A 59,189-nucleotide genomic window follows, 5' to 3' on the forward strand; every position below is an offset into this window, starting at 1 on the left:
GGACTCACCTTCTAATTTTCGATGGGCCGGAATCATCATTTTAAATGGCTCATTCTATTTTTTTATTGAGTAATTAAATATGGAGTAAGTCAAATTATTCTAAAAAATAGATATATGGGAAAGAATTTTCTTATAAATCTAAAAACACTCACATTCAATCTGAATTTTCTATTTAACTTAAAGAGAGTAAAAACTTTTAAAATTTTTCATATTAAGATGTCACACTTAATTTTTATATTAATATTCTTTTATAAAATATAAGATTAATTTAATTTTTTTATCAAATAGATTAATTTTATAAAACTTTATATGAAAAATAATAAATATTTAATTATATTATTCTAATGAATAATATATTTTTAAAATATAAATATATATTTACTTTTGGATTAGTTGATTTTATATTATATAAAAAATATTAAATTGTACAAATATTTAAATTTGACACTCAATGTGAAATAGAACAGGATATATTATTTAAATGATTTTAATTTTAAGCTATATATGATGGTAATGTATAATTAAATTTTTCAACAAAATCATATGTTCCGACTTGATTGTTTTCTTAGATGAGTTAGATCCTTAATTAAATATTAAGTAACCTCCCTCCACCCAAATCATCATTTATAATCTGATAAAAAAATATGGATTATCTTTAACCCATTAATGATGAAATGCGTTAAGGAGTTTATAGAGGATCAAAATAGAACTCTATGTAACACAAAATTCAATGAAGCAACGCATATGATGCGTATCTAATCTAATTTAAATGTTTAAGAACTGAAATTGAACCTAAATTCAAAATCTGCCCTAATATTAAAATATGCATAATGCTGGTTTTCGCCACAACTTTCTGGAACGAAAAAAAAAAGAAGAAGTCATTTTCACTGTGAAAAAAGTTATGTAATACCCATGACTCGTTCTATTCTTCGTCGAATATAGATTTTCACCAAAAATAAAATAAAATAGGCTTAATTATATTTTTCTTCTTTTAGTTTGAATGTGCAATTTTAATATTTTTAATTTATTTAAAATTAATTATTGAGTTTCTCTATTTTTCAAATCTTTCATTGTTTTTTAATCTAAAACTCTCAATTTTTTATTTTCTATTCAAATCTTTTATAAATTAAAATGATTAAATTATTTTCTACACAAAGTTCACCAATCAAAATATTAAATTTCACTCCAATGAAAAGAAATCAATTTTTTTTTCTCTTCAAATTCTACACTTACATCTTATAAAATCTTTCGCAATTTATTACTTTTTTTACTAATCTTTTTACTTTTAAACTTTTGAAATTATTTTATCTTTCAATTCTAATGCAAACCTCTAATATTTTTAATAAATAAATAAAAAATTTTGGTAAATAATAATAATAAATACTAAATTTGTATAATTATAACAACAAAAAACTTAATTAACTAAAAAAACATTAAAAATCAAAATTATACACAATTACACTAAAGTCTTGTCTTATTAAATAAAGTTGACTACATAAACATTAAGATTAGACTTAATCAAAATTCACATTTTTAAAGATTAAAATTACACACATTTTAAATTAAAATTGCAACTAAGACAATAAAATAATGTGTAGACTGTTATTTTTGTAGATTTAAGATTCTATAAATAGAAAGCAGTATCTCAGCATTCTCAGCAAACAATAGACTATTGAGACTTGTGTTATAGCAATGGAATTTCTACTAACCATTGTTATTACCTTCTTATTGTTCTTGCTGTATCATTGGCTTGTTAAAAGTCACAAGCCAAAAACCAATCACAAATTGCCCCCAGGCCCAAGGAAATTTCCTTTCATAGGGAACTTGCATCAATTAGCACTAGCAGGTTCACTTCCACATCATTTTCTCCGAGAACTCGCCTATAAATATGGACCTCTCATGCACCTACAGCTTGGTGAAATTTCTATGGTGGTTGTATCCTCACCAAGGTTGGCCAAGGAGATAACAAAAACCCATGATCTTGCTTTTGCGCAAAGGCCACAACTTCTTTCTCCTCAAATTTTGGCCTATGGGTCAACAGATATTGCTTTTGCTCCATATGGTGACTACTGGAGACAAATGAAGAAAATATGTGTGTTAGAGCTTCTAAGTCTCAAGAGGGTTCAATCTTTCTCTTATATTAGAGAAGATGAGACAAGAAAATTCATAGAATCAATTAAGTCATCAGCAGGCTCAGTAATCAACCTTACCAGCAGAATTTTCTCTTTGTTAGGTACTTCTGTTTCCAGGGCAGCATTTGGTAACAAATCTGAGGACCAAGATGAATTTGTATCTTTGGTCAGAAAATCAATAGCAATGACAGGAGGATTTGAACTGGCTGATTTGTTTCCTTCAATAAAACCTATTCATATACTAACTGGAGTGAAACCCAAATTCGAGAAAATTCACGAGCGGGCAGATAAAATCTTAGAAAAGATTGTCAGACAGCACAAAGAAAAGCATGCAACAGCAAGAGAAGCCAACACTGAAGTAGAGCAAGAAGATCTTGTAGATGTTCTTCTGAGAATCCAACAAAGTGGCAGCCTTGACATCCAAATAACAACCGATAACATCAAAGCTGTCATTTGGGTTAGTAACCATGACACAGAACTCAAAAATTTAAGTGTCTGATTAATTAATATTAATTCAGAAATTCAAAATGATTTTCTTTTATTAAAAAGCATATTGATGCATTATAATTAATATCTCGAAGAAGCTGTACTAATAATAGTTTTTCAAAAAATATTTTTTTTTATTATTTAATCATTATTTTAAGGCACTAACTGATTTTTCTTTATTTAATTCTACCAAATCTAACTTACCGTCACAAGACTATAGTTAGAAATATTTACACAGTGCACATTTTTCTCAGAAAAATACTTCTTAATATATGTTCACAAGCAACTGTCTTTATGAGGAGCTGACAACACTTTTGAAATGCTTGAATAATATTACGTAAAGCACATAGCTGCTGCATTTTAATATTTACCAACATCTAAAATCGCGGAGTTACTAATGATGTTAGCGTACAGAGAGAGATCGGTTTACATAATACATTAGTGTAAGTCAAAATATGTTCAATGATTTTTTATCAAATAAGGACACATTTATAAATAATTTATAAAAATAATTCATAATTCTCAATTTTTTAAACTTATGTTTATACTTTTTTTACATAACATATTAAAATAAGTTATTTTTAATTAATTTTAATAATTAAGTTTATGATATAAATCATAATTTTAAAAAATATATTATATAAAATTTTAATTAAATCATATATCCAAACATACTCTAAATATATTTCAAAACTTACTATTAAATTAGAGTTGCCATTATATATATATATATATATATATATATATATATATATATATATATATATATGGCAATACGTAGCTATAATTTAATAATTGGATAAAAATTAAAATCACATTACACAAAAATTATTTATCAAATTGATGGTGTAATTAACTAATCGATTTTATTGAACTACCCTTTTCGTTTTAATTCATTATTTTTCCCTTATGCAAAAGATTATATGAAAATATTTCTATTGTTCATGCAGGACGTATTTGCTGCTGGAACTGATACCTCATCAACGACAATAGAGTGGGCTATGTCAGAAATGATGAAAAACCCAAGAGTGAGGGAGAAAGCACAAGCTGAATTAAGAAAAGCATTCAATGGAAAGGAAATAATCAGTGAAAGTGATCTAGAAGAACTTAGTTACTTGAAGTGTGTGATCAAAGAAACATTGAGGTTGCACCCACCTTCTCCTTTGTTGATCCCTAGAGAAAGCAATCAATTAACCAACATTGACGGGTATGACATACCAGTAAAGACTGAAATCATGATAAATGCATGGGCACTTGGAAGAGATCCACAATATTGGAGTGATGCTGAAAGGTTTGTCCCAGAGAGGTTTGAAGGTAGTTCAATTGATTTCAAAGGGAATAACTTCGAGTTTATACCTTTTGGGGCTGGAAGGAGAATGTGCCCAGGCATGACATTTGGTTTAGCCAGCGTTGTGCTTCCACTGGCTCGATTACTCTATCACTTCAACTGGGAACTCCCAAATAACATGAAACCTGATGATTTGGATATGACTGAACACTTTGGAATGGCCGTTGGAAGGGAAACTGAGTTGTGTTTGATTCCCACTGTTTATGATCTCTCACTTCATGATGCTATTATATAACGTTCCCAGTGTCTGTTGATGTCACCACATTTGGAGAATCTGTTTCATGTATTGGAAATAAAAGCTTAGTCGTACGTAGTCTAAGAAGTAGAAATAAATGCTGATTTTTTCCTCTGCCTTTACTAGATATAATCATACACAACAATTAAATTATAAATACGATACATCATTATTAATATAAATCGTTGTTATTAATTTTTATAACTATATTTAACAAAGAACCACCTCCCCTAAAATATAATTAGATGCACATCAATTGTTACTTTTACTAACAGTTATGATATTCTAGCAATAATTCATTCAAATATAAAAATATGTGTACATCATAAAAAAAATATTTTCAAGCATAAATTGTATTTATTTTTAGTAATAGAAGTTTCAATCTATTTATTGCAGAATTAAACATTATCAAACAAAATTAACATAATTACTTTTTTACACTTGAAAATTATTTCTCCAAGTTTTTTACTGAATAATAGAAAATTATTCCCCAAATAAATAATATTAAGCAACAATAAAAAATTAATTAAAATAAAATGATCATAAAACACAATATTTTAATTATTTTCCACTCACAGTAATTAAAAAAACACTAATAAATTAATTACACAATTACTTTAGAATTTCAAGGAAGGTAATAGACAATGAATATGGATATCAGCAAATGTTCAATAAGATTTTAAAAAATTATTTATAAACAAACTTATATTCAAAACTATAAAATTTACATTTTCTAAAATAAATATATATTAAAAATATTTGTATAAGCTTTTGAGTAGTAGACATAGTTTAGAAACTACAAATAATTTAATTTAAACAATGAATAACATTTTTTGGTTCTTTTAGGCACTATTTTTAACTTCAAAAAAGTTATAGTGAAGCTACGTGAGTAGAGAAGAAAATGAATAAAAGTCAAAAAATTGTCTCAAATTTAAAAGAATGTTTGGAAGTAAGATATTGAACGTGTGTGTTATACAGAAGTAGCAGTAAACCTTTTGAATTTTAGTCCCTTAGCTTTCTAACTTCATTTTTTAAGGTTTCAACATGGAAGGTGCTGTGAACTAGATTACTTATTCCTCGTTATCCCAATGCTCAATATTTAACATTCTAATGTTCGTTGCAATTACGATAATTTTTTACTTCCTGTTTTTTTATCTTCTTACGACTACTCCTTTATTAACTCGTCCATAACTTAGTCATTAACATCAAATTAATAAAACATTACCTAAAACTCAATTAAACAACACAAATACACAACCCAGCATTTAAAGCTGAATCATATATATAAATCATCAAATTTTATGCAAAAATATTAATATTTGAGTAAATAAATCTACTCCAAATGTAGATTTATCAAATACCCTTAATACATGCTTACACACCCTTAAGAGTTATGAGTATCACATACATTCGGGTTTTTTACAAAAATAAAATATAAAAAATTCAATATTACATATATACACTGAAATAAAATGTTTTACATAAATATCTTAATTTAAATTATATAAAAGTCGATTAAAACCAATTTTAAACACAAATACAAAATTAATTATTTTGTAACATAGAAATCAATTATAATTAACTTCTTCATTGAACTTTTAAAAACAATTATAATCGACTTCTGTATTCGTGTTTAAAATTAATTTTAATTGACTTCTATATAATTTAAATCAAAGTCTTTTATATAAAATATTTTATTTCAGTGCATATATGTAATATTGAATTCTTTTTATTTTATTTGTATCAAAAACTATATACCTCCACAAGTAGGCATGTTATTTTGTATCTTATAAGAAATAATTTTATTTTTTAAATAATTTTTTTTCTAAAATAATTTTCTTTAAATTAAAATTGACTTTTTTTTTTCTAGAAGAAGCAAGCGTTTCCTCGTATATATATGTTTTATTTATTTATCTTTACTTTTAGGAGCAAAATAATTTTCTTTTATTTTTTAATAATTTGCATGATTGACTCAATATTGTAAGCTATTAAATCCGAAAGTTCTGAGGTTTTATTCGTTACTTTTCCGAGTAATTTATTGTTCGTGGTTTTCAACGCTTCATTTTAAGCGCTCTTAAAAGAATTTACTTTGAGGGATAAATATGTTTGAATCTTGATTTTTAGCAATTGAAATAAATGAAATTTTGTAAAAATATTTGAAGTTACAAATTTAAGCGTCAATAAATAAAATTTTTTATAAAAATATATAATTATTGTATTAAAATTATAAAAATATAATAAATATTTTTAAATAAAATTTTATTATTATTAATTACTTATCTTTAATTTTAAAGAATAAAGTTAAAAACATCCTAAAATATATATTAAAAATATAAATATAAATTTGCTATTGATGGGAAGTTTTGAGATTGTTAAATCAGTAGGTTTGATTGACCAAATATACTAAATAGAACTTCTACGTCTTGCTGATATAATATGTCCTTTCTGGCCAGGGCCTGATAATGCTGGAGGAAAAAAATTCCAAATAATAGTCAATTATTCGAGGGACGAGAAATTCTTGATGCATGATGCACGACATTGATTAGTTCGCTATCAAATAATCCTTCCGTTTGATGTTTGACAAAAGAATTAAGAAAAGTATTAAATAAACTTGATTTTAAAATTATAATTATCATTATAGGAAATACTATTATTTAATATTAGACAACAAATATAAGTGTTAAAAATACTTCCATCACTGTAACTATTGTTTAATGTAAACTAAACTGTCATAAGAGGTATTTAATTTGAATTTATATTAATTATATTATGTATTATACTAACATTCAAATACCATTATGTAATTTAATAAACACATAATGTTATGTATACTAATAACTTCATTTTTATTATACATATATGTATTAATAGATATTAATTTATTATATATTATTAATTAAAATCTCAGTATATTATATTTTTTATTAGATTAACTTATATTTTTTATTTCATTAATAATTATAATTGAAATTTTATTTTATGTAAATAGTATGAATCTTTTATAAACAGTAACACGACTTAATTTAAGTAAAATTATTATAACAACAAAATTCTCTTGAACCAAAAACAATCTTTTATTAATTAATCTACGTTTTCAATTATAATAAATAGTTGAAGGCAATTAAAATATTTAAACTAATTCTTTTTTAAATGAGCGAAGTAAAATTACAATTTTACTAGCTTCCTTATATAACAATTATAGCTTTATAAAAAATCCAATTTATTTATAATTATTTTATATTAAAAGATAGAATATTTCTTTTTCAGTTTTAATTCCTTAATTCTATTAAGTGAAAGGAAAAGTAATAATAACATAAAGGATCATGTAATCTAGTATTATATATATTTTTCTAAACATCAATATTTTATTAAAAATATATTCAAATATATTTACATTAATTTTTATTATATGAATTAAAAAATAATTTTAAATTAATATTATATGAATTGAATTTTTATTAAAAATTTAATTTACTCATAAATATAAAAGCATAATTAGCCAGTGGAATTGAAATATCGCATATCTGTGGAATTGACTGGACTGGGTGAATATGTCATTGATGATGGATGGTGGATTTGAAGGCCCAAAATATTTCAAATTAATTGCGCGGTGTTCCGTGACATTTTGAATAGTCAGGTGACTTTTAAGCGCAGAGGAGTAAGCAAAAAGACACTTTGTCAAATTATAAATTAGTAGCATTTATTTAAATTAAACGGATAAGATTTATGGTTGAATAATCTCATTTCAAAACTCTGACTCAAAGCTCCAAGAGCTTTACAAAACAATAAACAATAGCTAAACAGTGAACTACATATACAGGTCTACCTCTTGAAAGTAAACATTTTCTTATCGTTTGTTCAAAATGTATTGATTAAAAGCTTAATATGCATCAAAAATTGATTTTTTAAGAGGGTTCTCTCAGAAGAAGAATTTTAAAAGAGAGAAAAAGGAAATATTTATATTTTAAATAAATATTTAAAATTAATATTCCTTAAAATAAAAAATTATATTATTATCATATATAATTTTTTTATAAAATAAAAAAATATGCACTATTTTTTTCTCTTTTTAAAATTTCATAAACATATTTTAAGAATACTGATTATTTTTTCTTTTTAACATTAATTATATTTAGTGGTTTATGTTGTGTTTATTTTTTATTTTTTGTAGTATCATCAATTTTAACTATAATATATAAACCAACAATTTTTTTAAAACAGTTGCATGACTACCTTAATTAATAAAAAAAAAATATAAATACCAATCTTGTCAATAATTTATGAACCATACTACTCTCAATTTATAAATCATACTATTCTCATTTCTTAAAATATGTTTGAGTATTAAGGTGAGTGGGAGATGAGAGTAGTAGGGGTAGTTAGAGATTAGGGTAGAAGAAAAGGGTTGTTAATAAGTACTAATATTATTAACAATTAAAAAAATATAAATATGTTTTTTCCTCTTTTCTTTTTATGAGAATAAAATTCATTTAAATAAATTTTATATAAATTTTTAAAATATTTTTTACATTTTATTCAAATGAATTTATTTTTAAATGTTTAATTTTTGTTACAATAAAAAATAATTATTACGATATTTATAATTTTAAAAAGTTATTTTATAATTTTTTTAATATTAATGATTATAATTTTGTGATAATTTAAAGACTAGAAAGTATTAATATGTTTTATAATTAAATCAAATTATAATTTTTATTAATATAAAATTAATAATAATTATTATGCTATATATAAAAGAGAATATTAATTCATATCAATTATAAGAAATACAGTAAATATTATAAAAAAATAAAAAAAACATAAAACATAAAACATAAAACATATTTATATTTTATTTTATTTTTAAAATAAAAATCAATCATGCCAATTGTTTACAAATTTCACGTCTCGCAGGTAGGACGGCGTGCTTTTCACCCCGCTAACTTGCTGGAGAGCTGCGGATGTCACTCCATCCGTCGAATCCAAGCCCAATTATCATGAATTATAAACTGTATCTTAAACAATTAACTTTTACTGAATAATTAATAAAAAATAAAAATTAATTATATAATTATAAAAAATAAACAGTAAACTATTAAGATAAAAATAAAATATACAAACTAAAAAAATAAAAATGTATATTTAATAAAATATTAACGCATGATGTGAATGGTTAAAAAGTATTTTTGCATAAATAGATCAACTATTTCTGGATTGAAAAAACAATCATGCTATATTTATCCACATCAATCTTTTACACTACTTCCAATCTATAGAAACATATAATTCTTAATTTTTTTAATTATAACTTATAAAAATTAATGTTAAATATATTAATTATTAACTTATATTTGATATTATATTTTTTAAAATAAAATATAAATTTATGACTTGTATAAATAATGTTTATATATTTTATAAATTATATATTTATTTTTATAAGTAAAAGTTTATAAAAATACGTCGCTATCTTTTCTGACAATGTAGGTTTTTTTATTCAAAGGTTTTACATCGTAGAGATTCAAAATTACGTCACTATCTTTTCCTTTACAATTTGTTCTTCAGATATGACATCATAGCATATTATTATTTTGATTTTTCAAATAATTATAATACTATTTTGTTTTTTTTATCATTTATTATGTTTATTTATATTTTCTTATAATTTATGAGATCTCTCTACCTATTTTACATTCACCAAGTAAACATTAAATAATCTTTTATCTTTTCAAAATATGTTTATACTTTTAACAAATATATACTACTACCCCAACTTTAATATTAATTCTTTTATTATTTCGGATAAAAAGTCAAATTAAAATATGAAGGGACAAAAATATTTTTTAAGTAAACAAAAAATCATAATTCAACTTTTTTTTTTATCATGTGAACAACTCATGAAAATATTTATTTATATGTTAGAAGTTCACTTGTACAAGTAACTCAGAAAATATAATAATTATTATTAACTCATTTGTAATGATTTCTTTAGAACATTTTTTTTCCACACGAAGTACCAAACACCGTCCTTTGAATTCCTCACTTATGATGCATTTTTATAGCACATACCATGCATATTTGAATAAACAGATTAATTCAATATTTATTTAATATATTTTTTATTACAATAAAGTTTGTGTCATTAATGAAACAAAATAAATTAAAAATCTTATTAAGTTTTATTATAGTTAATAAAAAGCATAAAAATCATAAATTAATTTTGCATACCATCAATTTTTTATAAGCTTTTTTTCATAATAAATTTCAACCAAATAAAGATGAATTCGTTTTGAAAGTTTAATGAATTTATATGCGATAAATAGATAGACCAATAAAAGTTTAACACGTGTAAATTATATAAACATGTGTATATTGAACTTGTGTTATATGTTGTCCTGTTTAAATAATTATTGAAATACTTGAGAATTAGAAAATAATCTCAAGACCTATTATTAAAAAAAAAAAAAGAAAAAAGGTCCAAGTCTTTAACTGAGAAATCATTGTATTTTTTTTTTCTATTGAGAAATCATTGTATTGTTAATTTGTTGTATAGCTGTTTCTGTTCTGAAATGTCAAACTTGCATCCTATTGGATTTTGGTATACATAGACGATATATCATACAGATTTTATTTTATTTTAAATCAATCTATTTTAATGTTTTTAAATTAATTTTAAATTTAATTTTGATTAAAATAAATTTTAAATTCAATATTTTATATTAAATTAATTTTAAATCTAATTTTATGTTAAATTAATTTTAAATCTAATTTAAAATTAATTGTTAAAATAAATTGATTCTTAATATATTTACAAATTTAATTTTAAGATAAAATTAATTTGTTTCACTGTACCATTGTATTATATTAATACACTTTATGAAAATTTATTTATTTTTATTAATTATATTATACTTTATAGAAGCTTTTATACAATATTTATTATTTTTAAATTATTTTATTAAAAAATAATAATGCAGTTTAAATTAAAATCTATAAAAATAAATACTGATAATATTAAATAATTAAAAAATATTATTATAATATATTTTAAAAATAAAAAATAATTAAAAATATATATTTTTATACCTTTAAAATAATAGTTATATTTTAAAAAATATTATTTTAAATATTTTTATTATAAAAATTAAGATTAATAAAAAATATTAATCATAAAATATAATTATAAAAAAACTTTGTCAATCAATGTGACGCAAAAATCTAACAAGTTAGAACATAACACTGTAATTTTATCGAATTGAAAAATTATCACATCCGTTTTTCTCATCAATATTTTTAAAATTTCTTTTGTATATGATGAAATAATCTAAAATAATTATTTATTTATTATTTATTATAGTTACTATTCCAACTTTAATATTCTAATTTTATCATTTTTACTTTTTTTTTTCAAATTTAACATTTATTACTGTACATGATAATGATAATAAATATTGTAATATAATAAAATTTTATTTTAAGCTTTGTAGGTATTTATGATTATAAATAACTTTCAATAATTTTTTATTTTAATCCTTAAACTTATATTATACGAATAATATTTTTATTAATTTTTATTATTACATAAAATCAATCTTAAATATCTGAAAAAAATTTAAAATTTAAAATATAAAAAATTCCCAATAATAACATAATACTTTATTTACTTATGCTAACTTTTTTACTAATCCACCAAATAAATTTATATAAAATCTTATCCATAACAAGCATAGAAAATACAAACATCAAAACTATGAGTATATATATATATATATATATATATATATATATATATATATATATATAATATTAAAAAAACTAGTGCATTTAATAAATACAATTTACCCATTTTTTAATAAATGAAATATTTAAATTATATTTGTCAAATACCACTCATTTAAAATAATAATAATACTATGTAATCATATTTCAGACATATAATTTTAGAAAATATTTTTTAAAAATAAAAATATCATATTTTACAAATATAACTTACATTGAATGGTTTATTAAAACATGACATATTTTTTAAAATAAATTAAATATTATATCGTTCAATAACAAAGAGAAATTATATCTTGAATAAAAGAACATAAAACTAAACTACTGAAGTAAAGATATTTTTAGAAATTGAATATAAAAAATATTTTTTCGGTTATGAATACGAAAAAAAATTTTAAAATCCAAGTTAAACATTAAATTTATTTTTTCTCAACAACAAAAATATTACGGACTCATTTAAAAAATTTAACTTGGGTGCACCGATACAGAAAGCTTAACTGAACACAGTAAAAATATATATTTTTTAATCTAAATTCTTTAAAGTCTTGACAAAAATTATAGCTTACGGTAATTTTTTTTCTCAAGGAAAACATATGAAAAAATAAATTTTGTTTAAATTAAAAAATTCATTTAAACAAAAAAATTACTTAAAAAATAGAAAAAGAAAAGAAAAAAAAGAAAAAAAACACAAAGGACTAAAAGTAAAGAGGAGAATGGACGTTGAATGGGAGCAAATGAAAAAAATTACAAAAGAGTATAAAGATAATTTCATTTTCATTTAAATAAAAATAATATTATAAACTATGATTCTTGTCAACTTGTCACATATGCAGAAGGTATGTTTTCATTATTTTTCTTAAAGTTAGGTTATATTATTTGAAATAAATAAATTTCAAATTTTTAAATAAAAAATATATATTAAAATTATATAATAATAATTTTGTTGTGGATTGTGAGAATTTACTACCCAAATAAAAAATAGAAATACATAACCAATCGTAAAGAAAATTGTCGTCCTATCTATTATTGCGTTATTGGAAAGTGTATGTATTAACTATATAACGCCAGAACAAACTGCACAGGAGCAAGTCTATTCAATTACGTACTTATTTGCTGTCAAACTAAGGAAGTGACGTCTGCAACAAATAAAAGTAAAATGTCGAGGCCATATATCTTTGACCAAAAAAACCAGCTCCTATCAAGAACAAGAAGAAAAGTACACCAATGCCAGAGAGACAATCTTGTCTCTAAGGAAGCATGACACTTGCAGGCACCAAAGATATTAAAAAATTTATATAAATTATACTAAATGATTAAATCCATAAATTAAAAAAAAAAAAAACTACAATTTCAAAGTTTTTTTTGTACTGTTTAATCTGATTTTCCTTTCTGTCTATATATTAATAGAATCGAATTAATTTTAATTGAAAATATACTAAAATTTATATAACTTGTTTATTATACTCTTATATAAACATTAATTTAAAAATTATTATATATTTTTATAAAAAATTAAGATTATTTTAACTCTTGATTTATAATAAGATTTAGTATTTTTTGAATAGTTATTTTATTTTATTTATATATTTAATTTTTTAATTTAATAACTATTATTTCTTTAATAATCACTAAAAAAAGATGTACCGGTTTAAAAACTTATTTATATTATAATTAATGAAATTTACTTTAATTGTAAACTAAAACATAACGTATATTCTTTTAATAAAATTTAAAAAAGAAGAAAAATGAATTAACCCATTCAATTCATATTGCCAAAAAAAAAATAATCTAAGACTGATTTCATTAATTCAAATTTTTTATTATTTTAAAATTAAATTATAAGTTTTTTTTTATGATCAAATAATATTTTTTTTATTTTAAAATCGGTACAAATTAATTAAACCATGGCAATCGTACTAGGTGTATCTTTCATATTATTCATGTCCAATACTTCCAAAATATTATTGAACACGTTTAAAAAGGTCAATACTGTACGTAAGTGAATGGTCTAACCTCTATACAAATTATTATACAAATTATTATTACTGTTATCATCATCATACATTTCTAGTGAACAAAAATTGGAGAATTTAAATGATTTAAGAAAAATGACCTGATGTACAAATATTAGTTTCCATTCCTCTCCTCTACTTTAAAAAAGGTAACAAATTTGTTTCTTTATTTTTTGGCGTTCTTTAAATATTTATCGATCTGAATTATGTAAATTTGTTCATTATTTATAAAATAAAAAGAAAAAAGGCCAAACATTTAACAATATTATATGAATTATCATAAAAGGATGTGATGATAACTAAAAAAATGTTGAGTCGGCATCTCGTAATGTTAATTAGATTTGGAAGGTATGCTCCACATGGCTCAGTGATTATTGTTAATTAGATTTGAGGGTTGGCATGGGACTAATCAACAAATTCCCTCCACATGTATATAATGTAAATAACCCATCGATTGTAAGAAACGGCTATATTGTACGTAATGTAAATAATACCAAATAAGATTTTTTAAACACCTAATTGAACTGCATACGTTTCATCGAGTAAAAGAGACAACAGTTATATAACGAGAGGGATTAAAAGAATAATAAAAGTAAAAATAATAATAAAAATACAAGAACGGGATATTTTTAACGATATCGAAGTTGAAATGTAGATATAATATTTTATCTCCAAACTTCAAAAAAATCTACATCATTTGTTGAACTCAATGCACCATGTTCAGATCTTCGTTGTCGTCATTGGAGGATTTTATAAATAGGAACATGTAGCCCCCCGGCAAACAATATCAACATTTAAAGCCAACTCCAAAACCCATGGAAACTCAAGCGTACTTTGTGGTTATTGTCTTCTCCTTGTTCTTGCTATTGTATTGGCTTGCAAAATACTACAAGCCAAAAACCACTCTTAAGAACAAACTCCCCCCTGGGCCAAGGAAGTTACCTATCATTGGGAACCTGCATCAACTAGCATTAACAGGTTCACTTCCACATCGTGCACTTCGAGAACTTGCTCATAAATATGGACCTCTCATGCACCTTCAACTTGGTGAAATTTCTACTGTTGTTGTATCCTCCCCCTGGGTGGCCAAGGAGATAACAAAAACCCATGATCTTGCTTTTGTGCAGAGGCCACATATTGAGTCTGCTCAACTTTTGTCCTATGGGGGAAGAGGCATCGCTTTTGCTCCATATGGTGATTATTGGAGACAAGTGAGGAAGATATGTGTCTCTGAGCTTCTAAGTGTCAAGAGAGTTCAATCGATCTCTTTTATTAGGGAAGATGAGACAGCCAAATTTATAGACTCAATTCGAGCATGTGCAGGTTCATCAATTAATCTTACTAACAAAATTTTCTCGTTGGTAGGTTCTTCTGTTTCCAGGTCAGCATTTGGTCTCAAATCAAAGGATCATGATGAATTTATATATTTGATTAAAAAAATAATAGAAGCTGCGGCAGGATTTGAACTGGCTGATGTGTTTCCTTCCATGAAATTTTTCATAAATTTCTTTACTGGGAGGAAGGCTAGATTGGAGAAGTTGCAAGATCAGATTGACAAAGTCCTGGAAAACATTATCAAACAACATAAAGAAAATAAAATAAGAGCAAAAGGAAACAAAGTTGATGTAGACAACGAAGATCTTGTTGATGTTCTATTGAGAATCCAACAAAGTGACACTCTCGACGTCAAAATAACTGCTAGAAGCATCAAAGCTTTAATATTGGTTAGTAAATGCCGGAAAACACTTCACAGTCTTTTAAATTTGCATGAATGATCCCTCTTTAATTTCCTTTGCTTTTACCCGTCTCTCATATTACAAAATTACGGAGAAAACCATTAACAAGAGTAATTGGTTTTATACATATTGAATGTTGTCCTTAAAGCTGTGTAACAACTCCAGGATTATTTTTTAGGATAAACGTAAGTTTATGAACTCACAGAAATATAATTATTGTTTACTTAATCATAGAAGAAAAGGATAGAAAGACGATAAAAAAGGAGAACAATTATAGGGAGAAAAGGATGAAGCAAAGGGAATAGAGTTACAATTTGTTACTTCATTAGATATATTTATTAAAAAGAGTAATAATTTGTTAACAATATATAGATATTTAATAAGTTAAAATATATCTTATAATTTTATCTCAACAAACTTAAAATAGAATAAATAAAATAAAAATTAATTAAAATAAATTTAATTCTAATAAACTTTTGAAATATATGAAAAGTATCCAACAAGCTATTGGTATACGAAGTTATTTAGACTACAGTTTTCATGTATGTTTCCGGTTGTTCTTATAAAGTATGCTATTGTCTGTATCTTTTCGAGTACCACTTGACAGACTCCACATATTAAAGTTACTGTTCAGAAAAAAAGAAAAAGAAAAGTCAACAAGTAATTGATTCTAAATAATAAAGAAATAATCGTTTCACACCTAAGCGGACTAATACACCCATATGAAAAGAGTGATGGGAAAAAAAACAGACATAGAAAGTAAAAGGTCTCATATATAAATCAGAGAAATAGAATAGAGTGTGAAAATGGTTGAAAAAATGGGTGTGGAATAAAATCTGAACTCTTAACTTACTTAGAGAGTTGAGATGATTATTTCCTAATATAACTTTTAATTAATAACGATAATTATGTCCATGTGTTAGATTCACTGTTTATTTTCAGAGGTGGACATGAGTATATTTATTGTCACTTTAAAATATTTATTATTATTTTTATTCAATAAATATCTATTTAAATCTTTTATTTTTATCTTTGCTAATAAAATTAATAATTAAAAAAAAATTTCTTAATCTAAAGTAACAATAAATATACGAAGGTAAAAATAAATGCTCTTATAAATTACTGTATCAAAACATTAATAAATACAAAAGATCGTGATGTTAATCTTTTAAAAACATCATAATGTATATCTATATATATATATATATATATATATATATATATTGTGTGATGAATTAGAAAGAAAAAAAAAAAAAAAAGAGCCTTTGGTAATTGTTCTATGCGAGGTCCCGTGTTTTGAAATCTACTCGCAATAAGTTATTTGACAATGTCAATAAACATATACTTTTCACTGAAAGTGACTGACAATTATCCACCAAATCATCTCTTATTAAAGCTAATATTTGTTGATAAAAATGAATCAGGGGACCCATTTGACTAATTCTCCTGAAATCAATCTGGCTCCACCATTCACTTAAATGTTATTTTCCTTTTCTTTGCAACACCTATCTTTATGACAATATTATAATTATTTGACCAGGATGTATTTGCTGCTGGAACTGATACTTCAGCATCAACACTAGAGTGGGCTATGGCAGAAATGATGAGAAATCCAAGAGTGAGGGAGAAAGCACAAGCCGAGATAAGAGAAGCATTTGGAGAAAAGGAAATAATTCATGAAGCTGATCTTGAGCAACTTACTTACTTGAAGTTGGTGATCAAAGAGACATTGAGGGTACACCCACCTACTCCTTTATTGCTCCCTAGAGAATGCTCAGAACTAACAATCATTGATGGGTATGAAATACCTGCAAAGACTAAAATCATGGTAAACGTTTGGGCAATTGCAAGAGATCCCCAATATTGGACTGATCCTGAGAGGTTTTTCCCAGAGAGGTTCGATGGCAGTTCTATCGATTTCAAAGGGAATAACTTTGAGTATCTCCCTTTCGGGGCTGGAAGGAGAATGTGTCCTGGCATGACATTTGGTTTAGCCACCATTATGCTTCCATTGGCTCTATTGCTCTATCACTTCAACTGGGAACTCCCTAATGAGATGAAACCTGAGAGTCTGGACATGACTGAACACTTTGGATTGGCTATTGGAAAGGAAAAGGAATTGTGTTTGATTCCCTATGTTTATGATCCTACAGTGCACCATTGACATTCAGCCACTGTGTTAATTTTATGTACTAAGGAAATAAATGCATGAGTTTTATTTCATCTTTAGTGACATGTACTGTTTAAGATTTACGTAGAAATAAAAGCTAGGTTGTCCTACAAACAAAATAGTTTCTGAACAACTTTCGTTTCTTAGGGACAATTGAAAAAGTTTTGTCTCATTTGCTCTTTGATATATTTTTGAGATATGTGTAAATGCGGGAGAACACGAACTTATCAACGACCTGCTTATAAAGGCATCTTGATTTCTCTTCAATTTCTTGTTTTCTTAATCGGAAGAATTCAATAATAAGAGTATAAATATAAATATCTTTAAAATATCGCTAAGGTGGTTTTAATTTATATACAAATAAGCTTTTAATCTGATTGCTTATAAAAAAATTTCAGATGGCGAACAAAAGCGATTGAAAAAAGAGGAAAAACTATATAAAATATAAATTACTAAAAACAAATTAACGAGAGAGTAAATCAATTGATAAGTATTCTCTCTATATATTTATATATTAAGGATATTTTTATTAAATTTATAATTGAATGTTGATTGATCCTATAATGTCATTTGATTTAGTCATATGCCCTTGATCAATAAATCTTTGAAATTATATTCCGTCACTTATATTTTTATTTAATTTTTTTAACTTCATAAAAGGTCGTTATCTTTAATTTTTTTATTAATATTGAAATAAATATCTTTAATTTAGAAATATCAGGTCTACAGTGATGGATGCTTTAAATTTGAAGGTGTACTTCAGAGATTCTTTTTCCATGTCACTTCAATTGGAAATTCTCCAAATGAAACTTGAGAACTTGGATTTGACCAAACGTTTTGAAATGACAATCGGAAGGAAATAAAAAAATATAACTGATAATGAGAAAATGAAATCCGATAAATACCAATACATAGTACGGATATAAGGATTGAAATTAAAATAAATAATTCTTGTGGCTCAGAATCAAAAAAATAAAGAGTGTAGTGTATTAAAAAGTTTGTATCCACAAAACATCTGCCTTAAAATAGATAATAAATAAATGGGAGTTAATATCATTTCAATTATTGTTACAAAAGTAATTAATATTTTTTTAATTAAAAGATATTTTTATCCGGTAATTATTTAAAAAAAAAACTATCAATTCTGTAATAAAACTGCTCATGCCTCACAATGCAAGAGAAGTCATCGATAAAATAGTAAAAATGGTGAATATTTTTGACATTGGATAGTCATTTTGCCTATTTTATAGAGATAAAGAAGACATATTATATCATAACTAGTTTCTGCCAATAAAAAAAATGCAACACCAATAAATCCATGAAAGATTATTTGTAATTGTGACGCTAATTTTGCTTTTTGAATTTACGAGACTCGGACGAACGCAAGGTGAAATTGAGAGAAAGAAAAATAGAAGAAAAAAAAACAGTTATAATTTTTTTAATATTTAATAGGCATATCGCTACCTAGGAATCACAACGATAAAAACAAATTTAAGAAACATAAATTTTAAAAATAAAATATTTTTTAAAAAATAAAAAAAGTTGCTAGTAAAATTTATTTTAAGAAAATCTTAATTTTTTTTTAAAATAGTATATTTTTTAAAATAAAAAATAAGTTCAAAAATTATTTACGAGTAAAAAAAATATTAATAATTTATAACATTTATTTAAATAATAGTTATATTAAATTAATTGAACAAATTTTTTTAAACACTAAATAATAATTATTGTTATTTTTATTTTAAAAAAAAAATAAATTATTTATTGAAATGTTAATTTACAGGTTTAGTTTCGGCTCTTACATATTCTCAAGTGCAATAATAAACTCAAAATCACGTAGTTCTATCAAAATTATTTATAAAATTTGTTGATTAAATTAAGTTTAATAAAAAAAAAAGTTTATTTTGATAGAATTGTAACGTTTAGGATATAAGATAACACAGTTATACATGCATCCTATGATAAATAATATAGAAAGTGAAGAAAGATCACACAACTGTGTTGTAAATTGTTAAAAAATATTTTTATTTATAAATAAAATATTTAAATTTTCATAAATTTGTACTTTGCCATTCAATAAAAATCACCCAAAAAAATATCTTTAAAAATCACTTAAAATTTTAGTCCAAAAATAAAATAAAAATCACTTAAAAAACTTTATTAAAATTGTACCATAAAATAATACAAGCATTCACCTTTCTTTGTTAAATGTTCATAAATTTGAACTTTGCCATTCAATTCCTATACAATAGGATATAGGATATAGACAACGTAATCACTACTAGAAAACTCAAAACTATAGACAGATTTACAAATAAATTTTTTCATTATTACAGACAAATTTTAACATTATAGACGGATTTACAGACGGTTACAGTCTGTTTGTAATAATTCATCTGTAAATACAGACGGAAAAATTCATCTGTATTACAAATGAAAAAAATCTGTCTGTATTACAAAAGGAAATCATTTATGAAATTTAAAAAAAATTGTTTCATTTTTTTATAAACATAATTATTTCTCGCTGTTCCTAATTATCACAATTTATAAACATAATAAAAACTACAAACTTATATATTTAAAATTAAAAGTTATTTATAAAATGTAAAATTAAAATTTCATTACAAAGAAAGAAGTAAACATTTAGAAAAATAATATAAAAAATAAAATAACATTGTATATCACTAATAATCGACGTGATTATTTTTCGAAAAAAAATCGCCATCAGTAGGGGAGGAGTTCGAGGAGGAATGACGAATGGAGCTGAAGATTGGTGGTGTTGGAGCTGGCAGAGGAGGAGGAAGAGGTGTAGAGGTGCTTGCTCTCATGAGCTCAAAGTATGCATGCATCTGTTGCATCTGCATATGCTACTGCTGCATCTGTTGCTGCACGTCCCTTTGCATCCTCGATGCCACCTTCTTCTCTATCTTCTTCTCCATTTTCTTTGCTCACTTCTTCTTTCATGCACTTTCCTTGCTCTTCCACATCTCTTCATTTTGCTTATGCAGTTCTTTATTGAGGGCATAGACCTGAGTGCGGACCATGTCCTCCACTTCCTGAGGTACAAGAGAAGGGACATCTCCTGTGACAGATGCAGGGGATATAGAGTCTGCAAAGCGACTCCCTATGCCGTAAATGCGGCTTTTATAAAGGTCACCCATAGTCTCTGACCATATAGTATCATCATCAACTGACCCTGGATCTTGAGAAGATGCCTCCTCAAGCCTTTGAACATAGTCATCCTATAATTCAATGCAGATAATTATATATTAGTCTCGAAAACTATATAATAAATCAATTATAATAACATATACTGTCAATAAGGATAACTTACATATGTGGCCTGAGATCGTGTATCAACCTTCAAGGTTTTGTCTCCCTTGCAAGTATGTATCTCCTTGAACACCTCTCTATGTGTAGGTGGTCTCTTCAGTGACTTTTCCTACAATTTCAATTAAATCACCGTCTCACTCATTAATTATAGATTGAATAAAATAAATTTTAAAATAAAATTAAAAATTACATACCAAGTTCGCTTTAGTGCCAGCCAAAGTCGTAGAACCATCAGTATACAATGATCCTCCTTTTAAGGATGCCCTATTTGTCTTGGTCTTTACGGAGAGATTTTTAAACTCATCCGTACCCCAATACTCCTGCAAGACATGAAGGAAGTTGGATGCTATCCAATCAGCAGATGACGGATCTTGACGGACCTCAGTGTACATCTGTCTTAGTCGCTTCGCAATGCGACTCTTCTATGCCTTGAAAATCATCTTTTCATCCTAGGGGGAATGGAGAAGTTGCTCTACATAAATACAATTTCATTAAAAGAATTACAAGAAACAATATCTAATTACACTTAGCTGGAATTAATTAACTGTTATTACCTTCCAATCTTTGAACCATTCTATCTTTGTATCCTTAGGCACCTTTGCAAAACTTGTGTAAGGCGCATCAAACATCTTCTTAATGGTATCTATTACCTGGTGGAGACCCTTCTGTGGTGGAATCTAACTTAACATATAATAAAATAATACAATTATTATAACTTGTTTAAAACAAATAGAGTTATTATTCATATTTTAAATTTAACTTACCAAGTAGACTCATACCATCTTAAAGTTGGAAGCGATCTAAATGATGCCGGGGTCTGTGATGACTGCTGCCCACTTACAGCTGGGACAACAGTAGATCCCTCACTTGTGCCCTGTGTAGAAGGAGGTTGTGTGGCATGTGTAGTCGACAGTGAAGGGGGAAGAGCAACATACCTAGGGTTGGGTACCATGATAAACTGTTCTTGTCTCCTATCCTGCGAGGTTTGCATAATAGTTGGTGTGAAAGTGGAAGTGGGAGCGGTAGGTGAAGCAGCGTTGCCACGATTATGACACTGAGTAACACCTTTTTTACCTTTACCTGCCATATCTGAAACTAATATAATATATGTTTAGAGACCAAATACACAAATACACAATATTGTATCAACCTTTTATTTTATATTACACAAATTTCTAATGTAAATTTTGGTAGAATCTCTCCTAATATATGAATATTTTCTTATATTTGTTTACACTTAATAAAACAAATTTTTAATGTAAATTTTGGCAGAATCTCTTCTAATATATGAATATTTCTCTATATTTGTTTACACTTAATACAACAAATTTCTAATGTAAATTTTAGTAGAATTTTCCCTAATATATAAATATTTCCCTATATTTGTTTACACTTAATACAACAAATTTCTAATGTAAATTTTGGTAGAATATCCGCTAATATATGAATATTTCTCTATATTTGTTTACACTTAATACAACAAATTTCTAATAGAAATTTTGGTAGAATCTCCCCTAATATATGAATATTTTCCTATATTTGTTTACATTTAATACAACAAATTTCTAATGCAAATTTCAGCAGAATCTTCCATAATATATTAATATTTTCTTATATTTGTTTACACGTACTTAATACATAAATCTAAATTTTCTTTACACATAATCTATATATTATGTAATAATCTATTAATCAATGCATAAAAAACATACACATTACAATCTTAAACCGTTCTAGAGAACATCCCCTTATAACTCCACAACATGCATACTCTGCAAACACAAACAATCTAGCAGCACACAATAATCAGGTTCGAAAAAGGACCTCTACGCCCTTCCTCCCAATCATACAATCTCCAATCTTACAACTCTATGTTAAAAAATTTAAGTCTCTAAAATACATCAAAAATAAAAAAAACTAAACCGATTAAAAGTTAGAGTATTGTACCAGAAACACAATGATGCAAATTATCTTTCAAATGGATGCTCCAATCACTCGCAAAGGCCAAAAAACGGAAGCTCCTTGAGAGAGAGATTTATAAAAAATGAGAAAGGGGGAGACACAAATTTATGGGTTTCAGACATTACAGACAGAAAAATTTGTTTGTAAATGGTTTAATGAAATGGTGCGTTTTAAAGATCCAGTTATAAACAGATTTTTCTGTCTGTAAATTCGTCAAGTCCATTTACAGATGGAAAAATCCGTCTGTAAATTACCACATGAAATGTCGGTTAAAAAGGGCAATATTTACAGACGGAAAAATCCGTCTGTAACTCCTGCTCCAAATTTTCCTCCCTTTTTCAAATTATAGACGAAAAAATCTGTTTGTAATTCCTGTCTATATTGTTTCGCGCCAAATGACGGGCAAACTACAGACGGATTTTTCAAAAAAAATTTTTAAAAAAAAACTACAAATCTGTCTGTATTACAGACGGATAAAAATTCATTTGTAATATCTGTCTATAATCAGCGCTTTTCTAGTACTGAATAATGATTAATGATTAATGATAGATGATAGATTAGATTGATTGAATAAAAGATTAAAAAAAATAAAATAAAGCTAGAACCTTGTGTACAATTTTAATTTTTTAAACTTTTAAACGTGAAGCACTAAAGTTTTTGCTACCATTTATATCATCAAGATGCTAAATCATGCTTTTTCAAATACTAACGATAATAAGAGAAAGAGAGAAAAGAGAAAGAAAGAAAAAACAACAAGAAAGTATATCAAGTTTTTTTTTTTTTTTTTTTTTTTTTTGTAGTAGTGAACTTTACAATAAAAATAAAGATATCGTGAGAGAAGAATGAGGTACGAGAAAAAGAACAAATTAAAAGATTCTTTATTCACTTAGTTTAATAGGTTTATTTTTTTCTTTTTTTTATTAAATGTCATGAGTTGAGCATTTCATGTATAACAAGAAATATAAATATAAATAAAATATATTAAAATTAAATTTTTGTAAAGATTTTCAATGATCTGTAAATAATAAAAATATTTAGTTTTGCTTCTTGCTTTTCCTGTATTTTCTTTTTTTTTCTCGAGATCTTCAAAGTTATCTCTTTAAAGATTTCTTTTTTGCTTTAAAGAAAATTTTGTTATTGTCTTCTAAAAAATTTTGTTGCTTCCTCTCCAAAAATTAGTTGTCGTCCTTTCTAGATCTCTCTTTCATATTTATATTGACCTTCATTTTGTACTTTTAGGATTTTTATAAAATGTCAAAAAAATTGCATTTTTTCTTTTCTCATATTGAATATAAACCTGCATAATTTCTTTCAGGAACTAAATTAATTTTTTGTTTTTTTTCTAATTTTTTATGTTAAAATAACTATTATTTATCTTTTTAATATATACTTAAAAATAAATAAATAAAATTTGAGAGAAAAAAATTAGTATTCACATAGATGAAAAAATAAAACTATATTTCATTTATATGAAAATAAAATAGAGAATAATTAAAATATTTTAAAAATTTAAAATATTTTAAACTTTTGTTGCAAGATTTTTTTTATTTAAATTAGTATATTAGTATCTTAATTTTTAGTTTTGTTTTCTTTTAGTCCTTTAAATTTTTTTATTTTAATTTCTTAATTTACAAAATATATAAAATATTTTTTGTAAAATTATGAAATTTTATTAAAAAAGTACTTATTATTTTCTTTCTTTGTACCTCATCTAATTTTTTGGTTGTTTTTTTTTTCCTTCCTCTCTTATCTTCCATTTATTTCAGGTGACCTTAACTCAACATTATATTAAATATGAGTTGTTTTAGCTTAACATTCAACTAGTAAATTTTAGACAATACTTTTGAAGTGGATATGTCTCAGCGCATTCTCCACTTATAAAGAAATTGTTATCTAACTCAACACTCACTGCACCGAAAAGGGTACTTCTTATTTTGTTAGTCATATTTGTTTCAAACTACTAAATTTATGATTGACAATAAACATACTCTCTCAACATTCACGGGATGAAGAATACAAAAGGTAAATGAATGATTTGTATTTTATGTGTTTTTCATATATCTACAAAAAATAGAAAAGGAGATTGAGAAGAGAAATAAGACCCAAACTAAGAAATAAGACCCTAGAGTTACTTGTAGAGGGGGAGTCCAATAACATAAATATATAGTAGACACCATATTAATGTGCATGAGATAAGGAAAAAAAAAAGTAAAAAAAAGGTAACAAAAAAATCTCGTAAAAAATATATTATATCTTCAATGAGTTTACATACAGAGAAATGATGAATTGTGATTTTTTTTAATAAAGATAACATTTTTATAGAAAAGACTTATTTAAAATAATTTTAAAATTAAGTGATCAAAATAAAAAATAATAAATGATTAAATTAAATTTTAATTTTATTAATTTACTCTACTTTATAATTAAAAAATATTTTTCTCTCTATATATATAACAAAAATGATCAATATAGCGTACGGTGTAAATATGTATCGGGCCATGAAGTATTTCTCCTATTGCTCAAACAAAATGCAAGCTCTGGGCCCGGTCACAAGGGTCATGGTTGCTTCATTATATCTTTTCATCGCATAGGATCTTAGTTGATGAAATGCAAATTTATGTACATTGGGTGGTAGAGACATGAATCTGTTGCTGCAGCAACTGAGAATGAGCAATTACCGTGTGACAGAATCTAACATATTTTATTCAATTCGGTGATGACTGGTGAGGATGAGACTGGCATTCGGCGCTACCAAGCCACGGTCTTTCATGGCGATGGGATTATAAAAATATACTCAGGCTGCTCTTTGACCCCCAAAAATATATACTTCGGCTGCTCTGAAATCTGCTGCTTCCGTGTTCCCCTTTGAATAATGTTATTTCAACGTTTCATTCTCATTTGACCCAACAAAATAATTCATTCTCACATTAATCTTTTGTTTAGATGACTGAAATGTATATCGGATTTCTTTATTTTTCTTTTACTAAAATTAATACAAGATAAAGAGTAAGACAATAAGCGAAATATAAAATAAAATGAGTGTAATAATAATAAAAAGGACACCAACCAGAAACCAATCAATTATCAAGTTCACTTCCCGAAGTTCATGCATAATCCTGCAATCTCAACTTTAATCAGAGAAAACTGATGATCAATGCAATAAAAAACCATGGTTTTGCTTCCTTCCCACTTCTATTATAACGTGCTTCATTCTTAAAATGGTTTTCTTTACTAAAAAAATATAAGAAATGAAATCCATGCTATATTCCTTGACTTTTTCTTTTACTAAGCATTAACATTTTATTAAGAAAAAATTTAGAATACGAGCAATATTCTAACTATTACAACTTTTAAAAAAATTAATAATATATGTCAATAAATTATTAATCTATTTTATATATATAATTGATTTTCTCAAATGTTCTGCTTCAATTTACTTCTAAGATATATATCTCAAATATTTGTACCATGCTTTGATCCTTTTATAGATTAAATCGAACTCATAATTTGGAGTAATGTTTCTTCCTCCTTACTTTACAAAGTGCATTCTTAATATTAATTCTTTTCTGCTGCCTCAACAACAACATTAGATTGATGGGAACCTAGTCTTTGGCTCAATACATGGTTAGCCTCGTTTGATTCATGAGAAGGGTCATTAGATTTACCAATAAACTTTTTTTGTGTCACATCCTTGCTTCTTGTCGGTCACCTATCAATAACATCCACCATAATCTTTCATCAGCTCCCATATCTCACTAATTCCCTTCCTCATAAGTTTCGACCAATGCTCATCTTGATCAGCCTCCTTTTCAAACGCATCCTCATTCAATTGTACAACATCTACATTGTTATTGATAATCAAGTCATTGTTAATATTCACTTCATAATTTGAATTTTCTCTTATTCGCGCATCTGCTAAGTTTTCTATGAAATTTGATTTCGTACTTTCAAACTCCTCATGATATTATGCAATGTCTAGCACGAAATTACGTAAATTTTGTCTTGATAATCCATTCCTATTTCCCTTCTTTATGCTCTCTACATAATCTGTGGTCACTATTTTTTTTATGCGCTTCTTGCCATTGGATCGCAGCCTTTCTCACTATCATATGAACTTTCATCCTTCAAAGTGTCCAAATTCAATGAAGCATTGTCATAACTCTTTTACGATGAAATATTTGAATCATGATACCACCACCCTCTTTGAAAGAATTCTCCCCTATATTCCTCAACCATTTAGGGATTGAAAATACGAGATCATTAACAACACTTTAGATTTGTTAATCAGCGCATGTGTTTGAGTCCATAGTGAACTTTTGCAAAATTCATAGTGCACACAAAATCTCCCAACAGTGACACCATCTTCCAAAAGAAAAGAATGTCCCTAACTAAGCATGATATGACATGTCTTACAAACGAACCCATGTTCCCTTAATAATAGTCACCATATGAGGATACTACAAATCAATGGTATAAAACAGCTTAAACAAGCTATCTTTATACCTAGCTATAACTTCACCAGATTCTTTGGACTCTTCGGTTCCAACATAACTGTATCATCACCCATGGTAATGACCTTGACATTTAGTATGGATTTACATAAAAGGAAGTCAACCACCTTCCCTTCTAGCAGGTATAACCTTTCCACTAACACCTTGCAGCACCTCTCAATTGTATCCTCATCAACATGGAATTCGCTATGACATCACTATTTTTTCTTATTAGATACCTACACCGCATTTTTGTTTGGCCCTCCAACAACATCATTTCCTTTCACCATATTTGCATAGCTTCGCCCACCAGCACTACCTCTCCCTTCCAATTGGTCTCACGGTCAATAGCTCTACGCACAACATTCTGAGTTTGTCTCCTTATTTCTTGTGTTTATAGACAGCTCTATTATATATACACATTCACTGTTATCCACATGTTGCCTATAGTTATAAAACTCGGTTTCTTTTTCATGTCATGGACATTCTCGACCTCTACAAATCGCACAAACACAAATATGTATTTGTTATGTTTATTCAAAATAAACAAATCTTCAACTAAATATTTTAAAATTATTCCTTTTATATATTAGTTTTATGAACTGATTATCACTTTATCGCAAACACGTCGATTGAACCACACACATAATTAATGTATCATTTAAAACCTCACATTATTAATTAGTTATTTAATGTGTCCATGATAAAAAATTTAAATATAATAATTTTTATTAAAAATTAAATAATTCAATATATTAATAATATTAAACATTATAATTTTCATAAAACTATTATTTACTAATTTTTTATTGTTTATGTACATTAAAAAAATCATTAACTAGTAAAATCATTCATACATTAGGAACATCATGTAGGATTCATTTTAATGTTTATTAAGGCTACAGAAAAATATGAAAATTATTTATTAATGTATGTATGTATATGGGGGAGTGAGACAGAATGAATGAAAGAAATATTAATGTTAATTAATGGATAGATAGAAAATCATGATATAATGAAATATTTGCTTAATTAAAAAAGTTACTTCCTTCTATCAGGCAAACGTTATGCCCCAAATAATTACTAATTTTTAATTCTTTTTGAACAATATTAGTAATTAGTAAAATTTATTTTCGAGAGCTCAAAGTAAAGGCTTTATTCGCTTTATCCTAAATCAGCCCTAACACCATGAATTAAAAATTGAATTTTAATTTCATTAGAATAAAAAACCATGTACAACAAACTTTGACCGAACAAAATCATGGCCCCTCTCTCACATACACAGGGTATTTGCCAATATAAATAAAAGAATTATGAAACATTTCTCCGTATAATAATAATGAAAAAGTCATATAATGCTTTTGAACAAACAAAATAAAAAGATCACATATGTTAATTATGAACTGTGAAAATTCTAGTGTTACTCATGCTTATGCGGGGAATTTGTTTAAATATTGTCATTTATATTTTAAAATTGTCCTATAAAAAATTACAGCTTATAATTATTAAATTATTTCAAATGCAAATAGAACTTGTTAAAAAGAATTATGCTAATTATCAATTCAACTTAGATTTAATAAAGTAATTTAAATTGAAAGAGTAATTTGTTAGTATATTATTTCATAAATAATTAAATACATTATATTTATGAGAGAGACGAGAGAGATTCTCCATACATGCTATATATTGAAAGGTGTTTACATTTAAAGTAAGAAAATGAGAATTAAGAATGTCCATTCAGTTTATTAGGGTAGATATTCACTTGTTCTAACAATAAGATTTTGTTACACTTAATTAAAATGTAATTTGTTAGTATAATTAAAAACAATTATACACAATTAAATATATTATATGCATGAAAGATTGAGATTTTCAATACATATGTATTGAAGGGTATTTAATTTAAATCAGGAAAATGAAAATTAAGAGTGACATAATTCAAATTGTCATATTATTAAGAAAGATATTAACTTATTACAGCAACAAAGCTTTTTTTAATTTGTTCTCCTTGATAACTTTTTTTATAGATATCAATATATTTAATTTAATTATTGAATCATGTATCCTTATGTAATTATGCATGTTAAATTTTAGATAATTTAAATATTTACAAGTATATAGTTTTATAGTTAATATTTTTTTAAAAATATATATTAAAATGAAAATATTTAATAAAATATCAAATAATTTGTATATTTTATAAATTTAATTTAGTAGTTATTGAAAAATCTGAAGCTAATGATTGAATTAAAAAATTCAGTATTTATATAAATAATTAAACAAAGCCAAATTTTCTCTTAAAATAAATGAAACTTTCCAATATATGTATATATATATATTCTGCTTCGAACATGCACGCTTCCAATATATATATATATTATTGATTGATTAAATTAAATTTTGCATCGGTCTAAGATAATTTTCATGACGTATTTTTTTTCTCAAATTCCATTTTTTCTCACATTTTTTTTAGTAATATGCTCCACAAAATACTAATAATATCATTCAATTATTATATTATTAATGAAAGTATTTTGTGTGTCGCTGCATCTTTAAAGTAATGGACAATATAGATACTGGACAGCAAGAAACAAATTAATTTTGAACAACAGTAACGGGAAAATGGAAATGATCCAAATCATTTAATGGCTGTGCAGGAAGCATAATAAAGAGCTATTGCTTACAATTATGCTAATTGGGGGTCTAGTCCATCCGAATATTTGTAGTTTAAGGAACAGAAGATGTTGATTAAAGAAAATACCAACATGGAAGCAATGTTTGTCAGTCTGCATGCTCATTAATTGGTTGGATTTGGTGCTCATGTGGAAGAAATAAACAAAAACCTTGGTGCTGTTCATGCTGTGGTGTAATTAGAATATCGATTTGCACAAAATAGGTTCCATATTGTTGGCATGCAGCAATCTCGGATAAGTGTAAATCGTTTAGTTGTTTCTGGAGATATGAAATAGAAACCGTCTAAAAGTTTAATTTTAAAATTTCTAAAATATTGTCTTGATTAATATTATATTATGTCATCATTTGATTGACAGCAATTCTTTTAAAAAAATTATCACATTTGAGCATTAATGATAACATGGTTTATCTAAAAAATTGACACAACAATTTTTAATTAATCACGTCATTACTAGATATTAAAAATATTGAATTTTAAAAAGTTCAAATAAAAAATTTACAAAAATACAAAAATAAAAAATACATTTAAACTTACAAAATAATATTTTAATGTTTTTTAACTACATAAAATACTATTCTACTGTTGCTTTAATTCAATTATGTGAAATGTCAACCAATATTAAATTTAAGATTATCATATAAATAGGCTTTTGTGACAATTAGAAAAACAAAAAAAACAAAAAAAATGAGAAAACTTATTGGACAAGAGTAGAAGTTGGTTAGGTCAGGTTAAGTTTTTATAAGACTTATGCTTGAGTTGTTTCTCAAATATATCGTGTAATTTAACTTATTTACTTGATGTGATTTTCTTTTTAAAAGTTTAGTCTCATTATTATTATTATTATTTAACTATATTAACTTATTAAACTTAATAGTTTTTTAAAGTGATTTTAGATTTGACACTTTTAATTAAATACCTTTTAAAAAGATTTAAATATGACTTATTTCATCAATAAGTTTAATTTAACTTATACTTCAAGTAAGTTAAAGAAAATTGAATGATAATTAATTTCTGTCCAACTTACCTTCCTTGGACATTGAGAAGGGCATGATAGGAAGCTAAAAAGCACGACGTACGAGAGCAATAAGTAATTATCTATTACATTTAACAACTAAAAAAAAGGTATTTCACCTCCATAATTCAATCATCTTGTCAAGAAGAAATAAAGTTAATAAATAAATAAAATTTAAATGGTCAAATCCATAAAATTTTGACATTTAAATTTATCCAAAAACGTTGTTGTTTGCTCTATTTTGTGCCTGTGGAAGGGGATATATTATTTAACTTGTTTAAATTTTAATTAATGATAGGTAATGCATCGCAATTTTTCAACAAACCTATTAAAAAGAAGTCCCTACAAGTCATTATTCATATATTGAATCCATCAATTCGAAATTTGATGGATGATGTAAATGAGTTTATAAAATCAAAATTAAACTCCATATGTCTATACAGAATTCAATGACTTAACGTGCATGATGTGTATATTATATAATCTAGTTTAAAGACTAAGAATACACACTGAACCTATGTTCAAAACCTGCGCTAATATTCAAATACGTATAATATAATGCCAGTTTTATAAGCAATTTTCAGAAAGGAAGTTTAAATATTTAAATGAACATAGTTTGAATATCATCGTCAAGAAAAAAAAAAAAGATATATTGTAATCGATCTGACTTTTTTAAAAAAATAATTAAACTGCGTAACACTGGTAGTCGTTGAATTCAGCACATCGTGTATACATAAACTTCTCCAACAGCTAAAAAGTAGATATAGATCGTTGTCCACAAATAGGTTATAAATAGAATCCAGCAACTAAGCTAACAGCACTATAAACATAAAACACGAGAGTTAATAAAGTGTCTACCTTAACACCATGGAAGCTGAACCATCTTTATTGGTTATTAGCTTCATTCTTTTCTTGATATTGCATTGGCTTGCAAAATATTACAAGTCCAGTGTTGCTCACAAACTTCCCCCAGGCCCAAGAAAGTTACCTATCATTGGAAACTTGCACCAACTAGCACGAGCAGGTTCACTCCCTCATCATGCTCTCCGAGACTTTGCACATAAATATGGACCTCTCATGCACCTTCGACTTGGTGAAATTTCTACAGTGGTTGTATCCTCCTCCAGGTTGGCGAGAGAGGTAATGAAGACACATGACATGTCTTTTGTGAACAGGCCAAATCTTCTTCCTGCTCAAATTTTCACCTATGGAGGAATAGATATTGCTTTTGCTCCATATGGTGACTATTGGAGACAAATAAGGAAAGTATGCACGTTAGAACTTCTAAGTGCAAAGAAGGTTCAGTCTTTCTCTTATATTAGAGAAGATGAAACAGCAAAGTTCATAGAATCAATTAAGTTATCAGCGGGTTCAGAAATCAATCTCACTAGCAGAATTTCATCGTTGGTAAGTGCTTTTGTTTTCAGGGCAGCGTTTGGTAACATATCCACGGACCAGCGTGAGTTTGCGAATTTGCAGACGCAAGTAGTGGCGAATATAGGAGGGTTTGACCTCGCTGATTTGTTTCCTTCGGTGAAAATTTTAAATTATATTACTGGGAAAAAGCCCAAGATGGAGAAGTTGCAGGAGAAGCTTGACAAGATCTACGAGAACATTGTCATGGAGCATCGAGAAAAACGCGCAAGAGCAAAAGGAAGCATCATCAAAGAGGAGGATGAAGATCTTGTGGATGTTCTTTTGAGAATCCAAGAAAGTGGCAGCCTCGGGATCGAGATGGCCACCCAAAACATCAAAGCTGTGATTTCGGTAAGTAAATACTGCAGAGTTCAAAATTTCTTAACGGTCAGTTTTTAATATTTTATTTTAAATATTTCAAGATTATTTATTATATTAAAAATATTTTTTATTTTCAACAAAATTTATTGTTTTAAAATACTTAAAATTAACTTTAAACTTGTATTAATGTATTTTAAATTTTACTTAATAGGACACGTGCTTTTTCTTTGTTATTTTTCACTCTATCCTCATGAATAATTATTGTAGTTGACTTTTATTGTGATAATTAATCAATAACTAATAAAGAATGTTTAAATGATCTATTGCACTAATATTCAACTTCATCATATGCATAAGATAGGATTATAAAATGACATTAAGAATCGTATTTAGTAAAATGACAGCTTTAATAATTTTTATGTATAAAAAAACTCTCAATCTTATTGTTCAAGTTTTCTCATAAAATAAATTAATTCTACAAAATTATACATAATTTAAAAATTAAATAATTGTTATCTAATTTATGTATAGTAGATTATTTAAAATATAATTAAGTAAATGTTTTTTTTACAAATATTTAAATTATATAAAATGTTATATACATAATTATTATGATAATATTATGTAAATTAATAAATTTTATAAAAAATTAAAAATATTATTTTATTAAATTTAACGGTTAATATTTTATCTTAACAACAATAGGATAGAACTACTATTTTTTGAATTTTATAGCATGAATGCTACCATTGATCATAACCGTTGACACCGTAGTAGATTAAGCAATTAATATCTGGTAAAGTTGTTTCTTATTACTGAAAATTCAACAATAATTTTTAAGTGTGCAATTAGTAGGAACTGATTCAAACTATTGTGGATGCAGTACCCCTAACCTAATCATTGGTTAATAGCATCCATGGTTTGTGAGCATTCATTTTAAACGTAGGGAGCTTTTACGTACTAGTTCTGTGGACTCACTATATTATTGATTGCTGCTTCCTTTCCTTTTTGAAACAATGTAACAAATTCTCATTTGATAAAAACTATATATTAAAAACATTTCAATTCTTTGACCAGGATGTATTTGTTGCTGGAATTGATACTTCAGTATCAATTATTGATTGGGCTATGTCAGAATTGATGAAAAAACCAGAAGTTAGGGAGAAGGCACAAGCTGAGGTGAGACAAGCATTTAAAGGAAAAAGAATAATTCATGAATCTGATGTAGAGGAACTGAGTTATTTAAAGTTGGTGTACAAAGAGACATTGAGGCTACACCCTCCTGCACCTTTGTTGCTTCCTAGAGAATGCTCTGAACTAACCATTATTGATGGGTATGAAATACCTGTGAAGACCAAAATCATGGTAAATGTATGGGCAATGGGAAGAGATCCGCAATATTGGGATGATGCTGAGAAGTTTATACCAGAAAGGTTCGATGGTAGTTCTATCGATTTCAAAGGGAATAACTTTGAATATCTTCCCTTTGGGGCAGGAAGGAGAATGTGCCCAGGCATGTCTTTTGGTTTATCCTTAATTATGCTTCCTTTGGCTCTTCTACTTTATCACTTCAACTGGGAACTTCCAAATGGGATGAAACCTGAGGACGTGGATATGACAGAAAACTTCGGATTGGCAATTAGAAGGAGAAGTAACTCGTATTTGATTCCTACCGTTTATGATTTAGTGTCCTCCTGTAATATTAAGCTCATTCAGGGGAGTACTGTTTCATGAAATTAGAAATAAAAGTTCGTGTTCAATATAGGATGTAGTGTAATATGCTATATCTAGGAATAGAAATAAAGGCTAAGTTGTCCAACTTGCCATTGTAGCTTTATTTGTACAACAGTCTATGTTGAACTTTGCTATGTTCTAGGCCACGAACACAACAACGTATGGAATGAAGCCACCCGTTTATTTTTCTGTGCCATTTCTAAGTTTTTCTCTATTTGGTTCCTGTAGAATACATTAGCAAGAGAGTTTTGGAAGCAGAGGAAAAAGAGAGTATAATTTTAAATTTTAAATTTTAAATTAAGAGAATTATATACTAGTTCTGATAATAAATGCAAGATTAATACATAAAATTTAAGTTAATATATTTATTTACATATTTAATTTAAAAATATTAAATTTAAATATATTTATTTAAAATAAAAATGTTGTCCTCTCTTCTTTCCCTTAAAAACTCTCTTTTCTAAATGACTCCTTAATAAATGGGAAAAAAAAGTAAAAAAAATTGTATAATTAAGGTAGAAGATATTGTCAGCCCTAAATAGGATTTGTACGTGTTATTTTTCTAGTTGAGTGAAAGAAAAGAAATAGGTAAAGGAACACGCAATTTGAATTAGGCAACGTATGCAATCTGCGTGAATTGGAACGTTGATTTAAGGATTTTGTATTGCTTGTTGTCAAATATAATGCATGGGAGAACATTTGATTCTTTGCTCACCATTGAGAAGTGCCAAATTCTGATTCAGCCTTCTTTGTAGAAGTCTTCAAGAAAACTCTCCACAGGTTTTCCGATGCACGGAATACCCAAAAGCGTAAACCTCAAATTTCAAAACCCTTGTTGAAGCTATCAATGCTAAGAAATTAGGCAAAATTTTTGTCATGAATCTTATGCAGGATTCGCCACATGCATGCATATATCGTTTTCTAAAAACTACTTAATTACGATACATTTTTTTCCTGCCCTGCCCCTAGCTTTAGTTGACATTATTTATGGTTGTGGATGAAGGAAATTTATCATATCTCTAAATCAATTTAATCATATATTCATATATTTTATCATCAATCTTTCTTCAAACCTCATTAGGAAATAGGATAACAAAAACACTATGAGCACAACTGTATTCTATTTAATGGTCAATGTTTTACTCACTTGATATAAGACTGTTTTATGGGAATTATTTCTTATGACTATGTTAGATGAGAATAAAAATTCTTTAGTAGATATTATATTGAGTGGCCCAATCTACCCATACAAAACAAAAATCAGATTACAATTTCATCAATTAGTCATGTATCAAATTATTAATATCTATATTTGATATATTTAATTATTAAATTGAAATATTTATTCTAAATGATTAATTAATAGTAATCTACAAATAAATAATCCAATAATTTTTTTATTGAAAATAATAATATTTATTATCTTAAAAATATTAAAAAAATTCCATACATACTTTAATGACAATTTAAAGTGTTTAATATAATATATTTAAAAGGTTTTTAACGTGTATATCTGGACACACATTAAAAAAATACTATGTTTTTTATTGGTGGTGTAATCCTTATTAACTAGATTAACTTTCGTGGGCAATGGGAGCCTTTGTTAGTTCAACAATGATCCTTAAACAGCCCAATGGGCTGAGAAGAATTCCCTCTCTTGGCCCAAAATGGAGTGCAGATGATGGCTGTGGGCCGGGTAACACACGGGTTGACGTTGCTTCAATTTATTTACGTCCCAAATCAGATGTAAAAGGATGATGTAGCATGGTGGCGTCAAATTTTCAATTTCAAATTCAACTTTAGCTTATCATTGATCGCAGCAAAACCCGTGATTGGTTTTGACCGACGAAAGATTCGAGCAGATGCTAATTAGTATCCAATTTTTATGTCTTTTCATTCCATGAATGCATGGCATTGGCATGTGCACACCAAATGTTTGATTATTTGCGCCACCCAGCACAGAAAAACAGTTCCTCGATTATGAACACAAGCATGAACGTAGACAACCTTGGAAGAGCTGAATGCGGATGAACTTGAGGCAGTTCTTCTGCAAGGTTAACCTGTTCAACGGGTTAACCTTGCAAGTGCAAACTCGTTGCTATGCTCGTTGTCGTGACCCATTTCCTACCAAAGTTTCTCACTACCTAAACCGTGCCAAGTTCATTGACTCCATTCGACTCACTCTACGCTCCAATACCCTCAACTCCTCACTTCCTTCTCTCATAAACCACCGTCTCTTTGACTCTTTCGTGGTCACTCACGCACTGCGTTCTGCACCTTCTGCAGATTCCGCTCTCTCCCTTGTCGATGCCCTTGAAAAAAGTTCCCGTTTTTCGCATACCCACAACACACTCCATGCACTTGCCACTGTTCTTGCTAAGTCTGGTCGATGCGCTGACCTCAAATCTCTTGTTGATGCTATCCGAGCTAACCAGTTTGGCACTGTTCAGATTAGCTTTATGAATCTCATGCAGTGGCATGCTGCAGCTAGGGACCTTGACTCTGTTCTTCAAGTCTGGGATCAGTATAGACTTGAAAATGACAGTGTCTGCACTGAATCTTATAACATTGTTATGGCTCTTTATGCACACATGGGAAAGGACTCTGAGGCTGTTGGAGTTTTTCGCAGGATGATTGATGAAGGGTCGCTTCCTAATTGCAGAAGCTATACTGTAATAATCGAGCACCTTGTGAAATCCTTGAAATTGTCTGAAGCCATGGAGGTGTTTCACCTGTTGCCTTCAATGAGGATCAAACGCACTTTGAAACAGTACTCCGTTCTGATTGAAGGTTTCATGGGTAGCAAACGGTTTGATGAAGTCGGAATTTTGGTTGATGAAATGCAAGGTGATGGAATATTGCCTAGTAGAGGCTTGAGTTTGTTGCTACAGCAGATGCAGGAGGAAGGTATTCTTAAGGAGAAGGACCAATTATTTAGAGAAATTTTGCCCAATGAAAGAATCAAGAATGTGAGTTATTCTATTGATAGCGGTGATAAGGATGAGGATGAGGATGAGGATGAAGATGAAAATGAGGGAGAAGATGAGAAGATAAGTGGAGCTTGTCAATGTGATCAAGTTGATGGGATTCATTTAAAACCATGGCTGGATCCGCGGGCTTTGGCCAGTGCCTTGAAGAATTGGAGTCCTGATGAAGTAGCAGCACTAGAGGGTGCTGACTTTGTATGGACAACCAGGTTGGTTTGCAAGATGCTTAGAAATTTCAAAACACCAGAAGTTGCATGGAATTTCTTCTGCTGGGTTGCTAATCAACCTGGATTTACTCATGACAAATACACTATACAAAGAATCATGACCCTTTTAGCACGCCATGGACGTACTGAGTTGGTTGATAGACTCATCTCCAAGATCAGAATGGAGGGAATGAGACTACCATTCAGCACCATCAGGCTAATCATTGACTTTTATGGGATTTCAAAAAATGCTGATGCTGCTCTCAAGGTTTTCAATGATGATCGAAGACTTTGTGGGCCCATATCAAAAGTTAATCTTATGATTCTGTATTCCTCTCTTCTAAGAACATTAACAAAGTGTGGAAGAAATGCTGATGCCCTGGACATGCTTGATGATATGATTTTAAATGGTATTTGCCCAGATATCCAGACATTTTCAGGCCTCATGCGCTATTTTTCACACCTTGGAGACATAAAAACAGTGCAGAGACTCTTTGCAATGGTTAGGCAGAGCGGTCTAGAGCCAGATGCTTATTTGTTCAAGGTATTAATACAAGGTTATTGCAAGTCAAACAGAGCTGCACTTGCATGGAGGCTATTTGAAGACATGAAGAATTCAGGTCTGGTGCCTGACTCATCCACAAAAGAGTTGCTAGTGAAGAGCCTCTGGAAAGAGGGGAGACGCAGGGAGGCTGCAGCGGTGGAAGAGAGTTGCGAGGAAATAAATATGGTCCTTCCACTCGCATTGCAGGGTCATGTATGGACTGTCAGCTCTGCAGATCTCATAAGAGTTTATAATATTTATTCAAATTGTTTCGCTTAAAAAGGGGGAAGGGGATTTTTCATGCATGAAATTGCACCACACATTATAACAGATGAAAAACAATACCCAAAGTCCTTGAGATTTTTTCAGAAGCGGAGAGGGCTGCAACAATATGTTTAAGTTGCAGTAATTATTAGAGTTCTGACAGCTACCATATGTTTCATTGTATCCACTTCATCAAGTACTAGAAATCATATTTACTTAATCACAAAATTATTGACGTCTAGTTGATGTGTGGAGAGTTACATTCAGTTTGCTGCTGAGTTATGCACTTTGCAGGGAATCTAATAATTATCATTTTTTTTATTGTTATTGGTTATCTTATTGCAATTTTCAATCCCTTTTATTTTTCTTAGAACATTAGTTGGCTTACAAATTTCAGTTTTGATGAATACACAAAAGCTGCACTCAGCTATTCGAAAAAAGGGGAGAGAATGGCGTAAGAGAGGGTAGGTTTAGGAGGAATCTAGCCTGTGTGACTATTAACCTATACCAATTGGCTACATCCATTATTTGGTGCACGTCTTGCTCATCTGCTGAAGACAGCTCATTTGATTAAAAATTAAATGAAGGCCAATTTGTTGAGGTGTTTTATTACGCTGATCCAATGCAAATAGACGATTCAACATTCTAAGCTGTTGCCTTTATAGTAGCATATTTTGGTCTTGGGCCCTTGTTAAACGTCAAACTAAATATATCCCTACGCCAAGAGATCTCCTGTTCTCACATTGCTAGAACTAAAAGTCATATAATAATACTATTTTCTAATAAAATTCTTATACCATTTTTTTCTCTCTCATTCTCTCGTAATTACATTATTTATCCTATCTCATATTTCTCTTCCTATCTTTCTCCTTGTCAAAGAAGGTGTTGAGAAATTTAAATGAAAATAACGTTATTATGTCATATAAGACCCAAATCCTTTTGCGATTTTGCCTCTTAAAAATCCGGTAGTGGCATAAAGTTTGGTTGGTTTGTAGGTGTCGGCATACTAGCTGACATCGTGCACAGGTAGAACTGGGAGGGACATTAACTGGCCGTCCTAAAATTGGATTTGGCATCGCAATATTATATTGTCAGGTAAACTCTCAAGTTAGTCTTCAAAATGATGATTGTGCATTTTAGTATCTGAAATTTAAAATCATTTTAGTTTTTTTTATATTCTATTTTTTACTGTCATTGGACGCTAGAACAGACTAAAATAAATGCTATTTTGTAAAAACAGAAATTAATAAGAGATTTTGAAAATCTCAAAAACTAAAATATACAACTCATAATCTTAAGAACTAAATTAAGAATTTACTCTTCTATTGCCATTTTATTATATCATGCGCATGAATTGCATACCATTTGGCTAATATAAATATTGATATGTCCACAATATCTAGGATTCTGAAAGCAAAATGGAAATATTTGCAATGACACAAATTTTCTAAATTAAACCAAAGGATATTTTTATTGACAAGGAATGCTCCATATCAACAAAGCCGATTTCCTTTGATAAGAGACTCTCTTCATTCTTTCCCTCCTAACTTACATTTGTTCACAACTACACAACAATGGCCTCTCGTTCTCACAGTCTTTGTCTTGCACTCATGTTGTTTTTCACTAACATTGCAGCTCAATCACAACAAACCAATGGAACAAACTTTTCATGCCCAGCTGATTCACCTCCTTCCTGTGAAACCTATGTAACATACATTGCTCAGTCTCCTAATTTCTTGAGTCTGACCAACATATCTAATATATTTGATACCAGCCCTTTATCCATTGCAAGAGCTAGTAACTTAGAGCAAGAGGATGACAAGCTGATTCCTGACCAAGTCTTACTGATACCTGTAACTTGTGGTTGCACTGGAACCCTCTCTTATGCCAATATCTCCTATGAGATCAATCAAGGCGATAGCTACTCCTTTGTTGCAACCACTTTATACGAGAATCTCACCAATTGGCATGCAGTGATGGACTTAAACCCTGGTCTAAGTCCAAATATGTTGCCAGTAGGCGTCAAAGTAATAGTTCCTTTATTCTGCAGGTGCCCTTCAAAGAACCAGTTGGACAAAGGGATACAGTACCTGATTACCTACGTGTGGCAGCCCAATGACAATGTTTCCCTTGTAAGTGCCAAGTTTGGTGCATCACTACAAAACATATTGACCGAAAACAACTATGGTCAAAACTTCACTTCTGCAACCAACCTTCCAGTTTTGATCCCAGTGACACACTTGCCAGATCTTATTCAACCTCATTTGGATGTAAAAAAGGGAAGCATTCATCTTTCAGTTATACTTGGCATTAGCCTGGGATGCACAGTTTTAACTGTAGTTTTAATGGTATTACTGGTGTATGTGTATTGTTTGAAAATGAAGAGTTTGAACAGGAGTGCTTCATCAGCCGAGACTGCGGATAAGCTACTTTCTGGTGTTTCAGGCTATCTAAGGAAGCCAACTGTGTATGAAATTGATGTGATCATAGAAGCTACCATGAGCCTCAGTGAGCAGTGCAAGATTGGTGAATCAGTGTACAAGGCAAATATAAAAGATCAGGTTTTGGCAGTAAAAAAAATCAAGGAAGATGCCTCGGAGGAGCTGAAAATTCTGCAGAAGTTGAATCATGGAAATCTGGTGAAATTAATGGGTGTTTCATCAGACAATGATGGGAATTGCTTTGTGGTTTATGAATATGCTGAAAATGGGTCTCTTGATGACTGGCTATTCTCCAAGTCTTCTTCAGACACATCAAGCTCAATGGCTTCCCTTACTTGGTGTCAAAGGATAAGCATAGCTGTGGATGTTGCAATGGGTCTACAATACATGCATGAACATGCTTATCCAAGAATAGTCCACAGGGACATCACGAGTAGTAATATCCTTCTTGACTCAAACTTTAAGGCCAAGATAGCTAATTTTTCCATGGCCAGAACTTTTACTAACCCAATGATGCCAAAAATAGATGTCTTTGCTTTTGGGGTGGTGCTAATAGAGTTGCTTACAGGAAGGAAAGCCATAACAACCAAAGAAAATGGCGAGGTGGTTATGCTGTGGAAGGACATTTGGAAGATCTTTGATCAAGAAGAGAATAGAGAGGAGATGCTCAGAAAATGGATGGACCCTAAGTTAGAGAGCTTTTATCCTATAGATTATGCTCTCAGCTTGGCTTCCTTGGCAGTGAATTGCACTGCAGATAAGTCCTTGTCCAGACCAACAATTGCAGAAATTGTTCTTAGCCTCTCCCTTTTCACTCAGCCATCTCCTGCTACATTGGAGAGATCATTGACTTCTGGATTAGATGTAGAAGTTACTCAAATTGTCACTTCCATAGCTGCTCGTTGACTGAGTGAACGCAATTCAATTCCTCAAATCCAAGATGGTGTTTAATTTACATAATGATGGTTAAGAAGTGTCGAGGTATATGTTTGGTTTTGTTTAGGGGAGTGTTTTAAACTTTTAAATATCATTTTTTTCCATCCCTGTATTCTTTAAACCCCAAAATAAATTTGCTTATTTCTGTGTATTTTTTTTATGACAATAGAAAGTTTGAATCAATTAATGGATTTGTCTGTCACATGTACAAACAAATTCACGCGTGAAAGATAATTGCTTTTGAAATATATGTTTTTGACACTGGATGCATGAAGCATATGTTTCATACCTCATGAAGTCATAGCTCATAGAGTAACAGGTAGAAGTACAAATTTGTGCAATAAGATATGCCTCTTAACTTTAATGTTCCTCCATTTAGCAGCACAAAAACAATGTAGAATAGCTCTACGTTAGAATAATGCTGCAAGTCAGCTAGCTATTTTGTAAAAAAAACAATTTTTGGTGTGAATGGATTGTTCCAATCATTGATGAATACCTCTTCGTAAAAAATAAGGGTTAGTACCAAAATCGTTAAGAGTTGACAATGTTTCTTTGGAGAATCTTTCGTAAACAGTAACGGCCCCATTGCCTACTGACTTGCCAGAGTTCTGCATGCGCATGTCAACCTGTGGTGAAAGAGATTAAAAATTTCGAAGTGACCCTGATTCAGCAAACTGCATAGTTATTCTTCAAGAATTCGTTGATTGCAAAGTGAAGGAATTTGTAGAGTGAGGAAATAACAGTATAGTTACTATTATTTTGAATTAAAATATTGTTTAATCTCTAATTAATCGTCATCATCTCGAAACTTAAGCAATAATACACACGCATAAACCGTGTAGACTTGGAAGAATTGTTAACATTGGGCTTCCATCAGTAAATCAGAATTATATTAAAATTTAAAACTTTCAAATCAAAGTAAAGTCGTGATTTTTTTAAAAAAACAAGATTGTAGGTATATTAACATATTCTCTCAAATTTGTCATGTCAGGTCTTGAATATCAAATGGCATGTTAGGTGATGTCCCATCTGTCTTTTAATTTAGAATATGTGTAATATATAATTAATTTATTTAATATCATAAGAAAAAATATATAAAATATTTAAATAATAAAATATTATTATATTTTATCCATTATATTTTATTTATTTTATTATATGTATTTTAATATTTGTTAATTTCTACAAATTAATTATACATTTCACCTTTATTATATTTTTGTTAATTTTTTAATCAAATTTTGAGAATAAGTTTATTTGAAAATTTTTAAAAATAAAATACAAGCAATTAAAATTAAAGAAACTAAAATTGCACATAAAGTAAAAAAAATAAGTAAAATAAAACTAATAAGTATGAAGAATGAAAGAGTAATATTTTAACATAAAGAAAAATGAAGAAAGACGTAGAAAATTTTTACACCATAAATAAGGCAAAAGGAAAATGCAGATAGAAACATGAGAATATGTATTTTCTAATATTGCTGCAGACCAAATGAAATGTTAAAATTAAATAAATAATTGCAAGAACGTTAAGACGATATAGACTGCAATTATCAGTATAGAAAAGTCTTATGGCTGGAGTCACAAAATTTCCATATAATAATCATTAATTTGAAATTTGTCGCACAAATCACTGGGTAATTACCACTAAATGGAATTTATGTTCTTGGACTATCATTGATTTAGCTTTACTGGGCTGGGTACGTTAGCCCATTTCTTGATGAGTTATATATAACTAGTCCAGCCCAACTCTTCAGGGGCTAGGACATAGCCCACCGAAAAAGTAAAAGATCACAAAACATTCCTAAACTATTATAGTATTTAACAATTATCTTATTGATAAAAAAAAGTATTTAACAGCTAAAAAATTCATTGCAATTTGATTTATTTAATTATTTATTTTATCGTGAACGTGGCTACTAGCTCAGAAAAAACACAAACTACAAAAGAACTTTACTTTTGTATTCAACATTAAAAAGCTTACTTCAGTGGTATCACTTTCGCAATTCTTCCATAGTAAGAGCAATTCCCATGGACTTCAATTGGACTTATATCAGAATAATAGAATCATCACTTTAAGAAAATTTAGATTTATTAATTAATATCCTAACTGGAATCTCTAGAAATAAATAATAACTAACAAGGAAATAAAACTACAATTACATCATTTTCTTACATTATACAGAAAATGGGTTTCTGGAAGAGAGTTTAGAGAAATTCCGTGCTTCCTATTCATTCATCATGACTGCATATATCATTATATCATATATGTTGATCTATAAAAACCTAGTTAAACAAACACACTAATACAATATGCTACATAACATATCTGACGAAGAAAACAGAAGAATTTAACAGAAATGTAAGATATCGTTGACTGATTGAACTATTCTGTTTCAATTCAACTGCAGTAACATCAAATGATCCTGATAAATCTCTGTTATTCAGAGATATTCATTAATCTTTCCCAACTCAATGAAGAGTCAAGTGTTCTGGACAGAGCTAGAACAATCTGGTGCACATCAAGGCGACTTGCTGGATCTTTCTTTATGCAATTGTCAATCATTTCAATCACAAACATAGCAAGTTCTAATGGATAATTAGCTTGTAGTGAGGGATCCATAAACTCCTTCAACCTCTCTTGGCCACTTTCCTCACCAAGTATGGAACTTAAAACGCGTGACAAATCAGCATTCTCTTCTGTTAAAATAGCAGCAACCTCTTTTCCAGTGAGCACTTCCAGCATTAATACCCCAAATGCATAGACATCAAGCTTTGTAGATATAAGACCATGTTCCAAATACTCTGGAGCCATGTAACCCCTTGTCCCAACAATGTGTCTTGTCGCGGGAAATTCGTTATCTGTTCCTTCCATTGATCTCGCGAGGCTCAAATTTGCTACCTTTGCCCTGAAATCACTGTCCAAGAGAATGTTACTACTCTTAATATCCTTGTGGATATGAGGAGTAGACGTGAAACCATGAAGATAATCAAGTCCTGTGGCCACATCCAATGCAATTTGCATTCTCTTTGTCCAATTCAGAAACTTCCCATCCACGTTGCTGAAGTAGATCCATTCACTCAAGGATCCATTAGCAGCATACTCATAAACAAGGTACCAACGCCCCTCGTGGAAGCACACCCCCGATAGGCGAATCACATTAGAATGATTGACCTTGTTCAATATTTCTATCTCTTTAGATACATCTCCTTCTGTCTTTTTAATTGCAGCCAAATCTCCTTTAATAACACCGCGGTAAACCGACCCTTTGATCCAGCAATTAGGACTAAAATTATCTGTTGCAAGCTGTAGTTCCTCAAAACTGTACACTCTGAACGATTGAGCTATGCCAGATATGATCTCTGATAATTTTTCATTTCCTTTCTCTGTTCCCTTCCCTTGTGGTTTTTTCTCAACTGCCTCAAAACTATTGGACACAATCACTGAACCTTGTTTCTCTTTGTTTTTGCCATAGCGTGTGAATAAAATTACAGCAGAGAGAATTGCTATTAAGGCAAAAACTCCTACAACAACTCCAACAACTACATACATCCACGTTTTGTTTGAGCTTTGGGAAGAAGAGGAAAGTGAGGGTGGTGGAGTAGTTTGAGGTGGAGAAACGGTTTGAGAATTGGAGGGCTTATCATGAAGGGGAAGGAGAAGTGTGGTGAAGGGATAGATGGTGGATTGTGTCATAGCAAGGCTATTAGCCTCAAGAGTGGTGTCAGTGTTGACACCAAACCTCTCACTAATGAGTGAAACAGAATCACCCCAGTTTACAAGGTAACTTAAGAGGTACCTTATGCCTTTCTCAGTTTGATTCTTTGTGGGACAAGCACATCTAAGTGGCACTGCAAGTTTTCTACCGGAGTATATATTAGCAGGATTGTCATTTTGATTCTGCAAAGCTTGGCAAGTTGTTAGGCCCTCAAAAGTGTTGTTTGCAACCAAGAAGTAAGTTTCTGAATTATGGAACACATAGGATGTGTTTGTCTGATAATACTCACCTGCACAAGAACAGTTGACTGGAACAATCACCAACTTGTTTATGTCAAATGTGTCATTCAGGGAAACAGAATTTATTTGAGCAAGTTGGGATGGGTCAGAACCCAACAAAGCAGATATTGAGGAGACAGAACTGTATATAGGTTGAGATCTGAAGGTAAGGTAAGCTTGGCAACTGCGATTTGCACCATTACAAGTGTAGCCACGGATAGACTTTGAGTTACCCTTTCGAGGGCAGGCTACTGTGCCTAAACCAATATAAGGTTGCTGCCCCATAATCATAGAGAACCTGCAGATTAAAAGGCTGAAAATGAAGAGAGGAATGAAGGGAAAGAAACGCATTGTTATTGCAAATATGGGTAAAGAATGTAAGGATTGTAGAAGGTTTCTTAGGGAATGCAATTATGTACCACTTTTTTTTTTCTTTTGTGCATATAGGGGGCCAAAACCCGGCAATTATGTAACACTTTATTAAATGATTTAGGTAGTGCTTGTTTCAGTTTAATTTGGAATTATTTAATTCATTGGTCATAAGTTCAGATAGAAGACAATTTCTGAGAAAAAACCTGCCTATTGATTTCTTCTTGAGGTTGAATTTAAAATATTATAAAAAAAACAGATAGGCTTGGATTGTCGTTGACCAAACAGCATTACATAATAGTTCTAGTTACTATATGTCATTACTTGAACGATACTCGTTTACTTGACTCTGTCCTATCACTTTCGTGGGGATCAAATTCAATGAATAAATAAATATAATAACTTAAATTGGCTGAGACACACCGAGTTAATTCTTTTTTGTTTCAGTTGGTCCAGGCAGAGTATCTTCTTTGTGTGACATTTGTTGGATAATATATAATATGTATTTTTTTATATTAATTTGACTTTCTTATAATTTTATGTTTTCTATACTGAAGACATTAATTTAACTTATAAATCAATGGATAAATGTCTTCAGTAATTTAATTATTTTTTAAAAAACTTGGTAATTTCTAATTAATGCAAAATTTGAATCAATGTCTAATTGAAGAGAAATATACATTCTCATACTTAAAAATTGAGGAGAATAATAGGTGACCCTTTCTCTGTTTTGAAATTACATCCCCTTTCCTTAATCTATGTGTTGTTATAATTTGGCCTCACCATAAAATTAGTTTTAAAAATTATAAAATCACCCAATGGTTGACCAAGCTATGGACTCCCATTTTTGTACACAACTGCAATTCCTACTTGTTAACATAGATAGGACTATGAGTTATGAAATCCTAAATCATGTTTTAGGTAAAATTTATCTTTTATAACATGATCAAACCGTAGTTTGGAAATTTTAAATACTCCGAAACATTAAAAAACACAAACCCTGGGTCCAAACCTCAATTTCCAAAACCAATGAGTCAATGGTAGTTCGTAAAGGAATTAGGAATAGGTGTATCACTAGGCTCGTTTGGTCCTTATGACTTGTTAATAAAGGATGGTTCGTAAAAATAATAATAAAAACCGTTACTTTAATATTGTTCTTCAATCATAATGAGTGTATCAAGTCAATTAAAGCATCAACTTTCCTTTATAGTATGTGCTTGCTCCGCACGAAAAATCCTAAAGAATCGGCAACATTTCCGATTGGTCAACTTCATAGCAAAGTCTATACGCTTTGTAGTTTATATATTTCAGAAATTCAATTGACAAAATGGCTCCCTAAATAGTAAATACCAATTGGTTTATGTATTCTTATTTCGCACGAAAGATCATCACAAAAGGCAGCAATATCTGTAATGGATCAACTTCATAATATCTGTAATGGATCAACTTCATAACAAAGTCATTATGCCTTTATTCTAATCCAGAAATTCACTGTCTGTCTCCACCAAGTGCTCAAGACTAGCAAGCTGAGATATATATTCAAAATCAATTAATCATGCCATTGACGATACAGACAAAATGAACTTCAAAAACGTTGAGAATAGACCACAGTATTTCAATACATCCATGTGCGACCCAGCGCCACAATATTTGACTAATATTTGCACCCCATAAATTGGTATGTTTCCACGTTTCATCAATTTTCTAGGGTACCAAACAATGCATCAGTGGCGCAGAGTAGTGGCATCCATGTTGATGCACAGCAAAATTCAAACCGAATTTCTCTTTTTTTTGCGGGAAATTTCTTTCAACCTTCAGTATTTGTGATAAGAAATATTACTTTTCATATAGACAGTTTAAAAAAAAAAATTTAATAAAATCGTTAAACGATACGTTTAAGCTTCTGTGTGTGAATGAAAAATTATAGGTAGGACAAATTCAATTCCAGCTGAATTATATGTTATAATTATGGGGAAAAAATCAAATGAGAAGGATGAGTTTTTGTCGAATATTTAGCGAATGCAGAAATCTCATTAAAAATATGTAGCTTTGTCAGTTACTCATTATTTTCAAACTTATATATCATTAGCCATTAATAACAACTTCTGTATAAAAGTTTTGGCAGCGGACAAACAAATCATTAAATTTTGTTGACTAGTTTTTAACTTTTTTTTAATTCCTAATTTACTACGGTCCTATTTATAAAAAAATAAAAGACTAAATCACTATACTAAAAAAAAGTAATTAATTTTATTTTATTTTTCGTAAATATAAATTTTATTATAAAATATATTAAATAATATAGTTGGTATAGTTATTGTCTTGTAATTATACATTTAGCAATAAAAAAATAGTATAAAAAGAATTCAGCAATTAATACATTTCAAATATATCATATATTTTTATAATTAAAATAAAAAATATTTAAATCTGTTTCTTATTAAAAAAAAAAAACTATAGAGTATTAAGCACAAGTATTATAATTAAAAGCTCTAGTAGCAATTTTTTTTTTTGGACAATTAGTAGCAAGTTATATATAAAAGTCTTGGTCCTAAACAATAATATTGCACAATTATGATACAGTGGTTTAACGTATAATGAGTTGGATAAAATAAATTTTAAACTATTAATTGAATGTTTTGGAATGTATGAGATGATGGAATAATTAGCCGTTTTATGGCCTTGCGAGTATAATTTTGGTAAAATTTCAGTACAATCTTGTAATCGCTTTTGCTTTTTTTAAAATTATCATAGTAACACGTTTGGACTCGATCGGATATTTTAAGGCAAGTCATGAACTTCCCACAATCCATCCAATGCAGCCATCAAAACCAACGCTAAAACAACCAAGCACGACCCATAATAAAATTTTACAAAGGATCTCACGGAACTAGATCCAAGAACATTAACAAACAGCGACTTATATCATCAAATATGTTTAATTGAGTGGAATCTGGAAGTCTAAATTTTAATAAAGGGACAGGAATCCAAATAAGAAGGGACAGGTGATTTCATTCTAATGCACGTTAATTATACTAACTTGTGAATTTGACAATTTTCAACGCTCAAGAATTCACATCTGAAAGTTTCAATACATTTTTTTTTTCATGGGGGATTACTAGGCTTAATCCCTTTCGATTTCTGCAATGTCCCTCGTCTATTTTTCAGTTCAACATATAGATGTTTAAGTGCATCGCAATGCACCTGATGAGCGTGTCAATGATCTTACGGATTTGGCATCAACAACTTTAAAGCTTTGTTCTTCGCTATAATCCGGCTTTGGCACACGTCCTCCCTTTGTTACCGCAAAGGAGGCTCCATTTTCAAAAGCATCCCTCACTGAATGAAATTCCCATCTGTCTCCATTTTTATGACCATCCTTTCTCCACGTCACCTACACACGTCATATATGATTAATTTGAAAAATAATAGTAAAACCATTTTATATATACACAAATTCCTCAACTTTCGTAACCTATTGTTAATTGGATGAATGCATCTTCATTAATGTTAAAATTGATTACCTCCTTACTCCCTGTTGTCGGTGCTATGAAGAGGTTAGCTTCACTTTTGAGGCTAGGTTCCATGCTTCCCCCGATAGCATATTGCACCCAACCTAAGTAAAGATTGTTGGCAACATGCGCATATCCATGGCGAATCCTGCAGTGTTTTTTATTAATAAGACAAATTAATACTGCCTAATACATTTATATTCGTAACACTTTTAACTTTTAAATATAAGGAATTTTATTACCTTGGCATGCGCTGGTTGCAATTAGGTCCAAAATGGTTGTACACAACGGTAGCCTTCATGTTCCTGTCTCTCACATACCCATCATCATGGCCAAGAAGCATAACCTTGTCTTGGGCTCTAAACCAATTGTTGGATATGGTCACGTCAGTGGAACCCCGCGTTACATCAAGAAGACCATCTTGGCAATCATAAAGTGTATTATGATCAATCCAAATCTTTGAAGCCGTGACCAATCTGATTGCATCCCCATCTACTTGGCCCAAAGGAATTACCTTTCCATTAGGCCCCATCACCATCCCAGGGGCTTGAGGTTTGCAATGATGAATCCGAATGCTATGGATGATTACGTTGGTGGCCTAGAAACAAATAAACAATCGAGAGTTACGTACAAATTGTTACTAATACATGAAAAAAAAATTATATATATATATATATATATATATATATATATATATATATATATATATATGTTATTTATTGTGCAAGTTTAGTTAGTACTGGGAAGGAGTTTTGGTGGTTTACCTTAAAGATCATTAGGCATGCATTATCAGCAATGTTTACGTTAACACCTCGACCATCAATGGTGGTGAAACTACTAATGAGAAGGGGTCTCTCGAGCCTAATGTGCATGTCTCTTTGGAATGTTATCCATACTTTATCTTGAATCACGGAAGCTCCGTATCTCAAGGTGCCAGGTCTAGGGTTTATAGGGTCATCACTGGGATCAGTAACTTCATAGTGGATGAGGTTCTTGCCAATGTTGTTAGTCATCTTGCCAGCATAGCCCACAGAACATGTGGCTAGTTGGGGCCGATTCCTTCTCCACTCAGGATTCGGTCTCCAACATCGATCAATTACATTCATTTTCAAGCCATCTATCTTGGATTGCTCGGCAGAACTAAGGTTTGGAGTGAAAAGGGCAACAATTACAATAGCTAAAACAAAGCGCCAAATGATGGAATTGGTACCGTGAGAGGCCATGATGAAGGATACTCGTTCTTGATGAACGCGAATTGCAGAGAAAAGAGAGGTAGGAAAGATTATTTTTGCTTGTTTATTTTGGAGTAGTAGTATGAAGAAGTGATTTTATAGGCAAGGGTGGCGTTGAGGTTAGTTTAAGTTGTTTTGTGAAGCTATGGGTAACGGAGTGTCCCTTGCAAAGTAGAAGCTATGAATAGAAATAAGTAAGAAGGTTTCGCTAATTTTGTTGTGACAAATACCTAAATTTACGCAATAACTATAGAAGCGAAATTAGAAATTTCCTTATGCTTCTAACAAAAATATTTTCGACGGCTGAAATTTAATTTAAAATTTATTGAGTAATATTTCAAATTTAATAAAACTTCCTGTAGTATATAGTCATATTTTTATTAATACTTTATCACAATTTAAAAAATTAATCTTATATATATGTTGGCAATGTCATCAGAGATCCGAATGCTAAAACATTGATACGAATTACATGGTAGTTAATTAGTATGTGGTGTGTAGGTAGTCTTAGGAACAGGAATAAAGGTGAGTAAGATAATATAGTATCTCTTTTTATAATTATTAGAAAATAAATTTGATTATTATCCTTATATTTGTTTAATATTTAAATTTCAATATTTATATTTATTACTTGTAATCTATTAATTAAAATATTTTTATTAACTATAGAGTATAAAATATTATTAATAAAAGCATTGTTAAAAATATATACAGAATTATAAAAAAATCATTTATTTAAAATGTTAATTTTAATTATGTGTCAAATTTAAATATTTGATAACTTTTTATAGAATGCAAAATTAACTAAATTTTATTTAATTTTATATAAAAACAAAATTAATAAGCTCTTCATCATATTACTTTATTTTAATAATAATATAATTTTAAAATATAAATAAATATTAAATTTTAGATAATATATTTGTAAATATTTAAATTGTATGAAATTTGATATTCATTATAATTATGAAGATAATTATCTAAAGTATGCAGGAGTCGTTACCATTCTTACTTAAAATTTGTAGAGCCATGATAAAACTTTTGTCAACCTCCTTGAATTTGAACTACCAAAAACATTGCAATTTGTTAACAAAAAATATTGTTTTAAAATAGATTTTATTATCAATATAGATTTTACAGTTTATATATTAATAAATCATTTACTATATTAAATTATATATTAATATTTCATTAATAAAATTATTTATTAGTACATCATATTGTTATTATAAATTCATAATATTTATATTAACAGATGAATTTTGTTTAAAAAATTACAATAATAAAGATTAATTTAATATTAAATTATTATTATTATTATTATTATTATTATTATTTGTAACATGGGTGAATGATAATTCATGGTGTTCACTATGCTCACCCTCACCCTTTCCCATCAACTACCATGGTGACAAGAAACATATCGGTCCAGGGCAGGTTGTAATGAACAGATCACAAGTACGTTCACAATTTCATATGCAAGGACGAAGAACTTTAATAGGATGAGTAGTTGCCGGATCAGTTGCTAGGTGTGTATTTTGTTAGAGCGACTACTGATTCCCTAAACACAGTAAATTTTTTAAAATGATTATTTTACAGTAACGTTGTGGATCGACAAGTTTGTTTACAAAAGAGAGAGGATACCATTTTTATAGTGGCTATAGTTAATTAGTTTATAAACTCATTTGTCTATTGAAAAAACAAAGAAGTCATCTGCATAAATAAGTTCTATTGACCAATTTGGTGCACCAAAGGTCTAAAGAAAAATAATAAGAATAAAACTTCCAATATGTAGCATTTCGAAGAACTTTGTTAATTCCTTGTCACTTATAGCATATTTGAATTGGTTGGATAAACCATACTTTATCAATACTTTTTCCACTTGCTCTCAAGACGGGGAGGTCTATTCAAAATTAAATTTTAACACAGTGCTCTCATGTAATTCTCAATCCTAAGCGAGCCGAAGTCGATAGGGTAAAACTACTTTTTAGCAGAAAGTTATTTCCTATTAATCAAAAGGAAAAAAAATGTTATAAGCGCATGCATTTCTTTAAAGCACGTTAAAGAAAACCCAAAATGTTTCAACATAATAATCTACATGATTTTAAGAAACCACATTTTACCTGCAAACTTAACATAGCAGGTACCAAACTCGCCTCCATATTTAAACATACGTTCTTGGTTCTTGTTGAAGCAACAAACTTGCATCATGTTAGTTTGGTTTATCGTTTGCATTCCACATTATTTAGCCATTTACATGACGTAGATATAGATGAATACGCTAGGCCATCATTTGGTGAAACTCGTTGAAATCAAGCACACCGTTACGATCTATGTCAAAGGCATCAATCATAGCCACGCACTCGTCATAGGACTTTTCATCCCCAAGGCGGTGAAACATTCGTTGCAACCCTTTTGGGGTAATACAATCACTCCCCTTTTCCCACACAAACATCTCAAAAGCCTTCCTTAGATCCTCTTCACCATCCCTATGATCTTCACTATTCATCAACTTCGTGAAATCTTGAAAATTCAACAAATTGTCCCCATCGGAATCGAGGTCTAGGATAAACCCTTGAGCCTCCTCGTGTGACAAATACTCTCCAATGGAACCAAAAAATGATCGCAGTTCAAAGGCAGAGATTTTCCCATCTCCGTCACTATCAAAGCGACGAAAAACCTCCTTGAACTCGTCCTCTTTACTATTTCTTTTCACGGTAGAACATGATGATATTGGAGAGCATGGTGTGAGTGATGATCTTGATGATCTTCGGCCATTAAGACTAAGCTTGAGATTTATCTTTGAGAACCAACACTTAAGCGGATTGAGAATTCTCTCGGATGCCATAGGAAGACCGATTTTGGAAAAGCAATTTCACCTTAACAAATGCTATCTACTGTTAGATTAGAAAAAAGTAGGCTTTTCTAGTGTTCACGTTGAGGGAAATGAAAGGGATTGAGATGAGATACGTAAGCAATGCAAAGGAAATGTGACTTTCTGACGGTCTTGCCAAGAAATTATTGCTCGGAGCAAAGGAGCATATCAACAAAGATTATGTGACTTTTTAGGTGGGAAGGAAAGTGCATGGTAGTTTCCTATGAACGGCCCAAGAAATCAATGTATTAACTTTAATTAAAGTATGCACTCTCACCCAACCTGGAACTTAATTAGCATTGTCCAAATTAGGACAGGATTGATCCAATATTTATTTAAGCCTGAAGTGAATTAGAAGATAAGTTTTTAAAAAGGAATTAATATAAGTGATTTACTTTTAGAAAAATGAATGATTTATTTTATTAAATAGTCGCATTAACCTACGTAATCTACTTTTCAAAAGGATGTTCACTTTTAATTGCTGGTATTATATGTAACTTTTTATTTATTTATATGATATTTACCTTAAACTTAGCATGGTCTCTAATTAAGTTTATCCAACCTTCATTACTCCTATATAACCTTTTAATCCGACCACTGGCACATAATATTAAGCTAAATCAAGTAAAAAATTGATAATAAAAGACACTTTTAAATATATTTTTTAATTTGTTTTTCTATTTAGTTTTTTTATTTAAAAAATAATTTTATGAAAAAAATTCTTTTAACTTTTAAAAAATTAAATAATCAAGTACAATGTGTTAAAGAGTATATTAAACAAATGTGTTACTAATAATTTTCATTCAAGTTTGAAGGTGCTTTCTAACTGTTGTTACCGGTTTGAGATTTTTTAAAATAATAGAAATATTTATAAAATTAATTCCTAGATCTTCAGTAGCATAATTAAGGCTGTAAATTGCTGTAAGAACATGATCTACTAACCCATCGCTTGCTCACGAAACAAGAAAACATGATTAAAAGTGAGTCTTATTTTGTGAAAAGAAAACAGATTTACGGTCTATATCACACCTTCACACATTTGTCTTTCACTTTTCATTAAAGATCATATTATATCTCGACAAAGGGCAATTGGTTGTGTATTAATGGGATAGTTACTTTGGCTATCCAAGATAATATTATGTATTTTTCTTTATCGACTCTTTAAAATGTTATATTATATTAAAATGATGTTATAAATAAAATGGTAACGCTTTTCTCCTTAAAAAAATAAATATCTTATTAAAAAATATATGAAATATTTCTCCTCAATAAACATTTTAATTATTTAAATATTTTTATTAAATGAAATAAAATAATATAAATAAATTCAAATATAAGTTTAATGATTTTATGTTATAAAAAAAATGATTGACGAGAGTGAAAGGGTGCTGAGAGTTTCTAAACATCAAAAAATTATTGAGAATTATAATTAATAAGATGACAAAAATTAAAAAATATAACCGATGAGCTTAATCGCATGTCTTTTCTTCTTTACTAAACATCAGAAAAGTAAAAAGAAAAAAAAAATTCTAATCAATAAGATAACAAAAATTAAAATAAAATCGATGAGCTCAATTACATGTCTTTTCCTCTTTACCAAACATAAGAAAAGTAAAAGAGAATTCTAATTAATAAGATAACGAAAATTAAAAACTAAAAATAAAACCAATGAACTCAATCACACGTCTTTTCCTCTTGAGAAAAAAAAAACACTACATCTTGAAATATGACATTTTAAAAATACGATAAACTAGTAAAATAAAATCTTTTTATCAAAAAATTTTATTTCAGTCACGCAATTATTTAAATTAGTATAAAAAAATAGAATCTTATTTTTACTTAAATAATTCGACATCACATTATGCGGATATTCATTCTACACTCATCAATCAACTTTCCATAAAGATGAAAGAAAATTGTTATATCAAAAGAGCTTTCTTAATTTCCATTTGGTTTATAAATAATTATATTTAATTATGTAAAGTTAATTATATCAAATTCATTCTCTGAAAATTTAAAACAAACAGATAATTAATCATGAAACTGTGTGTCCCCATGGGTTGTGTAGTTGGATCGGCAACAACAATGCGTGTATTTTGGTTTGGAAATAGATACCAACTTTTGTTTTGGTCGATAACCAACTTTTGATTTAAAAGCGTTTTCTCAGCGGAAGCCCATAGAAAAAGCTCACAGGCCGAGCTTGTGAACAAGTGGGCGCCTGTGAGCCCACTAACATGCTAATTAATTGAAGTTTTTGTACCAAAAATAATATTAGAGAGTTTAAATTCCCGTAATTACAAAACAACGCTTTCTCCTTTTCTTTGTTTAAATTATTACTGAAATTTTTTTATATATATAAAAATTTAAATTTAAAATCTTGCTTAAATGATGCTAAGTCGTTTACCACTCAAATTAATTTCTATCAATAAAATAAGATAATATTTCATACTTATAAAGTTAATAGATTTAATTTTCTATGTTATGTAAGTATAAGATATTTATAAGTAATTTAAATAGAGACGCCATCCTTCTTTTCTATAATATTTTAGTTAAAAAAAGAAAAGAGCGCTACGTGTCTCTATTTTTTAATTATTAAATAAATTTAAAATAAAAATGTTCATTTAAATAGTTAAAAATTATAGAATCTAAATAAGAATAATTAAAATCAAAGATATTAAAATTATATTCAAGCTAATTAAAATAAAAAAAATAAAAAAAGAATTAAGCGTACTAAAAACGATGAGAAGAGGTACTCCCCTGATTCAAGATCTTGGATTTTCCTTCTTTTCCCTCCCTCACTCGAAAGAACAAAGGTTTTTTCAAAGAGGAACTATTTCTCTGTTTAGAAAGAAACATGAATGATTGAGGTGTGTCATTATATTATTATTATTATTTTATAAAAACATAAATAAAGCAACAAAGCTATCTATTTTGTTGATGATAAAAACGTGAATTGATATACGAAATTACGTGCTTAAAAAGTTTAATATAAAATATAAAAAAATAGTGAATTAATGAAATAGTATTTTAATAATGATTTGAAAATACTTTTGTACTTAATGTTAATTAAATAAATTTAAATATTAATTAAAATAATTAGAAAACTTATTTTAATTAAATCAAATATTAAAAGAAGAAATAGTAAATTGATATAGAAATTTACAAAAGCAAGTGTCATAAAATTATAAACATATGACCAATGAAAAAAATATAAAAATATTGATTCCAGGAGAGAAAAAAAGTAGGTAATGATATATATGCATATTTAGAATTATTTTTTTATATATAGGATTTAGAAATTATATATACCAAACTATGATATTTTTGAAAAATTTATAAATATTTAAAATTTGAAAATAATATTTTTTAATATAAATACCGATGGAACAACCAAAATCGTAAAATTCAAAAAATTTCCAGTAGCAATTTTTCAAAAAAAAAATTAAAGAAGTTAAAACTTATTAACGGTGTTTTTTAAAAAAATAAAAAAATCCTGACCATTTAAAAAAAAGTACCAAAAATGTTAACGATAATTTTTGAGGAAAAATTTAATATATTTATTATTTTTTAAATACCATATTTTGATAAATTTTTCTATATAAAAAAGTCGCATATTTATAATGGTTAATTAAATAATAAATTAGTATATATTTATGATGTTTAGATACAAAAAATGTACCTTTCCCAGTATCATGTTTATTTTATATAAAATATTTTTTTTTTTCAATTAATCGATACCGCCTAGATGTGGCGACTCGCAGCTCAGGTTGGCTGGAACAAAGTAAGCGATGTAATGATACAATCGGCCAACATGCGACAAATTTGGGATGATAAGACTGAATTGTGACTGCAAAATAGTCCATCAGATCATTATTCCTTTGTATTATATGCGATGAGAGGTGTATTCGCTGTATGTATATATTGTATGCGATTTTATTCAACCAATTCAAATGAAAGGTAATTAATATGCCATTTATAGGCTAAAATATAGCAAATAATATTTTAGAAATCTTGAATTTATTATAAAATACATGCAAATAACACACAGTAACAAATTGTGCAAACTGAAATTAGAATTTGCACGGTATTCGTTATTAATATTATTATTATTATCAGTTTTTAATGAAAGATGAATTTGCGTGGTATTCATTAGAACTCTAGAGAGTTGTAGTGATGTGTGCTTGTGAGAAAGGATAAAGATGAAGGCTTTAAGTAGATCAATTTGCACACTTGTACACATAATAAAAGTCACCAAAATGTGACGCATTGTCGCCGTTTTTTTGTCCGTTTCGTGGCTCCTTAGTGGATCAGAATACGCAGCGACACGGAAACTTTCTCTCTTATCCTCCTTTTGCCGGATGGGTTATCCCAAATATCATTAATTATCACCATCTACACCCTAGTTGCCAACAGGTTCAACCACTTGTACATATGAATAATCACTCCACGCCCACAGAAAACCCTATTTACAAATGGACCCATCTTTTTTTCGTTTTTCTCTGTTTGATACGTCCCCTGTTTTTTTTCATCTAACGAGGATTATCGTTAGTTAAACAATTTTGTATTGATAGAAGAAGGAACGGCCCAGCTTTGCAGGGAGAGGGGAGTTCTTTTGGGACGTGAATCTTGACGACTTTGGAGGCCACATTCACCATTGCTATTTGGAAACGCCTATATTTTGAACTTGGCCATTATAATGGAATGATTCATGGTTACATTGCTCATTCATTTGCCCAGCTCTACATCGTACAATACTGTTGTTTACTACTGTCACATGATTGACAGATACACAAACAAGCAAAATAACAAATGAATTGATTGTCACTTTTGGGTGTTTATTGAGTGAGTATGATCACATGAGATTCAGTTGAGCTTATGCAAAATTCTCAATTATATATTCTCCTTATTTTGCTGCCACTGAACTAGTTCTTATAGAAATTTGGAAGCTCCAAAGACAAAGAGATT

At 28.7% G+C, this 59,189-nt stretch overlaps 8 protein-coding genes across 8 annotated transcripts; 5 read left to right on the forward strand and 3 right to left on the reverse strand.

Moving 5' to 3' along the window:
* Nucleotides 1–1,689: 1,689 nt before the first annotated feature.
* Nucleotides 1,690–4,201, forward strand: LOC113870279 (cytochrome P450 71D8-like). The gene is made up of 2 exons (XM_027506868.1): nucleotides 1,690–2,589; nucleotides 3,569–4,201. Exons 1-2 carry the CDS (start codon nucleotides 1,693–1,695, stop codon nucleotides 4,199–4,201), a joined length of 1,530 nt encoding a protein of 509 aa, XP_027362669.1. The 5' UTR covers nucleotides 1,690–1,692.
* A 10,606-nt stretch (nucleotides 4,202–14,807) lies between these two features.
* Nucleotides 14,808–17,896, forward strand: LOC113869702 (cytochrome P450 71D8-like). Its single transcript, XM_027506156.1, has 2 exons — nucleotides 14,808–15,716; nucleotides 17,269–17,896. The coding sequence occupies exons 1-2, from the start codon at nucleotides 14,808–14,810 to the stop codon at nucleotides 17,890–17,892; spliced, it is 1,533 nt and encodes a 510-aa protein (XP_027361957.1). The 3' UTR covers nucleotides 17,893–17,896.
* Nucleotides 17,897–32,257: 14,361 nt separating this feature from the next.
* LOC113870280 (cytochrome P450 71D8-like) lies at nucleotides 32,258–34,861 on the forward strand. The gene is made up of 2 exons (XM_027506870.1): nucleotides 32,258–33,157; nucleotides 34,205–34,861. Exons 1-2 carry the CDS (start codon nucleotides 32,258–32,260, stop codon nucleotides 34,859–34,861), a joined length of 1,557 nt encoding a protein of 518 aa, XP_027362671.1.
* Nucleotides 34,862–36,626: 1,765 nt separating this feature from the next.
* On the forward strand, nucleotides 36,627–39,095 carry LOC113869674 (pentatricopeptide repeat-containing protein At5g66631-like). Its single transcript, XM_027506121.1, has one exon. It carries the CDS (start codon nucleotides 36,883–36,885, stop codon nucleotides 38,875–38,877), a length of 1,995 nt encoding a protein of 664 aa, XP_027361922.1. The 5' UTR covers nucleotides 36,627–36,882; the 3' UTR covers nucleotides 38,878–39,095.
* A 1,341-nt stretch (nucleotides 39,096–40,436) lies between these two features.
* LOC113870281 (serine/threonine receptor-like kinase NFP) lies at nucleotides 40,437–42,209 on the forward strand. Its single transcript, XM_027506871.1, has one exon. The coding sequence runs from the start codon at nucleotides 40,437–40,439 to the stop codon at nucleotides 42,207–42,209; it is 1,773 nt and encodes a 590-aa protein (XP_027362672.1).
* A 2,470-nt stretch (nucleotides 42,210–44,679) lies between these two features.
* LOC113870282 (lysM domain receptor-like kinase 4) lies at nucleotides 44,680–46,587 on the reverse strand. The gene has a single exon (XM_027506872.1). The coding sequence runs from the start codon at nucleotides 46,585–46,587 to the stop codon at nucleotides 44,680–44,682; it is 1,908 nt and encodes a 635-aa protein (XP_027362673.1).
* A 3,202-nt stretch (nucleotides 46,588–49,789) lies between these two features.
* On the reverse strand, nucleotides 49,790–51,340 carry LOC113869892 (probable pectate lyase 4). The gene is made up of 4 exons (XM_027506408.1): nucleotides 50,882–51,340; nucleotides 50,360–50,715; nucleotides 50,130–50,265; nucleotides 49,790–49,999 (listed from the first exon to the last, which is right to left on the reverse strand). The coding sequence occupies exons 1-4, from the start codon at nucleotides 51,338–51,340 to the stop codon at nucleotides 49,790–49,792; spliced, it is 1,161 nt and encodes a 386-aa protein (XP_027362209.1).
* Nucleotides 51,341–53,556: 2,216 nt separating this feature from the next.
* Nucleotides 53,557–54,197, reverse strand: LOC113869913 (probable calcium-binding protein CML41). The gene has a single exon (XM_027506433.1). The coding sequence runs from the start codon at nucleotides 54,195–54,197 to the stop codon at nucleotides 53,631–53,633; it is 567 nt and encodes a 188-aa protein (XP_027362234.1). The 3' UTR covers nucleotides 53,557–53,630.
* Between the last annotated feature and the right edge of the window lie 4,992 nt (nucleotides 54,198–59,189).

This window comes from Abrus precatorius, unplaced genomic scaffold (genome assembly GCF_003935025.1).
Source record: "Abrus precatorius isolate BTA unplaced genomic scaffold, Abrus_2018 Scaffold6, whole genome shotgun sequence".
Classification (NCBI taxonomy): domain Eukaryota; kingdom Viridiplantae; phylum Streptophyta; class Magnoliopsida; order Fabales; family Fabaceae; genus Abrus; species Abrus precatorius.

Excerpts from the sequence above, each read along its gene's own strand:
- LOC113870282 (XM_027506872.1), bottom strand. The coding sequence starts at position 46,587 with ATGCGTTTCTTTCCCTTCATTCCTCTCTTCATTTTCAGCCTTTTAATC.
- LOC113870281 (XM_027506871.1), top strand. The coding sequence starts at position 40,437 with ATGGCCTCTCGTTCTCACAGTCTTTGTCTTGCACTCATGTTGTTTTTC.
- LOC113869674 (XM_027506121.1), top strand. The coding sequence starts at position 36,883 with ATGCGGATGAACTTGAGGCAGTTCTTCTGCAAGGTTAACCTGTTCAAC.
- LOC113870279 (XM_027506868.1), top strand. The coding sequence starts at position 1,693 with ATGGAATTTCTACTAACCATTGTTATTACCTTCTTATTGTTCTTGCTG. Across the intron at positions 2,590-3,568 it reads ACATCAAAGCTGTCATTTGG|GACGTATTTGCTGCTGGAAC; the intron begins GTTAGTAACCAT and ends TTGTTCATGCAG.
- LOC113869892 (XM_027506408.1), bottom strand. The coding sequence starts at position 51,340 with ATGGCCTCTCACGGTACCAATTCCATCATTTGGCGCTTTGTTTTAGCT. Across the intron at positions 50,716-50,881 it reads CATGCCTAATGATCTTTAAG|GCCACCAACGTAATCATCCA; the intron begins GTAAACCACCAA and ends ATTTGTTTCTAG. Across the intron at positions 50,266-50,359 it reads TGCAACCAGCGCATGCCAAG|GATTCGCCATGGATATGCGC; the intron begins GTAATAAAATTC and ends AAAACACTGCAG.
- LOC113869913 (XM_027506433.1), bottom strand. The coding sequence starts at position 54,197 with ATGGCATCCGAGAGAATTCTCAATCCGCTTAAGTGTTGGTTCTCAAAG.
- LOC113869702 (XM_027506156.1), top strand. The coding sequence starts at position 14,808 with ATGGAAACTCAAGCGTACTTTGTGGTTATTGTCTTCTCCTTGTTCTTG. Across the intron at positions 15,717-17,268 it reads GCATCAAAGCTTTAATATTG|GATGTATTTGCTGCTGGAAC; the intron begins GTTAGTAAATGC and ends TTATTTGACCAG.
- LOC113870280 (XM_027506870.1), top strand. The coding sequence starts at position 32,258 with ATGGAAGCTGAACCATCTTTATTGGTTATTAGCTTCATTCTTTTCTTG. Across the intron at positions 33,158-34,204 it reads ACATCAAAGCTGTGATTTCG|GATGTATTTGTTGCTGGAAT; the intron begins GTAAGTAAATAC and ends TTCTTTGACCAG.